This window comes from Aplidium turbinatum, chromosome 5 (genome assembly GCF_918807975.1).
Source record: "Aplidium turbinatum chromosome 5, kaAplTurb1.1, whole genome shotgun sequence".
In the NCBI taxonomy this organism is placed as follows: domain Eukaryota; kingdom Metazoa; phylum Chordata; class Ascidiacea; order Aplousobranchia; family Polyclinidae; genus Aplidium; species Aplidium turbinatum.
In genome coordinates, this window is record NC_137476.1 from 26,433,338 (window position 1) to 26,486,797 (window position 53,460).

General features: G+C 37.6%; 2 protein-coding genes and 1 pseudogene across 3 annotated transcripts; 2 read left to right on the forward strand and 1 right to left on the reverse strand.

The window, feature by feature from the left end:
• Positions 1-2,593: 2,593 nt before the first annotated feature.
• On the forward strand, positions 2,594-36,506 carry LOC145770028 (terminal uridylyltransferase 7-like). Its single transcript, XM_082581612.1, has 38 exons — positions 2,594-2,930; positions 5,196-5,305; positions 6,013-6,297; positions 7,026-7,080; positions 7,546-7,580; positions 7,781-7,831; positions 7,966-8,064; positions 10,013-10,078; positions 10,717-10,818; positions 11,386-11,535; positions 12,686-12,816; positions 13,286-13,414; positions 14,149-14,317; positions 14,756-14,896; positions 15,753-15,919; positions 16,580-16,717; positions 18,426-18,573; positions 19,008-19,255; positions 20,043-20,165; positions 20,535-20,967; positions 21,413-21,494; positions 21,873-21,942; positions 22,128-22,165; positions 22,313-22,506; positions 22,594-22,784; positions 23,308-23,469; positions 23,662-23,865; positions 23,996-24,073; positions 24,370-24,516; positions 24,742-24,903; positions 25,386-25,515; positions 25,974-26,069; positions 26,890-27,010; positions 27,412-27,457; positions 28,591-28,652; positions 28,993-29,310; positions 30,317-30,561; positions 34,892-36,506. Exons 1-38 carry the CDS (start codon positions 2,728-2,730, stop codon positions 35,188-35,190), a joined length of 5,628 nt encoding a protein of 1,875 aa, XP_082437738.1. The 5' UTR covers positions 2,594-2,727; the 3' UTR covers positions 35,191-36,506.
• Positions 36,507-37,861: 1,355 nt separating this feature from the next.
• Positions 37,862-39,040, reverse strand: LOC145771077 (SMAD family member 3 pseudogene; annotated as a pseudogene).
• A 3,601-nt stretch (positions 39,041-42,641) lies between these two features.
• LOC145770545 (BTB/POZ domain-containing protein 17-like) lies at positions 42,642-53,017 on the forward strand. Of its 2 annotated transcripts, XM_082582224.1 has the most exons (10): positions 42,642-42,767; positions 45,256-45,348; positions 45,676-45,829; positions 46,495-46,737; positions 47,776-48,000; positions 48,897-49,015; positions 50,234-50,441; positions 51,286-51,467; positions 51,744-51,751; positions 52,073-53,017. In XM_082582224.1, the coding sequence occupies exons 1-10, from the start codon at positions 42,694-42,696 to the stop codon at positions 52,297-52,299; spliced, it is 1,533 nt and encodes a 510-aa protein (XP_082438350.1). In that variant the 5' UTR covers positions 42,642-42,693; the 3' UTR covers positions 52,300-53,017. The 2 variants fall into 2 exon arrangements, with proteins under 2 accessions (XP_082438350.1, XP_082438349.1); XM_082582223.1 differs by lacking the exon at positions 51,744-51,751 and having other exon boundaries at positions 52,029-53,017.
• Positions 53,018-53,460: the final 443 nt, after the last annotated feature.

Consider the following 53,460-nt stretch of genomic DNA (forward strand, 5'->3'; position numbering starts at 1 on the left):
GCTGCAGCACTTGCAAAAGTTTTCCTGAAATAACAGGGAAAAACGTGAATACCATCACCGGATTGCAACAATTATTACGTAAAACATACAATAACAGGACAATTTGATAATATATTATACTATAGAGAACAAAGATTAAGAAGTACGATACGATGATGTACTGTAAAAGTAGGTTATCCTTTGTATTGAGCACTTTAGTTACGCATGTATAATATACCGTATCCATGTAACAGTTGGTTTTTGACATTTTTTTTAAAGTGATGAAACGGTAAATTTTTTATTTCATGTGAAATGTCACTCCACACTTGCACACACAAGAAATAAAGTGTTTTTTTGCCCAAGTTTGTTTCAAACCTTGGAAGAAAAAATTTGGTTTTAGCCAGTTTTGGTTTTAGCCAGAAACCAGTTTTGCACTGATTTGAAATGTAGCCCAGAACACACTTTGGCAATTTGATTTGTAACAGCTAGGCTATCATTTCATAGCAATATAAAGTACCGTACATTTAGCCTAGAGTTTAAATTGAAAAAATTCCATCAGACTCCAGTTAGTGTTGGGCAATATATCAAATTTTCAATACGATACGATATCTTTTCAATATCGATATTTATTTCAATATCGTTTGATATTTTAACTATTATTATACAGCTCTAACTCGTAATCTGCAAACCCCTACAAAATCGTTGTCGAGGCCAAATGGCAAAAGTTGAAATTGCCTCGGCAATTGCTGTGAACGTTTATTACAAAAAAAATTGTATCAAAACATGTAAAACAAGAAGCGAAAAATATGCTCAAGTAGTCTATCCCGACCTCACTGTTTGATTTGTTGTGATGTAATAATACCAAAAGTAGCGATAAAGCGAACAACAATTTACTGTTACGGCAATTCACGTTAAATAACTTATAGGGAGAAAAAGTAAATTAGTTTTGGGTTGATTCAACGTTCGAGCCAGCACAAATTGATGTAATTTTCCCTGCGGGTTATATTGCGTAACAACAATGCTCAATAAGAAATTTACGTTTCTTTTACATTGATTTGACATCTAGCGATGTTGAATTATCATAAAATAGCGTTAATTGCTCAACCAAGTACCGGTAACAAATTAATAGCTCCCTGCGAGAAGATTTTCTCGAGTTACATATGCACTAATATAATTTCGACACCAATTGGGATGCTGCGAGCAACACAAAGTCTGATTGATGAAGAGCTAGATGTCAGAATCAGAATCATCAGATGCTGTATCGGAGGATGAGGTTGTCGTGTCATCACTGGATTCGGACACATCAAGAGGCTCATCGCTTGGCTGTAAAGCTTACACTGTCTTCGCCGTTCGCAATGAAGTATCCACTATTTGCGTCTTTCGTGCTTTGATACCCATCCACACGCCTCTTTCGCAGAGTTCCATCAGGGTGTTGGCTAAGGAACAAATCTATGACACTAATTTCGAAGACTGAGAAGTGAGAAACTCTTAATTAGAACAAAAATATCAAAAAGTACCGGTATCGTAGTATCGAGTATTTTTTCAAATATTGTATCGTTTTTGTTTTTTTTTCAATATCGCCCTACACTAACTCCAGTCATTGTTATAGATTTCTTTTATTTGGTTCTGTTAGTGAACCAACGACATGTCGTACAATTTGCCAAACAAAGATGGCAGTGAAAGAAGAAACGATTACCAAAGATGGCTGCCACCCAAATTCTTATGTTGGCAAAAACTGTGTATATATAGGTTGCAATGCAAATTGTGTGTAATGTAATCGCAAGCACGCTGGTTAGACTATGGAGATGTGCGATTGAGCAACGCATTTCAAGGACATTTCAGAAATTTCAAGGACTGCATTCAGTGGAACCAATTGAATGATATAGTTTACAAACAAAAGCGCTTTAACAATCAGAAACTTTGCTCTGTTAAATTCAGTGACTGGGCCTGTGTCAAGGGGGTCTTTAATTGTCGCTAACCTTGTATATACGGTGGAATTGATAGTTCTGAGGTTTTCTCAGCCTACATAGAATAGTTAGGCTAGGCTGCAGTTATGATTGTAAAAGGCTTTCATTGGGGCAGATAGAATTTTTTATTGATTAAAGGTAGCCTAATAAAGCTACAAAAATGATGCTTGAATTTTTAGACCTTACCGGTACCTTAAAAAAAACCTCATAGCTATCAATTCAACTGACAAGATTTGCGACATTTAAAGACGCCCTGTGTCAATGGTTCAAAAAGCCTTCATAAGTACATGTATGCAGAACTGTCAGGCTTAAGCTCTCAATGAAGCTTTGTCAGTTCCAGAACAAAGATTTCCACAAGCAATCAATAGAATGAGATAGACAAGAAAGCTTATCTTTGTATTCTTCTTTTAGAAGTTTTGGTATGGTTTTAATTGTACTTCTAAGATATGATGATATTGGACAGTAAACTAACCTTTTTAATGCCGATTAAGCTGTTTATTTTTCAATCACCTAAATGTTTTGTGTATACAAATGTATATTTTATACCAAAATCGTTTATACAAACCTATCACTAATTAGCTACAAATCAATACTGTATAGAGTAGACTATCATATATTGAATTGTAGATATATATATTGCAGTTTACTTAGTGTGCATTTTTTCAGTTTTTGCAGTTAATTCTTATTAAGCTAGGCAGGGAATTGGATATTTGTTAAATTTCTGTTTCATTCCAAATTATAACATAATTTGTACCACTAATGTTCCACCAAAAGGACCTGGATGGAAAAGAAAGGTGATAAAAATAGATTACAACAGGATGATCCAAGTATTATCCATTGTACTAGTGGTGTTGTGACCTCCAAGCAACCACACAGTTATCGACCAAAGTCTTCATCTAAAAAAAGTGATGAAGTTCTTCCACGGGAAAAGATAAAACCGACCACTTCACCACCTAAAACTGTGCCAGGCCCTAAAAATTCCAGGTATGTTAGGCAGGTTTTGATGTTCAATCATTATTTTTAATCCTGCAATAGCTAAATGTCACTTAAACACTAAAGGGAAAACATCCATGTTTTGTTGCTTATCTTTTTCTAGACCTGCTATGTTTTGCAAAACTATATTGTTTTTACGTTATAATGATCAGAAGTAGAAACAAACGTAACTAATATGATATGCCTATCACATCAGTGTTCATAGGCGCCGACTCCGGAGGGGCGGCGCCCCCCCGTGAATTTAGCTCGGGGTGGCTGCCCCCCGCAAATTATTTTAAAAAAATCCTAAAGCAAATGTTTCTAAGTTCAGATTTGCGTTAGTTTGACCTTCATTGCGGATCGATCTCAATTAAAAGATCTACTTGTTGCAACAAGAGCGCTGCTCCTAAGATAACAAAAGAAACAGAAGTATGGTAGCTGATAAACGCCAGCATGGTGCCGTTGAAGCATAGTAACAATGATTGAAAAACGTTTTTCTTGATTTCTTCCGCTTTGTTTTTTCTTGGGAGTGTCAATAACGAGGTGCAGTTTGCTCAGTTTAGTATCTACGCGTATTAAGAGCTAAAGTTCAACGTGACCAGCATGTAATTCGAAGTAGCCTGCAGGCCTCGAAATTCGTTTTTGTTGACGGCGGACAAACGTGTCCGGTCTGAGCAGCTATCTCGGCGGACAAATCAAGTCTCACGGCGGACACACCAGTTTTAGCCGTCGATGGTCATGCTTAATCACTTTATCTTGATAATAATTCTTCGCCATTTCAGAACTATAACTACGGTTTTAGAAGGCTTTTTAAAAAATCAGTAAAGTCACTCTGAAAGGCTTTCATCAGACCAACGATTTGCGCTTGAAGAGTCAAAGCGCCGTGTAGCTGGTCAATACGTCACATATATAACTGATTAACTTCCACCGAACGAGGTCGTGTGGCTTATTGCGTCACAATACTCTGGGCAGGAGTCGCAAAATTTCTACACTAACGCTACTATTTTCTGCTGTGCAAAGTTTCAATAGGCTTTTTTCTTTAAGTTTAATTTTGCGTGTCATGTGAGCGAAAGTGAATTTTCCTTCCAAGGGTATTTTCTTACTGTAATACCAAAACTTAACAAATTTTGTTGCATCTTGCTGTAATAGCCTACTCGTATAATCGAATTTAGTAACCAACCTTGCCGTATCATTATTACTCGGAGATCAAAGCCAGACATTGTGACGTAAAACTTGAACTAAATTGCGCGTGATTAGTGTAGAAGTACTTGTACTCCTATCGATTCTTATGTTACGCTGATTCAATGTCATCAGTCGTTGAAGCAGCGTAAAAATCGAAAGTTTTCCTCCTTGAATGGAAGCTAAAGGATACAGTATTCACATTTTCTAGATGTGCGCTGGAAAATATATTATTGCAACAATTGTTCGTACTATGCAATGACGATTTGTATCGCTAGTTTCTGTGTTATTTCTCGGCGCACAAATATGACCGATCTAGATGGTACTTCCCGCGGACATCACATGCTGTGACGGCGGACATGTCCGCCGTGAATTTCGAGGCCTGAGCCTACATTATAAAGCTTGGCGATATACAATGGCAGATAGACGCAAACAAACATCAATGCTGACAAACAAACATCAGCATTTTGAATGTAAGCAATCAGTCGGCTAGAAAGTTTGCCCCCCCGGCAATTTTCAAAACCCGGCGCCTATGTCAGTGTTACCTGTTAAGGTTTTCTATGTTGTAAATGTTCAAATTAAATGTTGTTAAATATATTTTTTAAAGAAGCTTTGTGGTCATCATTATATTAAAAAATTGTCAAACATTTTGCAAGGCTTTGTGGTGGGTGTAGAATTGATTTGAAGTTGATACAGACTAAACTGAAGCCATGCATGTGAAGCAGAAGCCAACTAAATGATACATTTAAACAACCATCAGATTGTATTTTATTGTCATATCCAGGCTTATGCTCTGCACTCGACTGTCTTAGATTTAGATTAAGTGAACAAGAAGGCAAGGAAGTCAGTCTTTACGTCTTCTTTTGAAGGATGATATTAATTGTGTAGCCTTGCTAACAACATAGGCTAGTCGTTTTACCAATATGAATCATGTGGCACCACTCAGCCAAGAAGATGGCAAGGTATTGCTGCACTGGTATGAAGTCCATCGCTTTCAGTTGCATTGCCAAGTCTAGTGGTGATAATCAAATTATTTTGCTTATTAATATTTTACCATTATTTGTATTGCATTTATCTGTAGTTTACTTTTGCTCACAGTGTCAATCGAAAGACCACCCACAGTCACGTCAACAGTCCAAAATATGCCAACAGTTTGTCACCAAATTTTCATTATCAACAGCAAGCTTCCTTGCAATCTAAACAACAAGGTATCTTTATTGCTAGTATGTTTTGTTTCAAGCAAGACATTAAACATTTGGTTGTTTAGTTCACAAACATACTGATTACTGATAGTTATGTATTTTAATAAACTGCACAAATGTAATAGCTATATAACTGTATAAATGAGGCTGGTGTTGCGTGTGTAACAAGGCTCATACTTTTGATAAACTGTGTAGTTGTGTACATTTACATAAATAATGCAGTTGCCTTGCTGAAATGGGGACTTGTATTGTAGTAAAAGTTACAATGTTATGTTGCACTGAGTACATTTTTTATTCTGCATTAGAAGAAACTTAGGAAAGTAAAAGAATACTGTAGGATAGTTAAAAGTTACAAGAAAAGTGTATGAAAAGTTTCATTTTATGCATAGTTATTGGTTGGTTAAGCATAGGGTAGCATGAATCTTAATTCTGTAGAATTTTGGCAACACTGCAGTTAAGGAACAGGCTGTTTTGTGACTGCGTCAGTGATGTGTTTTCTATTCCACATTGTTTCTTAATTTTCTATGTCCTTTCCAAAAATAAAAGCTACAGATATTGACTCAACTATCACCGAGTATGCTTTTACAGTACTGTACTTTAGTTTTTTTCTTTAAATGTTAAGGTGTATGTTGTATAATATGTACGAAGTAAATTACTTTTACTATTGCTCTACCTTTGTCATGGGACCAGACCTTTAACAGGAACTTTTTCAGGATCTTACTTGCAGTCAAGTGGAGCAAAAGCTACTTCTCCACATAAGAATTTATCAACAAATGACAGATTGGACAAAAGGCGTGCACAATCTGATTCAGGTTCTAACTTTAAAGCGAGCACTCCAGTTGGAAGTTCAGTTCACGGAATGCCAGCAGCCAATTTTAGGAATTCTAAGCATCAAGGATTCAAGGGAACTCATAGACAACCTGTTGCGCTTCAAAAACTTTTACCAAATGATCAAGTTTCTGATAAAGGATTTTTAAGGAAGCAAAAGAAAAACCCAGGTTGGTACATCTTGAAATTTTGTTTAAAGTTGGTTTGTAGAGCTACAATCCAACAGAAAAATAAACTTTGTAATAAAACTAGTCCGAAGTGATGTCATTAACTTTCATGATTGTACAACTTCCATTTTCTTTCAGCACCAGGAAAAGAACTGCAGGAATCAAAAAATCGTTATTTTGATACAAAATACAATTGAACAAATGGGGCCAAATTTATAATTTTTTAGTAAATAAAGTCACCATCAAAGCAACCATAACCGGTTGTTTCTTTACTGAGATTTTCAGGATTTTTGTAGCATATTCATCTGTTAGTTTTATTCACAGCTTTATATCCTTTCCATACTTTTGTCACACAGTAACCTATGCATAATTGCATAATCTTGTGCAATTCTCAATTGTCTTGTGAAATTAGATTTTCACATATTTATTCTTTCTGTACCACATGAAATGCTCCTTAATGTTATTTGCAACTTACAGTATGTGGGTTTTTATATGTTGTTACTGTGAGTGGGTGCTTGTATGTCATACTGCTGAGACATTGCTTCTATTGTATATGCTGTGCGAGGATTTTTAGTAAAAGCATGAAAGTGATAAAAGTGTTGTATTAGGCTGCTCTATGCTTATGTAATTAGTTCTATACGGTGATAATGTGTTTATGATTTTTGTAATACATGTATACAATATACATATAATGTTTAAATTGAATACAAAAAATCCGAGTGATTTTGCAGATACTAAAACGTCGAAAGAATCTGTCCCTTCAAAAAGCTTAGACAACGTTTCAAGGTATATAAGTGCCAAAATAAAACTTTGTTATTAAACTTTTCATCAATTCTTCTTGTGATTTCACTGATGATCCAATAGGATGCGTAGAGTGATAAAATATTTAAAACCAAGTAGACAGTATCACACTAAATCAGAAAAATCGATTTATAAATAAATTAAAATAAATTGATTGTTCTGACTCAGTGTGATACTGTCTAGTGTCTACTTTTTTTTATACAATATATGTGTGATTGGTGTTTTTAGAACTATTTTAATTTCGATAAAAAAAGACTATATGATAAAGTATTTGGTGCAGTTAACATAATGTTATATACTTGTTCAATTTAGCGCTTTGTTTAGTTGACGTTCTGTAACTGTGAAACAAATTTTGGCATAAAAAAATTTTGAGTACTGTAATCTTTTGACTTTGTTGAATTTGTGTATATTCTTAGTGCAGTGTAACTCGAAACATTTTCATTGTTGCAGAAGTAGAAAAGGAAATTTGGACTTAAAATCAAAAGGTAAGCTTCTGATTACTCATCACTTACAAAAAGCAGAACCAGGTGCTGCAACATATCTTTCAAGGCAATGACGTCATATTCTTCAAGGCAATGACGTCATATCCTTCAAGGCAATGACGTCATATGCTTCAAGGCAATGACGTTATTGATTTAAATTCAGCAAAAGCTATTGCAAGCCTTAATTTTTTTTCTGGCTTCAGGTGTTGTCAGTCCAAGAGCAGACAAAGGAAGCAATAAAGATATTAATCCAGGTATACTAGTGTATAGTCTACACAATCAACATTATGCATTGTCACTTTTTGAACTTTTGATAAGTATATCTTGTTGTTTATTTTCAAGCCTTGTTAATAATATTACATAGCTGCACATTTTTATCTATTTTTAGGCCACACCGTTGCTAAAAATTCACTGGGCCATAAAAAGACCAAAACAGGCCCAATAAGTTCTACTCCATCCAAACCCATTGCTGATGACAAGAAGTCAGGTAAATTTCAATTTTGCTGTGAAAAGAAATGTAATGTATGATACAATACGGAATACCCTTAATAGCTTTGGTCTTTTTCATGTAGTAATACGTAGTACGCGAGTTTTGGTTGTTGATTTAAATTTCATACAAATACACATGATGTTCTACAACATACTTTTGTTTAATCTGGGGTAGTTGTATTCCTATACATAAAGTTCTTCACTCCTTGATTAAAATAACTTTAACAGTTGACACCGACAACACTCATGCTTCTAACTAAACAGATACCAGTGCTGCCGTTGTCTAAGTAATACCATTTTTTTTTTTTTTATTGTAGAATGGTATTGGTAACCCTGCTTAATACGGGGATCTGAATCTCGAAACTGAAAGGTTTTTCTATCCCGTAACGTTGATTCACAAAACTAAGATAGTAGATGCGACAGCCCGCTAAGTTGGCCTATAAGTAAAAAGTGATATAATTTATAAAAAGAGTCAATGTCAACCTGAAGAAACATTCTATATATACTTGTAACAAACAACTTAGCAATTGTAGCTACTCAAATTCCTCTCAGAGGAGGAATTTCTCTCTGGTTGTTGTGAGCAGTTTACTTTAGTGAGTATTGAGGATTTGTTACAGACAAGTGTCACTAGATATGAGAAACAAAAAATAAATTATTGACATCTATTTAACTTTGATAGAAGTTCGAGATTTAATTTTGCTATACCTCAACAGCGCCTCAACACCTACCATACTTTCATCACCTAAAAAGAGGACATGTTTCGTAAGCATGTAAAATGCCAAGTTGCCAACTATTGGTTACGATTGAAGAATGTTTTACATCTTTTTGGATAAATTTCTGTCTATGCAGCAAACGACCTAAAAGACAAAATAAACTTATTTGTCAGATTCAACCCATAAATATTTTGCTGCTTTCTTAGCTTTTTTCAATAAGGAAGGATCAACTTTCGAGATCATAAAATTGATAATACAAAATATAATTGAAATTTTGCACACCTGTTAAGATGCTGAAATCGGACTCAACTTATCTCTTTGCTTGCGCCGTATCGAGACAGCAAATTAGTTGGTTTTTACATTGATTCAACGTTTACCACTCGTTAACTGTCTGATTACACGTTTTTAACCTAATTTTTCACTGCTTCTACTGCTTCCCCTAAGCAACAAAACCTTTTATAACAATACGAATTACGAGTCATCAAAAGGTGAAAAAAATCTTTAAAAGTTTCAGTCAGACACTAGCAGTAGCGCTACTTAAAATCTGTAAACTGTAACAAGTCAGGCGCGTCTCCAGATGGACATGATGTAGCCTATGATCCCCATAAGCAATACATTCAACATCAAAGTCAATAAGCCATTTTCTTAAACAAGGATACTTCTACCACAGCTCACAGAAAACAGTCTTTTTCTGTTTGATATTATTGCTTAGCCTTATTTAGCTTTTGTGAAAAAGTTTCATAAAAATAACATTCTGTTGAAAATATGAGCAAAAAAATTTGAGCATTTTCGAGTGTCCTCAGAGGACAATTCATTTTCCTTGACAAAGGAGGACAAATCCGTATGGTGGCCCTACTCAACACCACAAAAACAAAATGGTAGGAGGACGTATGGTATCCCTGCTCAACAATACCAAAAATACCCAAGTCTCGCGTGATTTGCGTTGACATCATTCCGCCACCGCGGCATTCAGGTATGGTGACATACAGATCGCGTCATTCGTCATAATGTTGTCATCGCGTCATAATATCGTGCACCTATAAAACCCACAATTCTCTCCTATCAACTCACGCAGAAAAGGTTGCTGAGGATACGTCGTTTCAACGTCGCTAGACGTTCATTAAGAGCCACTGTTGCTGTCTAGCTATGTATTTTTACTCGGAGGGTTGTTGTTTTGGTTGCAATCCACTGTCCACATCACTTGACCCTAAAATTCACAACTTCCATATGCAGAAAAAAATTCACAGCGAAAGAACACAAAGAAACGTGGTGCAACCTCAGCTGTGACGTCATCATCAGGTAGCACAGGTTTTGTTTGTTTTTTCCAATGTCATTGGTCAGTTCATTTGTTAATGATTTGCGGCAGTCACAAAGAAGTAATCAGGATTTTTTAAATTTATATTTTCTGGTCAATATCAACTAACGTTGTGTTGATGTAGTGTTGACCATCCCAGAAGTCAAATTCTGTCATTTTTATATTGATTCAACGTCTGCAGAAGTTGAATCAATGTAAAAGTGACAAATTTTGTTGTCTTGGTGGGCATTGTGTAAAAGTTTACGAATCTTAGAAAGTGCCTGTGAAATCAAGAGTGATTTTTTTTAGACTTGCAAAGCAAACTTTTTATCACAGCGATCCCACGCATTTTGCCAATAAATAAATAAAAACACAATGCGATGGCAAAATATTTATTTGACGTAATCGTGACATGTTTGCATTTTGCAATGTTTAATTTAAACTTTAGTGGCTTGAAGAGGAAAGAATGAGCAAAGCTCGTCCAGCCAGCAAAAGTTTTCAATGTCGTTGTCGTTGAAAATGTCGTTGAAACGACATAAAAAGGATTTTTGCTTGGTCAGAGTCTGGTTTCAAAGCTTTGACTCTTCTGGCAACTCTTATTATTATTTATTATTATTATAACTCTTCTGTTATTACGTTGTAGAATCTGTTGCAACTTCAAAATCTACACAATCTTCTGAAACCAGAGTTGTTGGCAAACAGATTCTAGACAAAGTCAACGGAAAATCAAAACCTTCACATAGTCGTGAGTGATTCAAATGTTTGTATTGTTGATATGCATATTTCATATCTGCAAAGCTGTATACCGGTACGTGTATACTAATGTGACGGCGCCATCGTACTGCGTAGTTCCTGCAGTACACAACAAGGCCTCGCTCGGCTCATATTTGGGATCTTCTAGTAGTTGAAACGGGTTCTTCAGGGTGACCCAAAAAGATGCGTACCCATGAAAATTTCAATTGTGACTTTGATTGAAAAGCTATTTATTTCAAATTACAACCACACATTATTCAGTTTATGGAAGACCATTGACCAGAGTTTCAGCTTTTTCTTTCAATTTTTAGTCAATTTATGGCTTTCCCAAGATGTGTTCCAAATGTGAAAAAATCGAATAAAACATGGGTACGCATCTTTTTGGGTCACCCTGTATTTGAATACGAATCTTTTAAAGGTTTCACCAAGGCAATGTTTGATAGATCAAGCGAAATCAGGTTAAATCCAAAATAAAATTCAATGATTGTGCTGTCGGTCCAATTCCCAAGCCTTTGAATAAACTCTACCGACAGCATGTACTTACAAGTAACTTACTCAGCTGTGGAATCCCAAGATAAGTCTTCTGCCCCATCACCAATGGTGCAAAACATGGAAGAAGGAAAACAGAAACTGATCGACGAAATATTATCGAGCAAGATTTCTTCTCCGAAACCAAAGAACGGAGAATCCAACAACGAAAGCGGACAAGGTATTGCATTTTGTTTTAAACTTTCTTTTCTTAAATCTCGCATCAAAGTCAATTTCGTAACTTAGCTGTGCACACTCGAAAGATAGCTATTAAAATGTATCAACTTTGATGGTACTTAATTAACAAACTGCCACTGATTTTCTTCGTTAAGCAATCCTAGTTTTATGTTTGTCATCCTAGAGTGCCAAGTCATTAAGCACTTAAGCAATAAACTGGACACTTACAAGCAGCGTTGGATGAAGCTACGCTGATCTGGTTTTCTGGCTTTCTGCCACGTGATCTAAAGATTGAAAACTCTGATTATAAAAAACAAGAGTTTTTATTTTAAATGTAGGCTACCAATTTGTTTGATGACTATCAAGCAAGGTAGGTGCCGCGTGACTTGTTGCTTGTGGTATTTTGTTGTCAATTTATTTCAATTGTTTCGTCGCCAAGAAGTGACTTTGTCTTGGTTTACAAGCACTAGATCCAAATAAAATTAAGACGGTATTCTACCAGCCATTAAATTTCTAAGTTAAGCTGATAAATAATACATCTCTGCTGCTTGTTGAAGGAGACCATAGAAATCAGAACGGAGCATAAATATCATCATACATTTCAACCTAACCCACTAGCCTGTTTCCACCAAGACATGCTTGTATGCATTCCAATCATGATCTCACGGGCGTCGGGATTTTCTGCTCAACCATGCACTCTTGGGAATGGCGCTTTTTCTGCGAGTGTAACGCTGAGGAACATATCACAAGCCATATCATCCACGACTGCATCATCCTCCATTCACCAAATGCAGAGGGAGGTCTGCGTGCCTTTCATGACGAAACTAGACTGGCTGCTCTTCAGTAGCTATTCAGAGTAATCCGAGAAGTGTAGCCAATCTGGTAGGGGAAAGAATACTCTCGCATTAAACGTGTTAAAAGTTTGCGAAAGCTTGATCAAGCTCAGATTAACGTACTTTCATATGAAATGAAATGCAAGACATGATAACAGGCGGCACGAATCTTTCAAGCCGACTTCAGTTTGAACACATTGTATTAAGCAGTGTTTGCTACCGTATATTTCAGACTTGGCAATTCAATGATATGGCCTCGAAACAGCTGATAATATTTCAACTTCCTAACATAAGCTTCATTGTTGCTGCTACTTCTTGCAGTTGAACAATGCATAGGAACAAAGCAATCTCTTCCATCAAACGATGCGAAAGAATCGGAAAGATTGGTAAAGCTTGGACTTGAACAAGCCGCAGAACGCCTGAAGAAGGATTTTATAGTGTTGATGAAAAAGGTAATTCTCTTTCACTGACTTTTGTGTTAAGCTGACTTTCGACTCCTTAACCGATTTGACTTGTGGAATTATACAAGTTTTTCTACAGCAGCTGAGTACTTTCAGTCTGAAAAAGCTAGATTAACTTTAAAAGGGCGAAAATCAATCGATTAAGATTCTGCCTTTTTGGATCCCTTTATTCAAAATTCTGTAATTGCGATATATTTCTCACATTTACGTAGGTCTCAAAATAAAATATCCGTTACCGTTTTCTTTTGCCTATTCTTTACAGCAAGAGTCGTCCTTTTTACATTTACAGACTTTAAATCAATGTAAAAAGACAAATTTGGCAATCATCGGGACAGTTTTAGTTTGATATGACTGTACGAGACTACATTTCTCTCACGACATCTAAAAATCGACCTAATCAAAGCAACTCCTGAAGCAATTTACACGATAATAACTTGTCTTTTTGTTTCACTTCATGTAGAAATCTGAGCATTTTCCGAATGCGAAGTTTTACTGCAAAGCGTGCAACTATCACCTTGATAGTGTTCCTTTTGCGCATCGTCATATCAAGGACAAACGTCATCGGAAAGCGATGAAGGAACGTCAACAGGTACGGGTTGTCGTATGAGAATTAGGAGACGGCTCTGTGTTTCAACATTAAAGAAATACATGCCTATGTCTTTCAAGATGCTGTATTTAGGATCACTTGGTGCATATGTGTTCAAAAGGATAAAATGAAAATTTACCTATGAAAGAAATGGCGGCGCTAAGCTTGGTTCATTCATTTTGAAGTTGACGAAAAAAAGCCTCTCCTGTTACTAGTCTTTTCATCCATTGTCTCACCTTTACAGAATGCTGTTCATACTGTACATTGATACGTTTTTGTTGACAGTGCCCATGAACACAAGAGTGGATATTTAAATTGTGTCATTTCAAGTTGTTTGCGTGTTTCTCTGTTGAAGAATGAGAAGAACAACGATTTGACGCTATTTAACAAATTCATTCACAGAGTTGATACATTATACACCGCAATATAATTTGTTTAATGGAAAGGCTAAGCTTATCTGGCTTGGTGTTTGTTCCCCTCCACAGTTTCTCTACTTGTACCTTTATTTTTTTTGTTCACTTTGTGAAGGCGAATCTATTGCTGTGTTTGCTGTTTTGATCTTCTATGGCAGAAAATATACTTTTGTTGTTAAAAGATTGTTTTCTCTATATTTTGCTTTTGTCGTTAGTTTGCCCATCTTCTATTAACTACATGAGAATTTTTAGCGAACTATACTGGTGTTTCTCTGTGCCTGCTTTTCAATTCTTTCAAGAACAGTTTTCCTTTCAATTTTGCAGAATGAGCTGATGAGAAATTTGGAAAAGCCTCCTTCCGATGCCGTGAAAGCTCTAGATGATCTGCTCCAGGAAAAGATTCTTCAGGGATTGATCCTGGATGAAGAGGATCTCGAGAGACGGCAGAAGGTTGTGGAAAAGCTTAACCAGATCATCAAAAAGGAACTTCCAAGTAAGTTTACGCATGACCTTTCATGTCAAAATGCACTGTTTTGTGGCAGCATAGCCGAGAATGTCTGCGCCCCGTTCGAGGATGTCAGTTCGACACCTCTCCAGAGCTCACAACTGTGTCTCGGCAAGCCACCAACGGCATGCCAAAAGAATGGGAGCAACTGGCTCGATGGCTATATGTTCCCTCGCTGATTTCTGTTGTTTTGCATCTGTAATGGCAATGTACTGTATGTTGTGGCAATGGGTACTATCAGGTATCAGCTTTTAAGTTCGTATTATTGTATGCATGCATCCGATATTTCCCATGCCATATCAATGTACATTGCAATGTACATCTAATTAACAAGTGCTTTTTTTCTATTGATACATATGTACGGCGTACGCTCACTAAAAAGGAAAATACAAGTTTTGTAAAATCTTTAATACTTTATTGCTGCAGAATGTAGCGTCACCATCTACGGTTCGTCCTACAGCGGATTCGGCTTCAAAGGCAGTGACGTCAATGTGGATTTGCAGCACTCAGGCGACATCAAGCCACCGGCCGCACTTCTCAGTGTTCTGGATTTGGTGATGCACTGCGGTTTGTTAAACCTCTTGTTCTCTTTGTTTCTGGCTTTACAATGCTATTTTTGTATCATGTGCCTTTCCTTGGAGATCAGATAAACATTGGGTTAGCCTGTAAATCACATAAATTCATTTGAATTTAATCTACTCTTGGATCCCCTAATGCTGCAGGGTAATGTCTTAACATTTCTCTCCAAAATGATACGGACGGGCTTAAGCTACAGAGCTTAGGTTTTATTCGCTTGCAAATGCTTGAAGTATTTGCTTTTCAAGCAGCTGTTATTCTAAGTAGTTCGGTGTGACCAACTGTTGTGAACAGGAAATGTTTTGGAAAATTGCATAACATGTTTAGTGTTTGTCACAAGATATGTGGGCTTGTATCAACGAGTCAATTATTGTGCGCAGTTGCACATGCATTGTAGTTTCAAACTCTTGGCACTGTATCAGGCTCAAATCTTAGTAAACTTATTTTAAAATATGTATTCACAAGTCGTGCTGGTATAATCTTATGGATCCTTCACTTTCAAATGTGGAGCGGGGTGTAACGACAATTTGTCATCCCGACAATTCATCGAACGAACATGGACTTAAATTGAAACGACATTTTGTGTCAATATTGCAGAAGAAAGCTGCATAAAAGCATGCCCTTTACCTGATAGTTGGTTGACCTATCTTGGATAAAATCTCGTTTCAGTGAAGTATGTAACAAAAATTGTTCACGATAGGGTTTATCTCACTTTGAAAGCTCGCACTTTATGTTACAGCTTTTTTAATTGAAGAACTTCAACGTTCATTGTAAACGTACTGACTTTTTGCGTTGACATTGACACTGAGCAGGATTACAAGAGTAAAACGACTCTCTTTCTTTGCAGATGCATATTCAAAAGTACAGCCTGATCTTTGCGCTAAAGTCCCAAAAATAAACTTCATTGACAATGAGAGTTCGCTTTGCATGGAATTGAGCACCGGCAATGAATTTGCGTCTTACACAACCAGGCTGCTTCGAGTCTACGCTCTCTTGGACCCAAGAGTAGTCCAGGTAGAATTAAATTGTATCCAGCAAACAATATTTGTCCTTTTTGCATTGATTCACCGTCTGCAGACGTTGTATCAATGTTAAAAAGCATACTTGTTATATCTGTAACTTGTTTACTGTTATGTTTTGTTTTCAAAGATTAAGTTTTTGTACAAAGCTTATTTTACTACTATGCTTGAGGATAATGGTTGAAGGGCATGAAATCCAATGTGTTTTAGTTGGGAAATAAGTTTTTCATGATCCATTACGGTTTTCGAAGAAGGCCGAAGATGTGTTTGATGAATAGTCAGCCGCGGCAATGGTTAAACAGCCAGCTATAAAGAAAACTGCAAAACTTGTCTTGATCTCAAGCTTGAAGCTCATCCGGTTTTGAATAACTTTCCCAATTCTCATGTTGCAAACGATTTTTTTTTTTTCTGAAAAGCATTTTGTAGTTTTCTAATTTCCGTTTGCTCCTGGTTGTCTTCGTCCAATATTCACCCGTTATGTTCAAGTATAGCGCAAAGCTGGTACTTTGTGTAAGTGCAAAGCAATTCATTTACCACATGCCAGTGCCCGTCTTTTAGTTAGTACTTCACATCAACGCTATGCGTACCTGAATCCCAGGCGGTAGAGCTATCCCTCGCTGATAGATAACCCCCAGATTTTAATGTTTATTTGCAGTTGTCGATGGTTTTAAGAACTTGGGCTCAAATGTGCAAGTTGGATCAGCAGCAGGAAGGGTCCTTGCCCCGGCATGCTTATGTTCTAATGGTCATCTTTTTCATGCAAGTCCATGACTACTTACCTGTGTTGCATGAGGTAAGGAAGCATTCATTTGTTATGTTTGGCTCATCTATTAAATGATATGAGATGTTCTACTGGTGCAAATTAAGCTAAACTATCACAAGATGTATACAGTGACAATCTGCTTTTATTCCGACGTTTCGTCAATCAGACACGACTGACTTCTTCAGGGGGCTAGACCAGGTAGTGACTACCCGTCTAGCATGGCAAAACACAGGACATGTTGCTGAAAACAACTAAACATGCAAAATGAAAATTCAACTTCTGGACAAAAACTTATCGCGCGCAAAGTTTGAAATAAGTTAGAAAAAAAGGGGGACTTAATTGCGATCAACAAGAAACTTAAATAACAACAAGATAGGAGAGTGAACGGCATGAGTCATGAATCGAGTTTTTTACGCACTACTGCCCAGTTTTACAATCAGCATGAAACCAATTTAAAAAAAACGTCAAATCAGCACTTACAATAGTTTTTTGTAGATAGCGGGAAAAGAGATGCCATCATTGCAATTCATTACATGAGGCTTTTGATTGATGAACCAACTTTCAGAAAACATTCGCTTTTTATAATCACTTTCAACTTTTAGAATTTTAGAATTGCTCCAAGTTATTTTATGATCTGAAGTTATGGCATGCATGCAAGGAGCGGAATGTTCAGGGCGTTGATATTTGAAAGCTCTTTTGTGTTCATTAATGCGAGATTTGAGATCTCGTTTTGTTTGGCCAACATAAATTAAATTGCAATCATCACAAGAAACTTGGTACACCAAACCTGAGATTTCGCTTTGATTCAAGGGGTCTTTTAAAGATGGCAAAAATTTACTTATTGTCAAGAAGAAGTTGAAGTTGAATTTTCATTTTGCATGTTTAGTTGTTTTCAGCAATATGTCCTGTGTTTTGCCATGCTAGACAGGTAGTCACTACCTGGTCTAGCCCCCTGAAGAAGTCAGTCGTGTCTGATTGACGAAACGTCGGAATAAAAGCAGATTATTTCTGTATACATCTTGTGATAGTTTAGCTTAATTTGCACCAGTAGAACATCTCATATCATTTAATTTAATGCCTGGTGAACAGCCTCATTCAATTTGGCTCATCTATATTAAACTTTGTTGCAATAATGTTAGTGATACCGGTAGTCGTTGGAAGCGGGGTGCCACACAATAACTTCTGTGATACCACACAAAATACTGTGTGTTGTAAATACGTTTAACCACCTACTACGTAACAGACCACAAGCAATGAAGATTTGTTTCAACGAAAAACTTGATCAAAACTTTTTGCACTTATTTCCAGATGTTGCTCAGCTGCATCCTTAGGCAAAACCTAATGCCTCAGTAACTTGTGTTAATATATTGGAAAAGTTTGTGTTACTGATAAATTAATAGCTAGTTCATCATCGGCGTATGAGCAGATCTTTCCAGGCTAGATTGGAGGGCAGGAAATCATCAGCTACTCAACAGTCTCGTCGTCCAGGACCCTCAGACCATGCGCACTGTGTGGAGGCCGGTGGGTTAGGCAGTGGTGGACGACATGGTCTGCGGTCTGTTCATTGGCACCACACTCGCATTCTGATGAAGGAGCCAGGCCCCACTTGTGCATTTCCGAACGAAAGCGGCCGACGCCAGTTCGCAGGCGGTTAAGCCTGACCCACCCCAGCCTTGCGAGGGACATCCCTGTTGGACTGTTGTAAACATTGCTGCAAACTTTCGTCTTACTGATGCAGATGATCACAGAATGGGACATGGCTGAGATCCTTAACTCTCCGAGTGGATGTGGAAGGCTAGAAGGAAAGGGAAAGGATCTTTGGTACTTTCCGTCTATTCATGATGAAAAAGGAAAGAAAAATGACATAAAAACTGAAGACGACACCGGTAAAAGTTGATGCTCACTTCTAACTTTAAATAAGTTTCAACGGAAAAATCTACGAATATATTTCGAAAATTCACTGGAACTTTTTAAACGTTGCAGACAAATAGCCTTTATTTGGCATTTTAAAATCGTCTAAGACTTCAAGTGTTACATTATTGTGGTTCAAATTTGCTATGATTCTCCGAGTAAAGGAAATTGCAAGGATTTCGTATCTCAGCAAAATGTGTGCAAAGTAAAATATTCTGTGGCTGATGGTTGTTCCTGCCCAAAGTAATTTTTCTGAATCTGCCCCAATTAGTTAATGCGTATTTGCATTTCTACCATCTAGAGTAGGCGACTCAAGCAGCTGTCATGATCGTGTGTTGTGAAACCAAATACAAGTTACAACATAAGGCTGTCTGCAAATACCTTTTACAAGTAGCCACTGTCATCTTAGACTCCGAAAGCGAACTGGATATCAGCGTGCTGTCGTTTCAAGATGAAGTTATTGACTTAACTGTGCTCTCAAGTCCTGACTACGATTCCCTGATCAATGAAAAGACGTCGAAGAATCACTCTCGTTTGCGAACCGCTGACAAGCCGATAGCGCTGTGCGAGAAGTGTAGCCTTGGCGACAAAACTCCGGGTGATCTTTGGCTTGAGTTGCTCAAGTTCTATGCGATTGAATATCCGATTGAAGAACAGGTTAGCGAGTTATGGCGTTATAAGTACTTAGCTTACTGCGTCATTTCGAGGGTTGGTTATTTGTTGGTTGGATATTGTTTGCGCTTGTTGCGTGTGTTGTAAAAAATCTTAACGAGATACAGCAATGGTGAAAAGAACTTTGGAGGCTTTATCACCTTAATTTTCATACCTCCAGACTATCTCCTTGTTGTGCCAACCACGTAATCATTTGTCGATCTATATTTTACGCGATTGAATGTACTGGTACAAAATAAGGCTTGAGTGGTATGACGCACGACCAACATTTTCGTTTGTCGAGTTTGCAACGTAGTTAAGCCGAATGAACTCTTGACTATGCAGTCCTGTTTCTACACTTGTTTCTGCTTTGCAAACTCGCCATTCTGCTTTGTTTTGAGAGGCTGCCACAAACACCTACTATCCTCTGAATTGTTTGCGCCGTCGACACGCACAACATGTTGTGAGTGCAGTAAAACCGTCACAACTTGCACATGCTTGAATTTTTTTGAATAGATTTTCTAAATGCGGCTTTGCCGTGCTAGTTATATAAGTACTGGAGTTACGCTATTAGCGCTTTTTATTATTTTATTACCTATTTGGCATGGGTCAGGTTCATTCACCTTTTCCTCAAATTTTTCTTACTCTACTTTTTCCTTTCGATTTTCTTCCATCTTTTTCTTCATTTACCTTTACCGTTTTTCGCCGTCGCTTTCTTCATCTTTTCTTCATGTCCTTCTCCACTCCTCTCTGTGTTTGATAAAGACTTAACTGTTGATTGTGCAACGCCCAGATCATTGACATCCGATCGTCCACCTGGCTTTCTCGCGAAGACAAGAACTGGGGAAAGAAGCGGATTGCCATCATCGACCCCTTCACGTCCAAGCGTAACCTTTGCAGGTCACTCAATACTCAGGTACATGCTAAAAAGAATTTCTGTGATATCATGTGGGAAGGGATATGAGCACATACAAAAACGTTTCTCTGCAATCGACCGTAGCAAGACTTGACAGCGACAGACACATGTATCGGCCATGAGGCTAAACTTATCAGTATCGCACCACTAATTCATGCTACAGAGCTCTCGACCGTTGCTTTTGCCAGTCAATTGAAATCTTACCTTTGTGAAACGAAGTCATCCAAAGCAGCAAACAAAAATATTAATAGCTGTAGGAGTGCAAGGTACAACAAGTACATGAAGTACTTCCCATCATTTTTTGATGTAAATTTACTTTATTTTTCTCGTCTACTTCACGTTAAAGTATTAAATTTTTTTCACTTGCAGGGTATATTCACTTATTTTATGGCACGGCTCAGAGCCGCTGCTATTTATTTTTACAACCCCTCAAAGAGGAACAACAAGGCTTCGATCAGCAAAACTGTGACATCGTCAACATCTTCTGTTAAGAAACCCTCCGATTGTGACAAGGACATTGGTATGACGTCAGAAAATTCGACTTCAGATTCCTCAAGCAAATCCCCCACCACTGTTACCACCGACACCGAAGAGACTAGTTTTACAGACAAATTCGCCAGCCGTTTATCTGACACTGTGCTTGAGAAAGTCTTGAGTCATTTTGAAGATGCTGCGATGGAAGAGGAATCAGGAAGCCAATCATCAATCTTAGATGCTTGCTTAAACCTACATCAGTTGGCGGATCGCGTTGTTGGAGATGTTATGGAAGATTTATTGAAAACCAACATTTCTATGAAACCGGGTATGCTTCTGTTGCAACCAAATCATATTTATTTATTCATTTCCTGTCGGGTACATCAGCTGAAGGTTTTGTTGCAGTTAATATTTCAAATTATTTGACTCCATATTCAGCTTGCCAAGCACTTGAATAGGTTTAACGGTAACTAGCCGGATTTAAAGCGCTTGGTAACATTTTTACCAGTTTAACTTGGCCTGTTTTTTTGCTCTACCACCAGAAAATACTTTCTATGGTAACACAAACTCAGAATATCCTTAAGAGTTAATAGAATGTTTTTCTCAAGCATTTTTAGACCACCCTTCAACTTGACACCCGCCATCCCCTCCCGACCGCATCCTGGACGTTGTTCTGTCTTGAGTTAGGACAATGCAAACTGTCACAGACAGAAGTCTCCAGTTATTATAGAATGACCCTAAAACACGTACTACCAAGTCTCTTACGGTTTCAGGTTCAGTGTCATCAACTGCTGCCCGGATAGCGAAGGAGATAACAGAGGAGGCCATTACGGAGATATCTTCCCTTCTCAGCAAGTATGTGTTTTACTCGACTGGCTTTTTTGAGATAATGAACTAACGAGTGATAATGAGCTTAAATAAAAATGCGCAGGTAACGTATTTTTGTGTGTAGATTTAACGTCTTAATATATAAAGGACGAATTTTTACGGGAAGGGATGTGTGTTGTATTTTCTACTGCTAGTTCAGTGTTAAAAACATGTTTTATTGGAACAATTTTGCATTTTTGTGCGTGGTGACAGCAGTTCTAAAAGTGCATTCAGACATTCTTTTCCGACATCGGTTTTGCTTTTTCACTTACGTGGCATAGCCAAGATTTTGACTTCTTGGACATTGCGATTCAAGTGAGTTAGTGGCACTAAAGAAAACTTTTGTATGAATCTATTGTTGTTTAGGACCCATGTTTCTACTCCAACTGAAGAAAAGATCTTAAGCTCACACAGAGAAAAGTCTTCATCAAACCAGGTATTTTTAGATTCGGTGTAACTTATATGCTCTTGAATTATTTCGCAGTGCAACAGGGGCGAAGTTAGATTTTTTAAGCTGTATTGAAGGACTTTTTTTTAAAGCAAACTGCATTTTTCCATTCGTTTTACGTTAAATCTGTAGTAAATTACTTCACAAATTAATCCAACATTTCCATTTCCTAGGCAGCCTCTCCTGCTTCATCTGACTGTGGCGAACAAGTGTAAGTAAAATTGTTTATTTTTGCATAAACAGTTAAGCTTTATTATTAAATTTTACAGCTTTGGTAAATAAAAAAGCAAAAAAGATTATAAAAAAATGAACCGGTTCAAACCAGTGTAGTCCAGTATAAGAATATTGTTCATTCCAGATTCGTGTACGAGTTTAACCTCAACGTCATAACCAACGGGATCTTTCCTGTCAAGGTTTGCAGCTTGTGCAAGCGGGAGGGCCACGCGAGGGCTAACTGCCCCGACGAGGTGAAAGCCCACAATATCACACCCCTGGAACCCCTGTCTAAACAACTCCATAAAGCTCTGGATCGAATTTGTCTGGAGATATACAGTAAGCAGTCAGTTGCCCGTTTTTGCGATTACCATCAGTTTTAAACCTTTTAAAACTATTTCATTCACTTTCTATTACGTGACACAGACCACTACGCCCCTACTAAGCACGAAGTACGTGATCGTGACGACATCTGCAATTCGCTTGCGTCATACCTACAGAAAAACTACAATTCTGACACAATCATGACGTTGTTCGGCTCCTCCCGGAACGGCTTTGGATTTAAGGAGAGCGACTTGGACATCTGCATGACTTTCAAGGGAGACAGCACAGGGGAGGTAAAGTACCGTACATCGTGAATGAAACTTGCTAGGACGTTGTATGCACAATGCTAAACTGTTTTCATCGCAGAGCGCTCCTGAATACTCTTTCAGAGAAAAACTAGCTATACGTCTAGAATACGTGCCCAAAGTATGGTCCCGCCTGGGCCTATATCCTACTTTTTATATTACTTGACATGAAGCCTTTGCTGCTGTTGGCAGATTTTTTTTGAATTTTTGTAGTCGAAGTAACCCAAACATAACGGACTTTTGAAACACAAAACGTAGCCTCATTTCAGCCTACAAGTGTAACAAGTCAGAAGTCGCTGCATTAATTTTATTTACTGTGCTTTAGCTTACCAATCACGCTTTAACCAAACGTATAAATCGACCCACCAAAATATGTAAATAATGAAATCCAGCCCGACCTGCACTTGCAAAACATTTGTCACCCTCTTCTAGAAGAGTGTCTCAGCTTATTTTGCTCCAGACCCTCGTAAAATGAAAACAGCTGAAAGTCTAAGAAATGCTTTGCTTTCAGGGATTGGATTTTGTACGCATCATAGAAGATGTGGCAAAACAACTCCGAAGGAACCCATTCCTGTTCCACATCCTCCCCATCACCACCGCAAAAGTTCCAATCGTCAAATTCCAACACAAGCATTTCCCTTTGGAAGGGGACATTAGTCTTTACAATTCGCTTGTAAGTTGATTAGATACACGGTGGAATTAAAGTTTGCGCGCTCCAACTTCTATTAAGTGCTTATAACGGCTCCAACTAGCACATCAGTTCTTTACATTAATTCAACGTCTGCAGACGTTAAATTATAGTAAAGAACTGATTTGCTTATGACGAAACAACATCCATTGTAAACCTAATCGAACTTCACCGCAGGCGCAGAGGAACTCTTCGATGCTTCTCTGCTACTCTCAGATTGACAGCCGATGCAAAATGTTAGGCTACGTCATGAAGTGCTTTGTGAAGCTTTGCAACATCGGGGATGCCTCAAGGGGTTCTTTGTCTTCCTATGCGTACACCCTCATGGCCATCTTTTACCTCCAGCAGAAGAAAGTTCCAGTGTTGCCAGTTCTACAAGAGGTAATAGAAGCCGTCTTCATTCAAATGAAGGTTTTGGTTTAAATGTAATTGCATCGTTTTGAAAATAATAAGGAACGTTTTTTTTTGTCATGGCTGCTTTCATCTTTTACCCGTTTGTTATGCCTTGCAGCTCCATGAGGGCAAAGAGAAACCTGTAGTTGACATCGACGGATGGAATTCTTGGTTTTTCAATGACATCAACAACCTGGTACGACATTTTAAAGCAAACTCTCTGAAATTTTTGACGTTTTGTAAAATGCATTTCGAATCGTTTTTGTATCAACCCTTCTGTCTTCAAACTAATCTACTTCGAAAAAGTTCAAACTAATCCAGTTTGAACTAATCTAGTTTAGTTTAGAACTAATCTAGTTTAGAAAAAGTTCAAACTAATCTACTTCAAACTAATCTACTTAGAAAAAAAAACATGAACAAAATGAACCTGACTGCTTTCAACCTACGAGGTACATCAACTTTAAAATATAACTTGTCTCTGTTTCAACTCAGCATAAAGTTTGGAGCGGATGGGGCAAAAACAAGGAGACGATCGGGGAGCTGTGGCTCGGTTTGTTGAGGTTTTACGTGGAGGAGTGGGACTTCAAGCGGCACGTCATTTGTATACGACAGAAGAAACTACTCACCTCGTTTGAAAAGGTTCAAGTTTTTTCTTGTTGTAAATTTAGAATTGTTTGTGAATTCTTTCAAACCTTTTGATTTATTGATGTGGAATTATGTTGCTTTTGTCAATAATTGTTGTATGGGTCAATGATAGCTAAAGTTATCCAGTCGTTTTCATCGCGACAAAAAGAGTCATCGCTTTTCTTATCTATGAAGTAATAAAACTTCAATAAATCATCCTCATGGTGCCATCTCTTCCAGGAGTGGACGTCTAAGTGTATCTCCATCGAAGATCCGTTCGACTTAAATCACAATCTTGCCGCTGGAGTTTCCCTCAAGATGACGAACTTCATCATCCGTGTCTTTGTAAAGGCAAGGGAGCACTTCGGCACGTGGCCCATGTTCGACATCAGAAACGAAGCGGTTTGTATTTATCTTGTGTCTTAGTGATCAACGATCAGACGTTTGCTAAGCGTTCAGTTCAGCAGATCATAGCCCTAGAGGGGCCGAATCTTGAGAAAAATCAAGGGCTAAGGTCGAAGGGGCGCCACTCTGCAAACGACGGTATGTTTTATAGTGTCTTGTCAAATACACAGCCACAAGCTCTTGGGCGGTTTCGAACCGGGCCCTTTCAATCGTCAAACCAGGGCTCTCACCACTCGGCTATGTAGCCAACTCTAACCGTAGAATGGTGAAAATAGTTTTAATTGAAAACGAAACCTAAGTGGTGAATCGGCCGGTATTTACATCGATTTTACGTTCACATATGGCAGCAAATTGTTCACTGTGCCTTTCCAGTTCCTTTTGTACTTTTACATTGATTCAATGCGACATATGAAAATATCCATTCAACATTTTGTCTTGTTATATTGTTTCAACAATTGCACTTCACCCTCTTCTTCCAGGCATACTTTTTTGATCCGCTCATCCTCATGGATGGAGAAGATGCTCCTAATGATCGATGTTGCAAACTCTGTGGAAAGATCGGACACTTCGTCAGAGATTGCCCGAAGAATAAACGACGCAAAGCGAAAGGTATTCTCCCTGTTATCTTAACACTTGACGGCTTTCCCTCAACTGGTGTGAAAGAAATTATTATTATATTAACGCTTGACGAAGGTAGCACCTCCAACTGTAAGATTGATTTCATCGTCATTATCTTGATAGTTTTGACTTGACTTGGTACTTTAGTGGAAGATACACTTTTTAATAGTCAGAAAATCCAAGCAAACTACAGTCTCTAGATTCACGTAACTCGCAACTTTATGATTTTCTACTTTTCTTGAAGAAACGAATTGTAGCGCAGTAGCCTACTCTCGTCGCATAAGTTTAAAATGGCGTCGCAATGAGGCTTCAAAAGTGATGAAAAAGTTTATTATTTGTTAACGAGCTTCGAATATTCAGATTACTTTTGCGTTACATTCATCATCGTAGCCTTGCCCTGGCTATCGATTCTCTTCCACAAGTATTGTCACCAATTTTTCTGTCGCCAGATTCGACCGCCGAGCCAAATGACAACTATCGATGCTTCGGTTGCGGTGAGGTTGGTCACATTAAGAGGGACTGCCCCGAAGCGATGAAGAGAGAAGGTTAGTTTTGAAGCCCTGGCCTTTTCTTTCGTCATCAGAATACCAATGTGTGCTAGGTTTGAAAAGTAACTTTACTAAAAGTTTTGCACTACAGTAGATATGTAAGTTGGGGCTTGACCATGTGTTAATTCCAAAGCTGTGTACTATACACTTTTGGAAACCAGGTTCTCAGAAAGTGCTTAGTTCAAACATGCCTAATACCTTGACGAACATTAACAAAGACATAGTTTTTTTACTTTGGCTTTTACGACATGCTTTTCAGTCTAACTCCAGGACACTAAACGTTTCTTTAATTTATTTATGATATCTTGCAGATATATGATTTCAGCATTATGTTTACATGTTGGATTATGTCTATATGATGCGCTTCGGTAATTTAGTGCATTCCACAAGCCCTAGTTTCATCTGGCTTCTCATGCGCAATACTCTGGGTGCAAACTGATCTTTCCAAAACCCAATACCGCACAACCAACCGCACTTGTACAATTGATTGCAATAACCCACCAGCGGTTGTAAGGTTTCTTTTTGTCCACTGTTGGAGAGCGCGAACGACTGTCCCTAAAACAGGGCCGGATTTAGCTGATGGAGGGCCCGGGGCACTTTTAGATCAGGGGACCCCCTTGCAAGTAGCATTAATCCAGCACTGCACAGCATTTTGCAGAAGCTTCAAAGGCTGAAAGAAAAAATAAAAATAACACAACATCACATTTTTTCCACGTCGGAGGGCTCTTCAAAAGGGAGGCCCGGGACACCTGCACCCTCTGCCCCCCCCCCCCCCCTAAATCCGGGTCTGCCCTAAAGTTTTTTTTTTGTACTGCAGACGACCACGGACAATCTGCGAAGAACCAGAATCTTAAAAACTCGCCACGAAAACGTAAAGCGGAGAACGGCGCAAACACACCAGGCTCCCCATCGAAACCCTCAGACGAGAGAAAGAAGCAGTATGTTCTTTCCCGATTTAGCTTTGCTTGTTACTTCCCAATTGCTATGGTTAACATGTATTGCTATGGTTAACATATAACATGCAAACGACGCTTAGATTTTAAACGTTATAAGCCGTTGCAATTATTGTTTGTTAATTTGCTTTTGAATTCAGAAGGTCTTCAAGAACGTATCAGGCTTTTCTAATGAAGCCTGCCTCGACAGAAAGGCTTGTCAAAGTTAGAAAAAATTGATTTATTGTTGTTAAAGTTGTCTCTTATAATTCGCCCAGTTGTACCAATCCTTTGCTTGGTTAATTTCTTGAGGTTTTTGAGAAATTTGTACCAATCCTTTGCTTGGTTAATTTCTTGAGGTGTTTTTGATAAATCTGTCATTTTTAACGTTCTTTTTTTTTGGTTAGACAGGAAAAAGCGAAACCAAACACTGCCACAAAGCCGTTGGTGCAGGTAAGTGTTTTCCAATGAGCAGATGGAAAGATATTCTTTCAATTTTAACGTGATAACAATTTTCCTCGTGTGAAAAAATTAACAGTCAAGGGACCATGGTTCGGATCCCAGAGCAGTTTGTTCACCACATGATTTTTTCTAATTTTGAAAGGAAATATAGTTTTACCTCCGTGTGTCATTTCCAACTGTCAACATTAGTAGAAAGCAACTGTGATTAGCGAATTTGGACACCACAAACTTACAAAATTTTTCTCACTCCCTAACTCCACTTCCACCATTCATTGATGTGGCGTTGATAACTGCTGTATTTTAAGCGTTGTGTTCAGAAGGGGGTGTTAGATTTTATTGCCAAACTAAGCCTTCGAGCGTATAAAAATTAGTGATTTTTTACATCGTTACAACGTCTGCAAACATTCAATGGATATAACAAGTTTCTTTTTTAGTAATTGATAAACTTTATAGATGTCTAGCTTAGGTTATTTTGTAAAGTTTTTGCCTGGGTAGCAAAAGTTAGTATTTTCACATTGCAAGTAGAATGTTGCTCATGTTAGCTTGAAGCTACAGGTTTTCGTCTGACTCTCTTCAGGAGCTATCGTCAGAATAAAATAAGCCTGAAAGTGGTGAAGTATTTATAGTGGAAGAAAAACGAAATGTAAATTTGGGTTATCAGAATAATTCAAAATTAACGAAGAAGTTTTAAGGCATAAACGAATTCTTTTTGGCAGCTTAAGATTGGATCGAGAGTTCTCGATTGGAGTCAAATTATAATTGAATTGTTCTGATTGGCCAAATTTACATTTCGTTTTTCTTCCACTATAAATACTTCACCACTTTCAGGCTTATTTTATTCTGACGATAGCTCCTGAAGAGAGTCAGATGAAAACCTGCAGCTTCAAACTACCATGAGCAACATTCTACTCGCAATTTTCAAGTTTTTTTTACCACCAATCAACTCTTTCAGTATTTTCACATCATTTCAACGTTGCCGGACAGAAAAAAAATGGTAACAGGGACACTTTCTCGCTGTATAACTATGGTCTGCTCATTCCTGCTTAGTAGCTCAACTATTTCACGCTTTAACGCAACGTTAGACGAGATGCAGTGTAGAAATAACCCCATCACCTGTTTCTCAGGATACTACGTCTGGAAAAAGTCTAATTCACACTCAACCAGGCCCTCGTTCTGACAGTTTGAAGTAAGTAGTGAAAGCTTACATTTGCAGAACATATATCAGGTGTAAGTGCTAATATATAACTGATGATATTGCTGTTTGTTATTTTTTGATTAATCTTTAATCTTGTCTTGAATTAGAACATTTTTAATTGATTTTTTTTTAAGTTTTGAGAGGTATGCTGCAAACACCACCTTCCTGCCTCACAACTTTTCACATAGGTTTTGAAGTTCCTAAGATTTTGCTAATTTTTCTCTGGCATTAACATGTTGATATATCTCTTATTGTAGGGAGCACTTTCTTTCCTGGATAAGTTCATGACAAGAAATAAATTTAAAATTTTCGCTTTTTTTTATATCTTTAGATCAGCAACCAACGAGTCCTCAGGAGAATCTACGAACAACTGCAAACTCCCCGGTTCTGCATCTTCCTCCTCATGTTCGAATTCCACGAAAAGTGATGCTCACGAAAATACCGATGACAAAACCACTCCTGTTCCTTCGTTCGGCATCTTCAACGATCTGCAACTTCTTTCCGCCGAATCTGAAAACGATCATTCTCCCACTCCGCATTCCGCTGGATTTACCGACAATTTTCCGCTTTCTCCGAGATTTTTAAACTTCAGCAGAAATCAAAGAAACGCTGACTCAGCACAATTGGAGCAGATATCGTATTTGAGCAGGTAGGCTTCGTTAATTGCAAGTGCCCGTTTAATATTGTTATGTTGATATTACAGTATACGTACAAACGGACACAAACTGTAAAGTGCTTGTTAGATGAAATCTAAAAGATGACACTAAAACCCACGAGGCTCTGCTAATAAAACCATGCAATCGTAGCCTCAATACGCAGTTGTTTGCCGCAGGTGCTTCTTATTTGCTTAACGTCTTTTCTTAATTTATCATATGATGCGTGTTTGCCTCGCGGAATTAACCGCCATGTGATGTGCCTTTCTCCTCTGCTTTGCCGTTTCATTCTTATGCATTTCGTTTTCAATTTATTGTGTAGATCAGTTATTCATTTCAACTTAGATGTAAAATCACTTACTTTTTCGTTTCTTGAAAAGGGCTAACATGTGTATGGCCGAAAACGTTCGTAGTTTATAGTTTATGTTCAATATATTGTGTTAAATGCCGTGTGGTTGCTTGGTTTTATCTGTTTATAGATGAATTCTCCTTCAAAACTTACGTACCTGCAACGTTTTTGCAGCCAAACGTTCGGTTAACAAGTGTATTTTCTTAAATCTATCGAACAGGTTTTCTCACCTGTTCTCTATGTTAAGATGTAATTATAGTGTCTTACGGAAGGTGTGTTTGTATTAATCATTAATAGTATTAGATTTCCATCATTAAACGACAGATAAACTTTTTGGCCCATGTAATGAGGAGTGAAAAAACTAGAACGCACTTCTTTTTTTGGAAAGATTTAAAGATAATGAACATTCGGAAAACAGCATCTCACTTCTCTCAATGTCCTCAAATATCACGTCCCTGTTACAATCAGAACAATTTTTGATACAGTTAAATAGCGGGATAGATGGAAAGAACTATGTATGAACGCCTCAGCTTGGAAGAGGCATGGTACACGAAGAAGAGTTATTTATTTCTCGCCTGGACAATAATGCGATCTTTGAGCTCCTCCTAATATATATTTTGTATCAGTAATTTAAATCGAGTGTTTTTTCACAGGTCTGCCCCACCCTCCCACCAGAGGTCCGTTGGTGGTGGGGGCCATTCTCACTTTCCCCCTTATCGGCCCGATACGGGCTTCCTTTTGGTCCGCCCCCAGATGCCCCATTCATTTCAGTTCGCTCATTCGCCACAGAAAGCGATGACTGTCGGACAATTGGAATCTCAAATGCTGGGGGAGTCCCCACGACCCCTCGTCTCCCCAAAAGGAAATCTATCCGCCGCAGAGTTAAAATCTCAACAAGGTAGCGTTGCATGATGTCTGAAAATGTTGGCTTTACGTCCTCAACGTTAAATGATGTTAAATCGGTTAATGAATGCGTTCAAATATTTTAAATCGGAAATGACATATCGTCTAAATTCGGCGTTATTTGGGTGAAAACGTTACTCGATTGGAGTTACTTTTTTTTTCAGTATTCTAACAAGACGAAACAAAATCGTTGAAGTTTTTTATCTCTAGCTAGAAAATCTGATCTTTTTTTCATTAATTCAACGTTTGCAGATTATAACATTTTTCACGTGTATTCCTGAGAAATTCAACAAATTCTTAGACAAAGAAACAACAAGCTTCACTCCAAGCATGTGGCAATGACCAATCAACTTCGAGGAAACTGAAATGTATTCCTCCATTTTTCATCCACCATATTCTTCCGCGGTGATGTCACTTTAATTATATCTCCATTTTCCAGTAGCAGCGGTTTTGTAGCGTCTCCAATAAGTGGTAGTATCTCTAAAATCTCCGCGTTTTTCTTTAGCTGAAAAACCAAACTTTGTACTGTTTTTAATTAACAGTTATTTTCTCGCATAAATAAGTAGATCGCGTGCTTTTAAAATAGGTTAAAAATAAAAGTAAAATTTTTAGCATTTATTGGAAAGGTTTATTCTTTGAACACAGCTTGGCCTTGGTCTTCGATTTAAAGTATTTTTTAGTTCCTGTTATCTACAACGTAGCCATAATAGATAAGTCTAAGGATCTCAATCGTGTTGGCTGGCAAAACGTAAGAAATGGTATCGTTGCGAAATTTTGTGGTGACATGGTTTGCATTCCTCATTTAGATATTCAAATTTAGTCTCTTGAAACTTACTAATATCACATAACTATGTCGTGTCATAACTATCTCATCATAGAAAATATCCCGGATGTAGGCGAAGTTTAGGAAGTCGCATTTTGACAGATGTTTGCACAATTCGTTTTGTGAAAGCCGAAATTTTGTGGCTCTTATCACGAGCAACTCATTCATGTGAGTCTGAAACATAATAAAACCTATTAAGTTCCACACGAGCATTTCTTTGCGTTAAGAGGCAGCTTTTTGAGTTGTCGGAAACACTATTTTGTACAATTTTCACCACGTCTGATTATTATCAATAAAAGGCTTTATCGTGTCACAAGACAGTTCAACATGACTGAATCGATGTGAGGATTCAACTAAACCGACTGATACGTACGAAGGTTTGAGAATTGTTCATGATTTTTTCACTTGCCTTGTAAACTTCTTTCATTGAGTCTTCGGTAACGTTTCCAAAGGTGAAGTTGTAGTCTGCTTCATGGGATCCCTCTATGTTTCGTGAAAATAAAGTGATATTAAAAAATGGAATTCAACGTTGTGAGTTGAACGCTCATTTTCCTTTCAACTTTACATTATCAGGCACCACTCCACTGCATGGTGATGTTGTAGCAATGCGTGGTAATGAAACAGTTACTGCACATTGCACAAAAAAACGATGTTTAGAGAAAGCAATAATGCGAAAGAGAACTCGTCTCATTCACAAGCGATATAGTTTGTTCTGTATTTTTACAGCCACGTGTGATATAAAGCGTCAATCTTAAAGAAATTTTTATAAACAACTTTTGAGTATTTCATCTGTTGTCTTCGTTGCACTAAAACGCTTTATTTTGTGATGACTGTGCAAGTTGGTTTCGCTATTTTTAGCTTCACTGACATCACTGTCATCATGTCACTTGTTGTCACGTGACCTCACGTCCTTAATTTATGTACCTTTCTGGTCGTCATTTCTCGTGTTAAGATTCAACGGCATTTCTTTTTGACCAGTGGTCACATCACCAGTTGTCTTGTCTTCCACAACAGCGTTTTCATTAATTTTTTCCTGATTCTGTACCTTTTCATTTTTTTCTTTCACATACAGGTAGCTAACAGACACGCACTTTTCATTGTCTTTGGAGCAATGCTCAAAGTCGACATTTGAATCTCCATTCACCGTGCTGTCGTCACTGCTTGTACTCTCGAGCTCTGCGCCGTTTTCAGAGGATTCTGGAATTGGTGCTGGATGTTCTGTCCGATTACTCGAATCTGAGGTGAACGGTGCCCTCCAGCCATTGCTCGCAGAAGGATTATTGTAAATTCCAATAGTTTTTGCTCTCTCAATCTCCGAATGGTCTTCCAGCATCTCACTGCTCTCCTGAGATGCCTCCTATTAGGAAAAAAGAAAATGAATGCGTTTGATATCACGAACCTTGTTATACAATCTCTTAATTAATGGGCAGTTTGTTAGTACAATGAGCATGTGATGAATATTCATTAAGTTGAAATTCTCATCAATGTATAGCAAAACATTGAAGCTTTTTCTTTCCACAAGACTTACTTTGATTTGTTGTGATGAACTATCTTTCAAGTCGGTAGTGTTGGAAGAGCTGATCTTCCTCTTATATTTTTCCAGCACATCATCTTCTACGTTGTCTTCGCTTTCTAAGGAAGACACGGAAAATGTAGAATCTTCGTTTTGATGCTGATAGTTTTTCTGCTCCAAAGATGTCGAAATAATATTCATCTCTGTGATGTCATTTTGAAAATTAGACATTGCGTCATCAGCTTGATCATATGCGTCATCAAGCACGCTACGCATCGTGATTTGTGAATTACTTGACACAGCATTGGACAAAAGTGTCCGGTTACATTGCGTTGACGTGTCAATGACGTCATCTTTGTGGCATGACGTAGGATCAGCTGATTGGTTACTTTTGCAAAAGCTATCTTTTTCATCTACGAATGCAAAGTTGCTTTTCACTTTGTTCGCTTTTCTCTTTGCTTTGTCTTTGAGATTCCACTGCAGTTTGACTGAAAGACAGTTCGATGTTTTTCCAACTGTGTATTCGCATTGATGCGTCTCTAAGTTGAAACTAACCATCAGCTGCAACAAGTTCAGTGGTATTCCTGTGCTTTTGATATCCAACATGTTCAGTTGTTTACTTGCATAAGCGGCAGCTGGAAAATTAAAAAAGCTCTTAGTACGGCAATTTGTTTTCTCTCAGCAACAAGTAAATCGAATCTTACTTTGCTTAGAATTATAATCACTCGTCATATTTCACTCTTATGTTTAAAAGCCACTGTCTTGCATTTACATTACAACCTATCAGAACCTATTTTTAAAGCATTTCCTTGTGTAATAACGTATAGCTCAGGCTAATTGACTGTTTACAGATGTCAGTTCAACTTTTGCAATTGACTATCTGGCGTGAAACAAAGTGAGTTGTCGTAAACATCCCAGCTGTAAATTCGTTGACAAATGATAACACTTGGATTAAAACAGCCGCCTGAACTGGCAAGCTGTTAACGCTTATCGTAGCTTATCTGTAAATTGGATTGCTGTACGTTGATTTTGCGTTATTTCACCACACCGTGGTATATTTTTTAAATGTTTTATCATGTCTCGCAGTAGCGGACAGCGGTGTGCAGATGTATATTAACCTTGTTCAGCTGAAATTGCCAGAATCAAAGTATAACTAGCACTTAATGAGAGCCTTACTTAGGTATTTTAAACAGGAAAACTCAAGGACGTGGTTTTTGAGCGACAGAATTAGCATTTTTTAATTCTCTGTTCACTTTTCATTTTATTGTTTTTGATTATGTTATATTCGTTTAGCTTTTTGCACGTTGAGGCACAGTGCTACTTAGTACTAAGGCAATTCCTACAAGTGTATCGTGATGTGTTGGCGTAAACCTTCTGTTAATATTTTGAAATAGGCTGTCTGCAAACGTTGAATCAATGTAGCAAAAGGATGATTTTTCATGGCTGGACATCATAGAGCGTCAGAAAAAAGAAAACAACAAAAATGAAACATGGTTTGCTGAACCCTTGATTTGAAAGACTTCAAGAGAAAAAGCTTGGCCTCGTACCAAGCAAATATCATGAAATATCAAGCCCTCTTGAAAACAAACTAGGGAGTTTCTAAAAAAAAAAGAAAAGGATGTAGGTTATATCTGGAGAGCAAACATGCAAAAAGTACTTTCTCTAGATCAATGAATAGGTAGGTCTATCCGAGAAATACTTGCAAAATACAGGCTTTCCTTTCGCAAGGATGGTCATTGGTCATCTTCAACAGGGGAAGACAATAAAACGGCGTTTTTGTTACATCCCGGTCCGGTGTCAACGTACCCTTGGACCCCCTGTGTACAGTTGTGTTCGAGTAACTTTCACGAACCTAAGCTGGCGTATGCTTTCCGTCCTTTCTACGTTAGTTTTATGCTGTAGTCATTTGCAATTGATTTGTTTTATTAGGACCTGAAACTACGTTTTCTACTTCAAAAATATTTTTATCATTAAATTGTTTTTTAACAGATTTCCAATATTTGGCTCAGCGAAGTCGTTACGGAAGTTTGCCTTCTCCTGTCTCCCCTGTTGCTGTGGTCCCCGCTGCCCCGATATTGGGAATGGGGGTCACTGTACCCCAGCCCCATTTTCAAGGCTTTCCTACCCCCCCTGGAGTACAACGCACCGAGGTTCAATTTCCTGGTCGGAACTTTCCAGAACACAACTTAACGTCACCACTGCGTCACCAACCACCTAATACGTCATTTGGATCACCTGCTTCTTCATGGAACTCCTACCCTCAAGGAGATGCGTCATCACCACATTGAGTTCGGAACAAATTGCTCGCAACTTTAAATTAATTATTTAAATTGTTGGTTAGCATATTCGTAGGTTAGTGACATAGAAAGATGATACGGGTCTTTTAAAGTAGCCAGCAAGCAAATCGGTCCTTTTTTACGTTGATTCAACGCTTACAGACGTTCAATTATATAAAAATGGATTGATTTTGTAGCCGTTGGGTGGAATCTGAACGTATGTGTTAAAATAGCATCACTCTTTTAATGGACGTTGTGTTTTCATTTTACTGTTTGTCTGCTGCGATGTGGGCTTAGTTTCGCTTTGGAAACCAATGTTTTTAACGTTAAAAATGCATCAGATTACGCAATTTTGAAGATGTAGAAACGTTGTTTCTGTCACGTTTTCTGTGATAATTACAACTGAGATTGTCATTTTATTTTTTTTATAAAGAAAGTTTTTCTGCGTGAATATTCTCTGCGATTTGAAGGGTGTCCCGGACAACGAAATCTATCATTTTTACATTGATTCAACGTCCGCAGACGTTAAATCAATGTAAAAATGACGGTTTATGCTGTCTGGGGTTTGACCACACGAGGTGTTTCAACGTCGAACCATGTCCTGTCATGGGTACAAGCTCATAAGACGACTTCTGTTTTTTTTTTGTTTTTTTATTCCTCCCAGATAGAAAATCGGTTCTCTATGCGTGCAATCTGCACACCACCTGTGCACTGGTGAAGAGGGTGCTTCATATTCACTTGTCTTGCGTGTACTTTAAGCGTTTATTTCTCAGACAACAAATCATCTGTTTTTCACAATGATTCAACCTCTGCATCTTGAATTTGACGTTGAATCAATGTGAAAAACGGTTGATTTTCTGTATGGGTTTATGAGCATGATAGCCAAACCTTATTACCTTGACATCACAGTCACAGCGTATCCGTATTTACAACAATACAACGTCCAATTGCATCTATTCAACAACACTAGTTTAACACCTTAACTCACTTCTTTGCTGCAAAGCCAGCTTTGGAAATTTGGGTAGTTTTAGCTTAACGCTTTTATGCGGTGGTGCGTGTAGACAAAGAATGTGGTACGTGGCCCAAGCGTTTGTCGTAAATGCATTTTTAGCCTGAGTAGTATTTCCCTAAAGTCTGACATCTAATCCAAAAAAGGTTTTTGTCTCTAATCTAAAAACAATTTCACGTCTCCTCTGCATAAGTACTTTGTTTTCTTGATTTTACTATTGCATCGGTTTTAACAAGAATCCGCTTTTAGAAAAGTGAGTCATTGAAATTTCGCACTGAAGGACATTAAACTAAACTTGATTTTGAACTGTTGCTCTTGAGTCTATGAATCTGTTTCGAGTGTCAAATATCGACTTTCGTTCCTCCTTTTCTTTCTGTGAGGTTTCACCAAAACAAATTTAAATGCTTTGCTTGAGCACACTAATGTGGATTTCAACTGGATTGAGCTGGTAGCCTATATATTAACTTTGTCCACAGAGAGTTTAACACAACAGCCTTTAATAAAATAAAGATATGAAGAACAACTTGCATTTTTTTCTTGATTCGCGCAATTCGCCACCCAACAAAACATGCGTTAGGTGGAAACAGAGAGTACTTTGAAACATTATTGACAATACCAGATTTAAGCTCTGGCATGGTTCTACTTGCTGGCATAGTAAGAACATTGGTGACTGAATGCAGCTGCGGCTCGCATTTTTAGTTGATTTGAACAAGCCGTTTTGCAATAACGCGGTGCTTTCTATTGAAATAAGCGTGGAAAAAAATACTTGTTCTGCTGATTTTGCCCGAGCTCCGACCTTCTCCGAGAAAACACAGACCAGGATTGTCGTGCATTGCTGCCAGTTAAAACGAACTTAGCTTATATTGTTGGGATGATCGCTATTTTAAAACCGAGATTCTTGAGCAACTTTCAAAGGGTCATGGCAGAATCAGATCGCAAGAGGTTTGCAGCTGCAACAATTTTGAGAAATTAAAAGCTAAATTCAAATTGAAAGATTAAACTCTAAATTGGGGACCTGCCTCAAGAAAATTGTGTGCCATCACAACAAATTGCATTTTTATCTGTTTCAGAGGGAGCAATAAGCTCCTTTTTAAATTTGTCCAACTCTGACAAAGCTGTGATAGAAATGAAATCGAACTGAATGAACGTTACACGAGAAAAATCTTTCCCAGTATTGTTTCAAATCGAACAATGAATAGTGCATGCTTTCACTTTATATTTCAACACGTCACTTGAAGAAGGTAGCCTACTACGGCTCACAAAAAGGATTCGTTAATCACAAAGTTGTCTAATTGCAATTCACAATAATATGAAGACATAAGATTTTTTAGTTTTAGAACACAAGGCAGACAACATGTTAGGTAGGTCCCGCGTTATTCAAATACACTTGATCAAAAACTTGTTGTATTTCAATAAAATTGAAAGGTGTAGGCCTATGTGATTTTGTCTCACCGCTAAATTTAAAGTTTTGCGTTTGTTTTTTAACTTTTAAATGCCCCATTCAGGCTTTACATCAGCTATGCATCTTGTAGGCTAATTCAATTTGACTATCGAAACTGCATTTCGTACTTGGGCTATGTTATAAACTTTAGGAAACCCACAAGGCCACATCATAAACAGGTAAAGATTAAGTATTAATCAATTTTAATAAGTGCACGATTTGAGCAGGTAATGTCAAGACATAGATGAGCATTTTATGTCTGGAGATCCCATTTTCGTGAGCACTTTATCCAGCCATTGGAGTGGTCCATTAAGGCGTACTTCAATCCAACACGGTGTAGCTGTGACTGTTTGGCGACGATACGCTGCTCCCCATCCCTTTACAAAACTCAGTCTGATAGTGCACATCTCTGTCAATCTATAAACTGACACAAAACCACAGTTCACTGTTTGAGCAAGCAGCATGGCAAAATCTTGATTGCTAAATATCTTCAGAGTGCTTCCGGGAGGAATTTTGACAACTGAAGCCGGATGCCAGCCGAATTTATAATTACAACTTATGCTCTGAACAAAAATAGCGCTTTCGCTCAAGCACTCGACAAAGACTTCTCCAAGGAAATAAGACACTCGCACTCCGTTTCCTATATTTCTTCGTGTCACTTCTGTAGCTTGATTTCTATTTACATTTGAAAGCAATCCTAAGCAAAACCGATCCGTTCCACAAGGATCAGTGAATCCGTCGACACGCATCGAAGGATTGATTGCGTTAAAAGTCTCGCCAACTCTTTGATTTAACTCGTAGTACGACACGGAACACCAATGCGTAGGATCAGAATATTCCACTACTTGAGCATCCGATATGTCTCGAGGTGGGGTTAAAATTTCACGATTCTTTTTATCAACATCCTTAAACATCAGACGTTCATTCAACATTGAAACTTCTCTTGCTGGAACAGGCTCAGCACATCTTGGAACTAGGACAGGAGCTACGCAAGGTTCTTCGATCTTATTATAATGGTAAGGTTGAATGCATATCTTTAACGTGTTCCTTTCACGGCCACAAACGCAAATAGGCCTGGCTAACAATTGGAGTGACGACCAAACATCGGGCCAACGCCACTGTCTACATACCCAAACATGTGGAAGGTTTTCTAACTGTTCCAACACGAATGAAGTATCGATTTTATCAACCAAAGCATCCCAGTTATGTTTTGATATTGTGATACATGCTGTGAATTCAGATTCTTCCACGATAGCATTTAACAGATTAACAAGCATGTCGTCTTTCTTCAATTGTTTGCAAAAAGCTCTGACAAATTTTGTGCAACGGGTTTCTTGTACGCAATTTACAGCAGTCATCTTTCGAGCAGCAAGGAGCTTTTTCACCAAAGCAGAATGAGTTTTAGAAAACATTGTTTCAAAGACTAGACTATATTTATTTTCTGCACTGTAATATTAAAGGTAAAAAAACTAACGTAAGTACTTCTGTAAAATAAAAGACAGTCATTATCTCACTGCACACGTCTATACGTCTGAGTCCACAGTGAGAAAAATTATTATTGTTAATAGCCATTTTTAATCTACAAACTATTGTGTTTAATTTTTTATTTGTTAAATTTTAACTTTGTTTTTCGCTAATCTTGTTCTTACACTATTGATGCATCTCAAGACAAAGGAATATTGGTCAGTACGAAATAGCTTGTTTTGAATACAAAAATTTTTCCAACTGCAGCTCTTCGAAACAAATTCGTTTCGCTTCACATTGTCTTGGGTTCAATCCCTTTGGAACTAATTTTTATCGTCATGAGTTTTACTTCACAATAAAAAAAAATTGCGTAGTATCTCACATCTCCTAGAAATAAAATTCAAGAGAATATTTTAACTCAAAATGCAAATATTCTTGGAAGATTTATCAATTCTTTAGACTCACATGAATACAACGCAATTTCGGGAAAAAAAAGGTTTGTTTTGACATAAAATTCCTTCATCTTGATCCTACTTAAAAATATTTCTTTGTGAACGATTTAAGTAGGTATTGGTTTTTCACAACTCTGTTGCTAACCCATGTATAAACCTTAACAATTAGTAACTTTTTGAACAACATGACACCAAGTCATCAAATAGTCTATTTTGAATGTTATGTCGGTTTCTGGATTTTACATTCGCTTTCGTCTTAAACGCAAAATGCAATTGCTCAGATTTCAGAAACGCTTTACGCTGAAAATTTTAGTGCAAAAACTGACTGCCTTCCAATATTTAGACAGCGATTATATTGTGATGCATCTGCATGAAAAATATAGCCGTTGCTCCGACTTTTTTTCTCCACAAAACACGTATCCATTTATACTACGCTATTGCTTGGGCTAACACACTCCAAATGAAAATTCTCACTAAATCTAAATACCAACTAAAGTTTTTTTGCCTACTCTGTCACTCTTTTCGAGTTTATCTGGATGCTTACAAAAGATATGAAAATCGTACTGCTGATATATACCTGTAGATGCCACTTGCATCACTCAAGACATCAACTTTGAAAGTGCCAGATTTCAATCGAATGACAGAATTTTCATCTTGCAAAAGCACGAGGTTAAACGCTGTATTTACAATTAGCTTGATTACGGATGTTTAGCAAACGTCAATCAAACGTTTCACTTCTTTAAACGGAAACAGGACACAAAGACTGAGACAGACTCCAATGGCTTTGCTTTGTTTTCCTTAATTCAAACAATAGAAGGCCTTCCGCCAGCGTTGATGAAGCATTTGTCCTATTTTGCTTCAGCGGTTGCCCCAGATAATCATATCAATTCACAGCAGGTTCTTAAATTGTCTCACGCTGTGAAAAGGTGCAACTGCTTTTATCTTTGCACAAAATGGTAATTTTTTATTGTTGTTTCTACATTTGTCATTCAATAAAAATTAGGCTACAGATAGCATGAAAATTCAAAGTTTTCTTTCTCACAGCTTGATTCATTCTTTTGTTATCCAGGTGACCAGTTGGGGCATTTTCAAGCTTCTTGACCTCAAAATTATCCAAAAAAAACTAAATCACTGTGTCATACCTTCATAATAATTCCCAAGGTCTTTTTTACTAACTTCTGCCACAGTATGCATAGTAAGCAAAGATGACTGATAATAATTTGGACTTTTGATGGTGGTATTTCACGTTTCATTTTTTGTTTTGAAACAATAAAAAATGTCCCATACCTTTAAGTGCAAGATTACAATTTCCAGCTTAAGCAAAAGTGACATTTTCTAATAAGAACGTTTTCTGTAGGCTATCTGTCAAATTAACGCACTGAGATTTGTTTATCATAAAATTGGCAATTGAACTTTCAAGATATAGTCAGTTCAAAATATTGCGGTCCAACTGTGCCACAGATTGTGTTTGCAATGAGAGATCTCTGCCAGAGATTGTGTTTGCAATGAGATAATTGCCTTTTCGGTCTCAAAGTGAGACCTAAATGGCTCAAAACTATTCAAATAAAGTGGCAATTAAGCAGAACTACCTTGTCGCTTAATGCGATAAAAACAGGAAGGAAAACCTTTTTGTTTTTTACTTGTGAGTTTTGATTTCATAAGTTGAGAAAAAAAAAAGTTGAGAACTTAGTTAAAACTTGCAAACAAAAATTCAGTAACCTCTGAAGCACACGCAGCTCCACACAAAGTGAACATTGTATGATTTCACAACTCTTTTTTATGATTTAAAGAAAAATTCTAAAAATGCTTGGGACAAGCCATGTATTTGTTGGGATAAGCCATGTACACTCCCCCTTTTCTTTTATTTAAAAAGAAATAATTATGACTACCAAAAAATTACTGCGACATCTGTTTTATATACAGTAGCCTACATGATTAGATACTGCTATTCGGCCTTGTTTCTTGCGAAAATTATTTGTTCCCAAATGTTAACTATTTGAGTAATTTTCTCCGCTACTTTTGAAGCAGGTTTTGCATTTTCTTATGTTTGGTTAGAACCAGATTCTTCCTTGCGTTTGGATTTGGCTTTGCAGCTACTGTCTAAGCCTATAGGGTATGGATGTTTTCCTTTAATTACAATCAATACGTGTCATCGTCGTTGCTAGCTCCTCAGAGCTAATTGGCGATGTTTCTCAAACTGCACAGAAGGCCACTGAAAACAGTTCAACAAGTGTAAGAGTTAACAATACTTTTATGATATAATTTTATGTGTGGATGCTTTAAAAATTAGGCTGCTATTATTGTTGAAATAGAAACCACATACTACATTTTAGGAACCACATCAGTCTAATCTTTTTGCAAAAAAAGATTAGGTTAGAGTTTAGACTTTGCTTTTTGAATTCGACAAAAATATCCAGAAATGGGGTGTTTGAATGGATATTTTTCATAATTTACATTGTTACCACAGTTTCACCCTTTAAAGTTTAAGTGATTACGTATTTTAGATAGCACTCCAAACTCCAACTGTACTGATTGCGGCGTAGCGAAGTTTCAAACAGTTTTTAAATCGCTTCAGCACGATGCTGAAAAGTTGTTAAAGAGAGACTTTTAAAACACTCTTGGACTTAAAATAAATGAACAGCGTATTAGTTGCCTCATTTTATGAATCAAACATTTACACTTCCAAACAAAACACACATAACTAGCCACTTATCTTTAAAAATCGATAATAGTGTTAGTGATTGTGCACTTAACAAAGTTTATTCTGTGAATATCATCCACACAAATGCTTTGCATAATCTAGCAAGTTTATAATAAGCAGTTTGACTGATTTGAAATGTGTGGCGTGAAAAAACATTTTATAGCTTCAGATGCATGATAACTGTTTGAAATTGGTTTGTGGTTTGTTAGCAAGCTGCATATTCTACTTTACGTTTCTGGTTCTACAGTAGAGAATTGCTAATGCTACGTCAACTATTAAATAGTCTAAGTTTTGAGCTTTGAATTATGTTTCATTATAAATTTGCAAAAGTTCCTCCCTCCGAGCAAATTACCGTAGTTAGAGCTTAGCTTCAGTGTTTTAATTAAATTGAATTAGTTTTTAGCTAACAGTGCTTTTATCTAGGCCTACAGCATAAGAGATTTTCATAATGACTTCCAAAGCATCTACATTCGATTCAAAAGCGACTTTGTTGAGTTCTCATCTCAGCAATGGAAAAGAAGCGTAAGTGTGATGTAAAAAAACACATTTTTTTCCGCTCTCTTTTATTGTGAAAACATTTTGTTGGGTTGATTTGAAGAGTATGTTGTCATCAAATCGAATGTAATCAGGCTGTCGAACAAAGTAGTTTTTAGAAACAAGAGTTCATTGAAGGAGTGCAAGGTCTGCGTGCCTTGGACGACAACACCCCAGACTGTGCTATCGAGTCGCTTTTCGAATTTAGGTGTAATCATAGGAAATATCGCTAATTATAGGGTGGATGAATGGTCATTTATTTTTGTTTGGATGCGAAACGTACATGAAACAAAGACGTAGGCTACAGTGTGTATCCAATGAGAGAGTGCGAAAGACCTTAACCCCGAAGGCGTAGAAGGTCGTCGAGTCAGCACTCCCTCATTCAAACAGTTATACGAAAGAAAGTATTGCGTTTTTAAACAACAAATTGACACAAAAAAGAAGAAGGAAGGAGGATCAGAAAAAACAAAACAAAAGTGATCAAAGAGGTAGACCTCACAAACCTAAACAAAAAGTGGGGGTGCAAGTAACTTTGACTAGCTTTTAACCAGAAGCGCAACTGGCATATAGGACGAGGAGTCGAACTGCAACGGTAATACGCTACATATAACATGAACCCATTTCACAAACTTTTCATTAAACATGGTACAAAACTGAACCATTTACTATCAAGCAGTGACGATGATTTCATCAACCAACCTGCCACTCCGCAAAAAGCTTGTAGTTGTACCACTCTAACGAAGTTAAAGAGTACAATGTTTTTTACTACCACACTATTTGGTATTAATTCTTCTGTAATGTAGTGCTAAAGCCCAATGTTGTTAACGCTGATTCGAGGGGTATTTCAGGTTTTGAAAGCAAAGTAGGCTACTTCGGTTCTTTACTGAAGTTTACGATTCATACGAAAAAAAGGTTGTGTAAAAATCTTTCATCCGTGGTTAAATGAAGCAAAACCCACAAATGAAGCTATCTTTGAGAGTTACCATAGACTTTGTAGACTTGAAGACCTATTTACCACAATAACACTTCAAGTACAGCCTACTTCGAGATTATTGGAATGCTAGATTTTCCTATTTACCAACTGTTCAATCACTTGTCGATTTAATCACATTGGAAAGTATTTGACTTTCAAAAACCGTCTAATTTGATTGTCAAATTCTAGATTCATCAAGCATCTTTGAAGTTTACTTGTAGTTCTTCAACTGAAGAGTTGTTAATATCATCAAGTGGTCTTAGACCCTTCGCATTTGTAACACCAGCTCTTTTTGAATAACTTCAAGAATTAGCCTAAAAAAAAGCTGACGAATTGAATCACTTTACAAAATGAAATTGTGAAGTCAAACCTGAAAAGGTTTTAGGGCTATTGCAAAGTTAGCCACTTTTACTTTTCTGCAGGGTGCTTTTAGGTTGAAGATATAAATAGTCTGAACGAAAAGTGGAGGACCAACTGAGAGGCTGAGAACTAACTAAAGTAAAACTACATTCCCTGTTAAATTAAACCAGTTGACTGAGTTATTTTTGACTATCACACCAGTTATAAAATTGTAACTATTTGCACAATTAGAGTCAAGAACAAGGTAGAAGCGACGCAACGTAAGCCTTTGGACGCAGGCCAGGCTTACAATACAATAAAATAGCGAACAAGTTAGGCCTACTTGGTAGCCTACTCTGATTTCTGATCATAAGTGGAATTTACCTGGTGTAGCCTATCTAATTTCATGTGTAACCTTTTAGTTGTGTTTGTGCTCGCATGAGTACGTTGAATGTCAGTAACGCAAATTTCAAGTTGCAAGTAGCCTAAAAACTTTGAATGACAGGGCAAGATTTTGCTGAACATACGCTATATCTTATTAAATATGTACAAAGGCCTTGAACAGCAACCAACTTACACATATTCCGAATGTTCCTATGAAGCAGAAGCTTTTATTACTGAACCAAACTACCAAACTCAACAACCCAAACAGGAAAAGTCTATGTTTGAAAAAAAATTCTATGATCATCTTGAGGAAGAAAATGGCAGTTCTCCACCTAGGCTCTCATCCAGTGCGACGTCAATTATCCATCGTCCATCTTCGGCTCTAGTTCGAAATAGTCCTATGTCCAATCGAGAGAAAAACGTTCTGAAACAAACTTCTGAGAGTAAACCAGAAAGCAGCTGCAAGGCACACGTTAAGTTTACACACAGAGAATCAAACGCACATCATCATGTCAATGAGAAACTTTCAAGCATCCATTACCTGAAGCGCATTCGCGAAGAAAAACGCTACCACCAAAGAAAGGGGGATGCAGATTTTATATATTTTGCGAAAGATTATGCAAAACATTGCCGGCTACGTCCAGTAGAAAATTTACTCAACCCTTCTCAGTATCATCTTTACATGCGAAATATCCCCTCTAGTGAAAATCTCCATGGAAATGTGTGCGTATATTTTGACAAGCCTGAACCTGCTTCGTTTAAGTTGTCATCTATTTACAGTTCATCATTGGCTGGATTAAATCAAGAGGAAGGTTCAGAACTAGCAGGACACGAAGTTGGAGATCTTGTGTCATTTACCACAAATACTGCAAGGTAGGCTATGTGAATATTGATTACTGAACATTTGTGTTTAAGAACTACATACCGTAAGACACAAAAAATAGTTTTTGACAAAAAACAGGCTAAAATTTTGCCAGCAACAGCAAATTATATCTCGAAAGTAACGTTTAACTGAGGCGTCGATCAACCGTACCAGTTAGGCCTCAGCGTAGCGCATTGGCAAGTAGCCTAGTCTAGTCAGTAAATTTGTTGCTCAGTTGGTTACTTTTGCAGATACTTTGATCAATTCGTTACTTTTGCAGATACTTTGATCAATTTGTTACTTTTGCAGATACTTTGATCAATTCGTTACTTTTGCAGATACTTTGATAATCCTGATTTGAGTGACGTCATATTAGTGGTCGGAGAACATCGCTTTTATTCGCACAAATTCGCGCTCGCTGCACAAAGCGACGTGTTTCGCGACATGCTCATTGTCAGTGATCGGTGCACAAGTTGTCCAGATTTCCAAAAAGTAAATATAAAACAGTAAACACTAAATACAAAATAAAATAGTAAATACAATTTAAATACAATTTAAATACACTTACACTTTAAAGACTACAAGTCTATAACTCGATTGACGTTGTAAAGAAATTAACCTATACAGGTCCGGATTTAGGAGGGGAGCAGAGGGTGTAGGTGCTCCGGGGCCCCCTTTTGAAGGGCTCCCCGACGTAGAAAAATGTGATTTTGTGTTTTTATTTTTTTCAGCCTTTGAAGTTTCTGCAAAATGCTGTGCAGTGCAGTGCTGGATTAATGCTGTTGTAGACGAAGAGGTGGTTTTTCGCACCGTCGGCGCGAATACTTTTTTTGTTATTTTTTTTTGATGTTATTTCGTTGTTGTTGTTCGTTATTTGTGCATTTGCAGTTTGTGTATTATTTTGTTGTTTTGGATATGGACAGCTTTGTCTGATGCAAATAAATTATTATTATATTGTACGGGGTCCCCCGATCTAACAGTGCCCCGGGCCCCCCCATCAGCTAAATCCGGCCCTGAGCTTATAGCATCTCATAAAGACAAAATTTGAAAATGAGGCTGCTGTAAATAGTGTTGACTGATAATAATCGACTTGTGTTATAAAAGAAAAAATCGATGATAAACATTAAAATACAATTAATTGAATAGTTTTGTTTGAGGAACTTGAGCTGGACGAATCGAAGGAATGCCAAGAAGTCTTTATGGATTTTCTTCGCTTTTTCTACTGCGGAAAAACAACGTTTACTCCTGAAATTGCCCTTCCGCTTCTTGTTTTATCCGCCAAGTATCGTGTGGAATCATTGACAGTTGCATGTGATGCTTTCATCACAGGAATGATTGAGGATGGAGATCTGAAGAGCGCTGTCCGATGGCTCAGATACGCTGCAATTTATCAATTACATGTGAATAGCTTTGGTTTTACATTATTGAGTTTAATAACTATTAAAGTCAAAAAGAAAATTCATTTAGAAAAAGGGGCAAACGTTTTGTGAACCTAAAGCAAATTACGCATTATAGGTGATTGTATGAGTTCGTGTGACAAAATCAATCTTACGAAAGTAACTTTTACACCGGAGGATGTTTTTTAATGCTATCCTGAACAAATTTAATATTAACTCACAATTTCAAAATTGTAACTTTATTGTTAAGTAATTATAAACTTATAAGTTTTTTCAAGCATCATTGAAACTCATAAACTAGCTCAGTAGTTTTCAACATCGGAGAAATTCCTCACCAAAACAAATTTCATAATTTTCGGTGAGAAATTTTAACTATTAAATTAAGTTATTTCTTATCAGTGTTTTTGTTATCAAGGCGACATTGTCTTTGTTAGTTAGCGATACCACTCTATATTGAACAATTTGGAAATGTAGATGCTCCTACATTTATAAAGTAAACAACGATTATGCTGCTTAGCAAAACTCAATCTACTGCAATTTGAAAAATGTTTGAACTTATTGTGTTGTATCCTAATTTCTATATAATAATAATCAAGCTTTAACTGCGCCCATCGCGATAACATACAGCGCACTGCGATCACAGATGCGATATAACAGAGGACAGGAAGCAACGAAGTGACATATAGTCTTCGAGTCAGCTGCTCCCCTTATTTTAGTCTGCCATTAAGTGTCTTTGCCGAGACACAGCCGCGTGCTCTGGAGCGGTGTCGAACCCACGTCCTTTGGAACGTTGCGCAGACGTTCTCACCACTTGGCTATACAGCCGACGGGGTTGAAGATTTTAGGTTACGTAGAACGAAAGGCAATCTTTATATCCAACTTGAAGTAAGACGTTAAGTGTCTTGCGATAAGGCGGCAGCATGCTCACGATTGACATTAAAGCAATGTGGTTTACAAAAATAAGTTTGGTGATAAACTCATTCATAGTTTTCTGCAAATTTGTTACCCTCTTTCTACAATGCATCTTTTTATTGTATTTAGGATCTCACAGCTAAATGTGTAGATGGAGCAATATCGGACAACATTGAGGAATTGGTTGATACTCCTGACTGGCTGAACTTGTCTGCTGATTGCGTTGAAGCTGTTTTGCGCTGTTCTAGCCTGTTAGTTCCGAATGAATATTTTTTGTTCGAGGCTTTGGAAAGATGGTTTTTGAGTAAACGAAAGACTTCCGACAACGAAGCCCTGATGGAAAGCTTACGAAAAGTAATATTTTTTTTTGCAACGCCAACATGATAGTGGCTACTTCATGCAATAGCCTGCAATAGACTAATAATGAACGCATTTTGATTTTAAAACAGCAATCACAACATGCGCTATTGTAATAATTGTATAAATCGATCCAACTTTTCATATTTTTTCTTCACTTTAAATAGTTACGAAGGTTGATTTCAGATTTTGGAGCCTGTATACTGAATGTTAGTAGACTGTATGTTAACTTTGTCTCTAGATAGTACCTTTTAAACAAAATTGTAATCTACTATCTTGCAATGTCAAAAATGTGACTTTCCTGAAGTAACTGTTTCTGAACATAGAGAAAATTATAAAGGTAATAAAATATTATTAGTCTGTTTGGAATAAAAATAAGTAGCCTGTTTCGAAATGAAAATGAAACTTTCAGCTTTACTTTTTAGCATAGGTGTAAATGTAGCCTATCAACTACAAACCTTTCTGTTGCTATCTTGCTCATCAAAAACTATTTTTTAAAAGTCAGGGAAACATGTTTTCTTCACTTAGTCTTAGACGGTCCGTTTTTCCCACCTTCTCCTAGTTGCAGAGAAACTCGTGTGTTATGCAGCACCAGAGGTGGGCAGTAGCGCGCTACTTTTGTAGGTCATTTTGACGTGAAAGTGCTGTGTTACTTCAAGAGAAAAGTAACGGTAGTGCGCGCTACTTCAGCCTTAATAACGGTATCGGGTAGCGTGCTACTTTTATCGATTGGTAGCGGGTAGCGCACGCTACTTTCTCCCGAGTTGCTGTAGCGGGTAGCGCGCTATTATTAAAGCAGCGGATGCCCAATTGCCCACCTCTGTGCAGCACATTAAGTTGCATTGAAGTCAATAAAATCGAGTTCAAAGCATCCTCGCCTACTTGTTTTTCAGACGTTGCAACAAATTCGTTTTTCACAAATGAGTGGTACCCAGCTGCTATCAGTGGAAGAATCAAGCATCGGACTACACTTCAAATCAGTCGTTAAAAGTTTTCTTGGAGATGCGTACAGGTTTGTCTTCGTGGGCCTACCACTGAATTTGCTTTTAACTCTAAGCTAATCAATAGATAAATTATTCAAGCATTTGATGTAGCCTACATTTAATGGCCTAAATTAGTTAATTGGCCTTCGTTAGGGCTAGGCTGTCTTTTTTAACAAGTTAATATATAGGCCTATTCTCAGCACTGCCACATATTTTACCATTTGATGTTTTTCGAGTAGAAGGTACAACATAGCTTGAAGCTGCAGATTTTCGTCTGACTCTCTTCAGGAGCTAACGTCAGAATAATAATAATTTTATGGTTTTGTTTAATGTGGCTCTACAACAACTAAGGTCTTTTAGCGACAGGACTCATTTTTAATCTTTTTATCAGGTTAACGATGTCTTCACGTTGTTACCAGACTTATTCTCACTGCGTTATGCAATAAAGAATACAGTTGGTATCGCTTTTAGTCTTCGGTTTGATCCGCCCTGGAATAACGTCAGAATAAAATTAAACTAAAAGTGGTAAAGTATTTAAAGTAGAAGAAAAACGAAATATGAATTTGGCTAATTAGAAGAATACAGATTAACGAAGTAAACTTTAAGGCGTAAACGATTATTTTCAGTGGTTTCATGTTTTTTAGTGAAAGCTTATGGTCGCTGTCCTGAGTAGATTTTTTTTTGGATTGACTTTCAAGTCAATCTCTGTTGGGGATTTTACCTAAATGAAATGCAAGCCTAAATATTGTACCTCTGGTAGGAATAAAATTTATAATTTGTAAAGTAAAGTTTGGGATGTTGGTGGAAGAACATCATCAAAACTACACATGTTGACATTGGCTATCAGTTTGTTTTCATAACTTGTAAGGTATACTGTAACAGTGGTAGTTGGTTGGTTTTGAATCTTTATCCTCGGACTGACAAAGCCTCTGATAGATTATTCCTGACAGTTTCGCATAGCATACTTGTAGAGCCTTTTGACGTAGGGCCGGTTACCGAGATTGACAGAGTGAATTTTCCGATTGTTGAAGTGTTGTTGGCGGGGAATTATTTATTCAATGCACTACTTGCAGATGGAGGGAGAGCAGTTCTGAAATGGGTTGCACAAGCGCACACTCCCAGAGCCGATCCAGCGCCGTTTGATCTTGAGTCGGGTGCTTAACCAGTGTGTTAATGGAGTGTTTAACAGTAAGAGTTTAAAATATGCTAATGTGTTCTAAGGAGAATTATCAGATTTGTATTTTTAGATACCAAATTCTTTCCAAAGAAAGTCCAGAATTTGAAGAGTCGCAATATTTACCACGAGACTACACAGACAAGCTGCGATGTGTTCAGCTGTTTTATAACCCAAGCAGAAATAAGCGCACCATTCCATCCGCGTTTTATGGCAATGGACGCTGGGAAATTCAGCCTAGAAAATATTACGACACTCTCAATGTTGTCATCATTTTGAAGGTGATTGATTTGATCTTTATTCTCGGCTTATTCGAGAGCTTAATCCTGGATGTTTCGCATAGCCTACTCGTAGAGGCTTTGAACCGCTGACGCAGGTCCAATCAACGAGATTGACAGAGTGAAGTTTCCGCTTGTGGTTGAAGATTAGTTGCCGGGGAATTATTCTATTCACTTGGTGCCGCTAAATGTCCTGAAATGCGTTGCTCAAGCGCACACCCTGAGAGCAGAACCAGTAGCCTACCGCGTGATCTTGAGTCGGGCGGGTAACCACTGAGCTAACTGATGGAGAAGTCTTACATTGAGTAGACTAATATTTTACTCTAAATATATTTCTAGTCATTTCGACGACTTAGTGAGTTAGTAAGTCATTTCGACTTAGTGAGTCATTTCGACGACTTAGTAGGCTACAGATTCGATGACACATAGCCTACAATTAACCTCTTAGTGTGGCACTGGCAGGACCATGGAGAGTATAATTTGGGCTCGGTACCCATGTGATCCTGGAGCCCCATATGAAGATACTTCTATGAAAAACCCACTATTTCCATACAATATGAGGGGGCTTTTTTAATTCCAGGGCCCTTGGAGAGTTTACAGGCCCATAAAATCATTTTGGGCCTGGCTATAAAAGCCTGGCTATAAAAGTACGCTACTGGGTACTTATAATTAACTCTGCAATCACTTGACAAAAATTGACGATCTAATAGTAGGCTACCGTAGCCAAAGACATCAATCACTCGGACAAGGTGTTGCTTTGGTGACGAATTATTACAGGGCTTTTGAAATGTCAATTTATTTAGCTCAACCTCCCATATGATCATTTTACCATTTCCTCACAATATAGAAACCATTGGAAAGAGATGTAAAAGTCTACATCTCTATTCTCATCTACAAGCGAAACGGCTTAATCCACATGAGACTGAGAAGAAAAGCCTGTGTCCTTCGAGCTATTGAAAGCTCACCAAGACCTACAGCGCTATCTGGTGGCTTGAATTCAGCCGCATCCACTCCTGCAAATTCACCAAGGTTTGTTCAAAAGACAACCGCGCTAAATCTAATCATTGTATTACAGCTTTAATGGGCTCAAGATTTGAAAAGCTCTCTGAATGGTTTTAAAAAAAAAACACCCTTGTTTTGAATCATCAGTGGTCCAGTACGCCGTTCTTAATCACTTTGTCACGTCTCAAGACACAAAACAGTGGTTGATGCCAGGGAGGCCTTACAGGATACCGTAGTATATACAGTATTCTTCATACTAGACACAGTAGTGCAATTTTTACGGAGTTTCGGTTCTCATTCAAGTCGGAGACGTCCACAATGCCCATGTCAAAGTTAGAAGTTCGATTCTCGCTCAAGACACGTGAATATGCACCACTGATGATCCTAAACGTGGGTGAAACTCGAATATGGCGTTTTCTATTTTCCTTCGATTGAGGTCTTATGACTTTACGAATTCTCACATCCCCTTAATTTTTTAAAAATTGCACATCTAAAATTTAAAAAAGATGCATCTATAAAAACTGTCTATTTTGTAAAATTAAAAATCGCTCTAACAGTCTATAATATAATACTTTGACTTTATTGCAGATCAACGTCCAGTTCGTCCACTGGAGTTGGAAAAACTCCAAAAGACACAGCCCGATCAACAAATGCTGCAACAAACCAAAATTCACTTCATCCACACCGACCACCGCATGGGCCAGCGAACAAACTACACGGTCCTCACAACGGTCAAGAATATTATGCCATTGATAACATAATAAGTGACGCCGACTTTCAGATGGCAATGAGTAACTCTGGCCCTTCAGGCCTTAAACTTGGCGTGATCATAAGGACATGGAGTGCAAATGTCATTTAAATTTATTTGTAAATTACAGTAAAGGTTGTAGGTTACTGGCTTTGGAAAGGTTAGGCTAATAGTTAAAGTAGTAGGCTATTAAGACTATTGGATAGTCCATAGATTTTACCAAATATAACAGTGGTGAGTGAGCCCAGCAACGGATCACGGAAAACGGAGCATCCATAAGGAGATCTTGGACTCTGAGGGTCCTCACCCAGAAAATTTTGAAAAAAAAAATATACCGTAATAGTGCGCATTCTGAGAGTAGCCTACTTTCAGCCTAAATCAGTAGTAAAACTTTATCAATCGATGCCATAAAAGAATGTGAAATTTTGTTTAAAATATTAGGAGGCAATTGTCCCTTTCCCCCTGACTACGCCTGTGATCGTTATGTCGCCTGTGTAACATGTTTAAGAATGGATGTCTTGAGTAAAACTGCGATCATTCATTTTCTGAAATAGTGTTTTCTGGATGGTGGTAAGGTTTATTGTTTTGCTAATAATGGTATTAAACTGTGACACATTGTAACTCTGTAAATTAGACAAGAAAAAGGGTTGGAATCGTGAGATAAAAGCCGACATTGAACAAATGACGTTGCTATTAACACGCACGATAAACTCGATTCGAATGCAGTGTATGAAAGAAAACACATATAATGATGAAAAAGAGCAAATGTTGTATCCAGGGTTGGACTATCCGGATGGATTATTATTTTTGTTGATGCAAGTATTCTAAGATGTGGACTGTAAAGGGATTCAGTCGAAAAAGTTTTGAACTCGAGTGAATAGCTTACTTTGAATTGCCCAAGGTTTAAAGAAATTTAAACGAAATTCAAACCCTATATCTTGGGGCCAGAAACGTCGGCTATGCAGAAAATTTTAACATAGCCTAATCGTACGCTCTTTTGTTAAAAATTTGTTGGTTAAGTGGGCTATACAATAGAAATCATGAATGCAATCCACTGTCCACATATATTGCACCCTGTATTTGACCCGTCTTTCTTGTGAAGTATAAAGGCGTTTTTATTTCAGTTCGCCTAGGCTACGTTATGATTGCATTTCGTAGCAAAAAGCCCTTTTAAATAGGCCTACTCGTTGCAACGCTTTGCTTTTACTTCGCAACAAAAAAAGTCTCAAAACCGCTCCGACAACTCAGTTGGTTAGCGCGTGACTTTGTGAA

Coding starts and splice junctions, on each gene's coding strand:
- LOC145770028 (XM_082581612.1), top strand. CDS start 2,728: ATGGAAAAGAAAGGTGATAAAAATAGATTACAACAGGATGATCCAAGT. Junction 7,081..7,545: donor AGCTTAGACAACGTTTCAAG/GTATATAAGTGC, acceptor TCATTGTTGCAG/AAGTAGAAAAGGAAATTTGG. Junction 8,065..10,012: donor TGCTGATGACAAGAAGTCAG/GTAAATTTCAAT, acceptor TTCCATATGCAG/AAAAAAATTCACAGCGAAAG.
- LOC145770545 (XM_082582223.1), top strand. CDS start 42,694: ATGACTTCCAAAGCATCTACATTCGATTCAAAAGCGACTTTGTTGAGT. Junction 45,830..46,494: donor GTTGTCCAGATTTCCAAAAA/GTAAATATAAAA, acceptor GTTTTGTTTGAG/GAACTTGAGCTGGACGAATC. Junction 51,468..52,028: donor ACTCCTGCAAATTCACCAAG/GTTTGTTCAAAA, acceptor ACTTTATTGCAG/ATCAACGTCCAGTTCGTCCA.